The following is a 72,089-nucleotide window of genomic DNA, read 5'->3' as shown; positions in this document are numbered from 1 at the left end:
CTGTATATGCTTGATTCTATGCATGAATTATGCCCACCAAATCTGGGATTAAATCACCAAGAATCACGCTCCAACGGATCCATGATTAAGTCACCAAGAATCATGCTCCAACGGATCCGAGATTGAATCACCAATTTCCTTCTTTTTTTTTTTTTTTAAACTAATAATAATAATAATAATAATAGTGATTATATATAACAATAATACCACAATATATTGCCATATAATATATTATGTTCATATACTATAATAACATATAAAAAATAAAAACAATCTTAAAAATAATCTTATTAATCCCTCGAACACATATGAGTATTTACAGTTTTTTTTTTTGTACTTTTTTATTTGATAGAGATGGTGCAAAGACCTAGACACCCATTTTATTTGAGTTAAATCAGTGAGCAAAATGACCATGACAAAATCACGAGTCATAAGAAATGATCTGGATTAAGCCATTATTAGGTGACCAGGATGAAACTACAAGTCGAAAATGGAGCAACCAAGACCGAGTCGAGGTCGAGAATAAATGATCGAGACGAACCATGAGTCAGAAATAAGTGATTAAGACCAAGTCAAGGTCGAAAATAAATGACCGAGATGGAACTACGAGTCATAAGGAATGATCTGGACTAAGTCAGGATCAAGTGACCGAGATGAAACTATGAGTAAAAAATGAGAAGACCAAGACCAAATCTAGGTAAAAAATAAAGGATAGGGACGGAACCACGAGTCATAAGGAATGATCTGGACTGAGTCAAGATCAAGTGACCAAGACAAAATCATGAGTCAAAATGAGGCAACCAGGATTGAGTTGAGGTTGAAAATAAATTACCAAGATAGAACCACGAGTTAAAATGAGACGATCAAGACTGAGTTGAGGTTGAAAATAAATAACTAGGACGAAACTACGAGTCATAAGGAATGATCTGGACTGAGCCAAGATCAAGTGATCGAGACGAAACTACAAGTAAAAAATAAGGCAACTAGGACTGAGTCGAAGTCAAAAATAAATGACCGGGACAAAACCACAAATCATAACGAATGATCTGGACTGAGCCAAGATCAAGTGACCAGGAAGAAATCACAATTCAAAAATGAAGTGACTAGGACCGAGTCGAAGTCAAAAATAAATTATCAGGATGGAACCACGAATCATAAGGAATGATCTGCACTGAGCCAAAATTAAGTGATCGGGATGAAACCACGAGTCAAGAATGAGGTGACCAGAACTGAGTCGATGTCAAAAATAAATGATCGGGACGAAACCACGAGTCAAAAATGAAGTTTGAAATTTCACTCTAAATCCAAAGATTTCCAATTTAGACAAAAGTTGAAAAGATCCCACAATCGCAAGCATTCAAAATTTGCAAAAGTTTTCAAATTCTCAAGAATGGAATATTCGCAAGATGTAAAATTTGCAAGGATTTTCAGGTTTGTAAAAAAAAATCGTAAGACTCCAAATTTTACAAAGGTTCTAGATTCGCAAAGAGGCAAGATTCACAAGGTTCCAAGTTTTGCAAAGGTTCTAAATTTGCAAAGATGTAAGATTCGCAAGAATTTTTAAGTTTGTGAGAAAGAAAAATTTGCAAGACTCTAAGTTTCGTAAAGGTTCTAGATTCGCAAAGATGCAAGATTCGTAAGGCTTCAAATTTTGCAAAGGTCAAAAAAATGATCTAGATCGAGCCAAGATCGGATGATTGGAATGATGCTATGAGTCATGAAAAATGACCTAGACTCAGCCAAGATCAAGTGAGTGATAACAAAGCAATGCAAGTGCATGCCCTATGCTAATGTAATGTATGTAGAGTTGATGTTATGAAATTTCAGTTGTGGTGACAAAGTTCTCAAGATTTCACCTTTTCACGTATTCTTCTTCAGCTTCTTAGCATCTCAAAACAAATTCTATCAATTAACTCATGTCATTCTTTCATCTGGTCATAACTCATACGTCATGTCAACCAACCTATTATTGAATTCATTACTGGGTCGACTTGTTTGCTCTTTTTTGTAATAATTTTCTCAGGCTTTTTCCACTTTTTTCATCTTGGATTCCTTTAAGAAAGGGTGGAAAACCTTTTTATGAACATTGTTATTCATTTACTTGCCATCATTCAAATCAATGACAAATATGATGCATTTTTTAGTTCATTCAGAGAATGTTCATTTGGTGAAAGGTAGGATAAGGGATCTTTATTATTGAAAGAACAAAAGGTAAGGTCAAGAACAATTTAAGGGTGAACAAAGGTAAAATGCTGTGATTTACTCAAACAGGACAATAACATTGCAAAATAATGAATGCTCAGATAATTTTGAACTCAAACTCAGGATCATCCTTTAAAAACACATTTCATTAGTATCTTCAATCTTTGAGCTAATCATCATCCCCATTTTGGGGATCTTGTCAAGTTTTCATCTTCACTTAAACAGCCCTTTCGGGTTTTCAGTTTAAGTTTTTCTTTTTCCTTCTTTCTCTTTTTCTTTTCTCTTCCTTTTTCTTATTTTTTATTTTTTATTTTTTGCTTTTTATTTTTTTATTTTGCTTTTTATTTTTTTGTACATCTTTTTTTATTTTTATTTTTCTCATTTGCTGACACTTTGATCAAAGCTTCACACAACCTAATGACAAACCTACCTCAGTTCAATTCATAATTCTTCAAATCAAGTATTCATATTTGATTAAAATAGACTTTCGAGGGACATAACATAGGCTAAGGTAAAGGGTGCCAAAAAAAAGGATAGAATAGGCTCAAATTGTATTTGAAGAGTAATCAAACCAAAGATCATTTCTTCTTATGGAGCACATTGGTGTTTTGCTTTGTCATTTTTTTTTAGGTAGAGCACATTGGCATTTTGTCCCATTAATTTTTTCTTTTCTTTTTGGTGGAGCATATTGACATTTTGCCACATCAATTCTTTTCTTTTTTGTGGAACATATTGGTATTTTGCCCCATTAATTTTTTTATCTTTTCATTTGTCAAGAAAACTTGATCACGAAAGGACTTTGCCTCTAAGGATGAACAAAATTTTCAAACTTTGCCCCCAGTATTGGGGTGATCCTTGGTTAGGGTTTCTCAAAGAAAATTTTCAACAGGCTCAAATGGGTAAGGGATAATTTTATTTTTTGAAAGATAAAAGAAAGATGGCCATTTCTCATTTTGAACATGAATACTTTCAATGAAAAACATTCATTGACTAAAAGTAGACTTGTGAATGAATAATTACAAAGATCATGTGTTACATCACTTTCAAAATTCATCACCAGATTTTTCTTTTTATTCAGCTGTCCCAACAATCTCAAATTTATCAATCAAACATCAAGAATAGTGTTTTCAAAGTCAAATCCTGAATTATCATCACGAGTGCCTAAACATTCATTATTCGGAGTCAAAAAAATGGGTAGAGAAAAAGGGTATGAGTGGTAAAAGTAAATGATGGGTATTAAAAAAGAGAAAATATCATGAAAATGCATCAAATCTGTCATTTTTATTAAAATGATGAAAAATAAAATAAAATCTAAACACATAAAAGATATCCATATTCTTAAGAAATTCTAAGATGATAATCAGTTTCAATCAGCCTTTTCAAAGTCATGCCCCTAGATCATTAGGCAAAGAGTCTTTGTGGATATTTAGCTCTCCTGATTCATTAAAACTTATCGAGCCTGCTCAAATCAAACTTTGCACCTTATGCTTGAAAATAGGGCAAGTTCTATGACGTGACCCATATTCCCATTATGATAGTCACATGTGACATTAACATTTTACCATTTGGGATAAGGTGGCTTCAATGGTTCCAAAAAGACTAGGGATACTAGGTCATTTTTGACTAGTTTTGGAAACAGCTCAATATAGATTATGGGGATATGATCAATATAAGCTCTCTCTTGATTGCCCCTAGATCTTTTTAAACCACTCGCTTGATTGTTAGACCTTGAAATTGGTGTAGTAACAAGATAAGGCCTATATGCAGGTGCTTGAAAAGCTGGCTAATGAAGACTTATAGTGGCATTGTTCATGGTTGAGAGATAAAGCTAATAAGAAACTTGTGCAACATTATTGGCTATTGGATAGTAAGCAAAATGAACATATGACGGATGTGGAGCATAATTTCTAGATTGCTATGCTCCAAAACTCACCACTTGGGCTTCATCCTCTTCTCTTTTAAGCATCCCACCTTCCTTGGCACTATCGATCTTTCCCTCTTTAAGCTTACCACTCTTGATGGCATTTTAAATAATTTCTCTTGAGATCATCATATTAGCAAAATTCTTGGTTGCATTTCCTATCATATTTTCATAGTATGGTGACTTTATAATGTTTACAAACAAAACCATTGTTTTCTTTTCAGTCAAGGGTGGTTGTACTTAAGCAGCAACATCTTGGCATCTTTGGGCATATTCTTTGAAAGACTCAGATGCTTTTTTCTCCATGCCTTATAATGAAAGGCGATCAGGGGCATATCTATGATGTGACGGTATTAGTTGATGAAAACCAAATCAAAACCTTCCATGACTTAATGTGAGTTCTATCCAATTGGACATACCACCTTACAGCAGACCAGGTTAAGCTATCTTGGAATACATGCATTAGTAGTTTCTTATTGTTGGCATGTGTTGTCATCTTATGACAGTACATTGTGATATGCATAATGGGGCCCTTAGTACCGTCATACTTATCAAATTTTGGTACTTTGAATTTTGGAATAATCACAACATCTGAAACTAGGCAAAGATTGGCAGCATCCATAAATCCATAGAAATCAATGCCCTCTACAGCCCGTAATCTTTCTTCAATCATACTCATAGCTTGATCAATCTTAAAGTCTTCTGAGGCTACAGCTATCTGTAGCTTTTTTTTCTCTTTAGTCTCATCCATTTTGGGAATTTGGATTAGCTCATCTGCTTTTTCAGTGAAGACAAATTTGGTATAGCTTTAAACATTCCCTTGATTGAAACTTGGGAAAGTGGTCTGTTAATGAAAGCTTGGAGTGGTCTGAGTCTGATGTGAATCGAAACCAGGAGGATATGTTGATTTAGTAGCTTCTTGTGAGATATCTTCTTCTATTGCCTTTTCTCTATTTCTTTTTTCTAGAGCCTCCAGGATTTTGCTTAATTTTCTTTCAAGTATCTCCTGGGCCTTTTCTATTCTTTCAAGCTAGTCTACATTGTCCTATTCCATTTTTTTGGCTCTAACTCGAGTGTAATACTGGTGTTGATTTATCCTTGAACCTTGATTTCTCACAATTATGGTGTAAATTTAGAATGATGTTTATGGATCTATCAAATTATGCATGAGAATGAATGCAATGATGCATGAAGCATGCATACAATAAGAAAAAGAGTTAGTAAGCATAATATTTAACTTGCATGTATGTGTATGAATATGCACAAGAAAAGAAATAAAAGAAGACAAGAAAATCGGTTAGTCACCTTAATAAAAAGTAAACACTATAAAGAAGCAAAATAACAACATGACCCTAGATTTGGGTTAACTACAGAGGGTGAGAAATAAGGCTCTATTTATGGTTGGGCTTTTAAAGTCAACTATATGTGGTTTAGGCCATTTCTAAAAGGTTCCCAAATTGTTTCCTATATCATAATCTATTATAGACTAGTAAGGCACCTCAATCCTTACCCATCATAGGCTTCAAGCAGAAAGAGTTTAATCTGAGTGAGAGTGTTTTGCAAGCCCGTGCGGAGACATGAAATCTCACAAGGGCATAGGTACTTCACTCTTTCCTAAAGGTAGAGCCCGGGAGGAGGGCTTATGTTATGCATATGCAAATAAATATAAATAGATAATTAGGCAAATATCAGCAACGAAAAATAAGTAGGTATATACAATGAAAAGGAAAATAAATAATAATGCAAATATAAGCAATAAAAAAGGAATAAAAATAATTTCAAACTTTTTAAGCAAGACTTGAATAATAAGAAATTATTTACTAGCTTGACTCTCAAGGACCCCAGTGAAGTTGCCAAGTTGTCATAACGTATAGATCTGTGAAACTATCGCTAGACTTGGAATGAAAGGGAGTCGCCACTAATCTTTTTTAGTTATGTGTGATTGACCACCTGATTGAAGTTAGTCTGTAAAATATATGTTAGATTCGGAAGTCCATTACGCCTGGGGAATGTTATAGCACCCTCACAACGTCCATCCAATGATGGTACCAATTTCGATTTCAAATTATCCAAGCCTTAAATTATTACTTTTATTACATAAAGAAAAGAGTAAGACCTCAAAAAAAATTTATATATTTTTTTATTATTTTTTTTATTTTGAAAACTTTTTTATGAAGATTTTTTTTTGAAAAGATTTTTTTTAATACTCGTAAGCTTCAAGATCTTTACATAGCTAATAACAAAAAACAAGAAGAAAGAAGAAATCAAAATTAGAAAAACAACCTTCGTGGAAATGACCTGGAGGGGGTGGTTGAAGAGGTATGACAGAATCTTCAATATCATATTCAGCATAATTGAAGGCCTGCACATTAACCAGATCCATAGAGACCTGGTCTGTCAAAATAGCAAAACCAAACTCACCAAGCTTCCAAACTTCACTTCATGTAATCAGGACATTCTCAAGTGATAAGTCAGATGAATAAGACGTGCATTGTTATGAAGAAAATCCAAGGATTCTGTAATCTGAAGCAACCCATGCTTCAAATTCATTTCCATCTTTACAAGGTCTTTAGGAACCAGGGCCACATTCTCAACATTCCCAGGCGCATTAGCCACCGACGCAAACAATGGTTCGGTAACCATCGTCATCGCGTTCTTATTTTCATCCAAAGCCTGGACCACGTATATCACACCTAGATGCCTCAACCTCAAAAGCCTAGCCGCATCTGATCGTATCAAATCTAAGACAGAATCCTCCGCCACCTTAGAAAGGCCCGTATGCGCGCATGCCTCTGAAAACACCTTCTTGTCCAGAATCCAAACGCAAATCGTGGGATACTGGTGGAGACGCGTTCTGTCACATGCCTTGGCCGAGTATAATTTCCAGGGAGACCCTGGTCTTGCATATCCGATCTGGTCAAGGAGCTCCTAGTCCTGAAGAGCTTTGGGTCCACTAACCTCCTGAACAGTAGTTTGAACGGTTTTCTCGATAACCACATTTCTTGGCTATCACCATGAGAGTTTTCCGCCCCTATTATCATTAAATGGAAAATGATCCCCATTTCCAAAATCAGGAAAACCAGCTTCTGTTTTAGCTTCAACATTTCCTTGTTCGAAACCCTGGCAAGTGGGCCACCCAGGAGCAAGAAATATAGAGAAAAAAGGCGCCAGTGGTGGCACTGCTGCTGATGTTAATGGTGGGAAGTTATACTTAGTCCATAATTATGTGGTTCACTGTCATGACTCTGATCGTGGTCATGAAGGTCATGATCATTCACAGCATGGCCATGATTATAACCCAACAAGAGAGCCATAGCAACATTAACTAGTAAAACAAATGCAGAAGCCACGAACATGAGAAAGCCTTAAACTTCACCTGTGTCATGCTATGGCTTCATAAACAAGAATGCCGTTTAGAAGCCATATCAGCTGGATGGAAACAAAGGCACCAAGAATTTCAATCCTAAAGGATCCATAAGATTGACGTGGATTTGCCTTCCACCCGAATGCCCGAAAGGAGAACAAGGGGATTGTAAATGCTGCAACGTCTGACAAGAGACGGGCTACATCAGTTAAGATTGCACGACTGTTGGCTTTAATTCCTCCAGCTACTTCTACCCTCCTAAGGACAATGCACGGCAATACTGCCATCAAAAGTTTCTGCATAGAGGTTGCACTTTCCTTTGCTTCTTTATAAGTGGTTTGAGCGTCAGAAAACCCACATGCTACGCCTCCACAAGTCATACTTCCACCCTGGCTTGTTTCTGCGGCTGGCACACCTCTACGTATTTCAATCATATGCCCTTGTTCAGAATTTTGCACTTCCATCTGATTAAATGTCTTGCCGTTATACATGATGATAATGCTTCCAATCATTTCAGGTACAGTGATCATATTGCGCATATGGGTTCTGATTGGTTCAGGCTTCTCATCAGATGGGGCCTCCCTTTTTCGCCTTGCAGAGTTTCTTGATTAAAGCCATGGGCTTTCGCTTGATACCCCTCTGGAAACCTTCTGCTAGCACGAGCAGGGAAGAGCTTGGCGAGTTCACCAGTGGATATATCAAGGAGGGTATCCAAATTAACGGCTCTGAATCTAAACTTACTGAATGTTCTCTTGTTCGGCACTCCAGCCATAGTCACCTATGTCTTTTTTGTTTTATTTTTTTTTTTTTTTTGGGTTGGGTTTGATTGTTGAGGACGCGGAGACATTAGAACTTCCTGGTGATGAAGACAGAGACAAGCTGGCAGGTTCATTTTATCGTCTCGAACATCATGAAGAGGATTTGCAGAACAAAGAAGTTGAACCAATACTAGTTCGCCTTCAACGAGTGTCCGATGCCAGGTATTCAGATGACTATGCGCTTAACAAAGCTCTCCGTGGCAAACTCAGAAGTTAAAAGAAAAGGGTTTTTGAAGAAGAATCTACTTCCAGGAAGATTTTTAGCATTCGATTCCTTCCAAGAAGCAAAGAGGATTTTCCTACTGCTGCAGGAATCCCCTCATCTCTTTTTTTTGGCATCTTGTCTTTTATCCTTTTTTCTTCCCCCCTTTTGATTTTTCATTCTTTGCTCTTTATTGCCGGCTGTATATGCTTGATTCTCTGCATGAATTATGCCCACCAAATCTGGAATTAAATCACCAAGAATCACGCTCCAACGGATCCATGATTGGGTCACCAAGAATCATGCTCCAACGGATCCGAGATTGAATCACCAATTTCCTTCTTCTTCTTTTTTTTTTTTTTTAACTAATAATATTAACAATAATGACAATAATAATAATAAATATAAATACAATAATAATAATAATAATAATAATAGTAATAATATATAACAATAATACCATAATATATTGCCATATAATATACTATGTTAATATACTATAATAACATATAATAAAATAAAAATAACCCTAAAAATAACTCTATTAACCCCGGATACATATGGATGTCTACAACAAGAATAAAGAAAAATATACAATAATTGATAAAAATTAATTATTTAAAATGTAAAAAAAAAAAAAATTTATCTAACGATGAGATTTTTTTTTATTCAAAAAGGTACCCCAAGTAGTGTTACTTACGAAATCTCTAGGTAAGAAGATTTTTTAAAAAAATACTACTAGTGTATTGGAGTATTAATAAAAAGTTTTCAATACAATAAAAAAAATTTTATTAATAAAAAATAAAATTAATTAATAATTAAAATAAGGTGATAAAAAAGTGAGGAAAAGAAAATTTTATTCGATGACGGGATTCTAAGAGTGTTTCGAGTAGATATGTTTTAAAAAATCCCTATGTGAGAAAATTTTTTAAATATTACAAGTATATTGGAATATTTATAGAAAATTTTCAATATATAAAAATTTTTCTTTTCTTCAAAAACTTAAATAAATAATAAAAAGATAATAAAAGTAAATAATAAAATGTGTGCATTAACATATTAGCATTTTTTGCATTGCGTGCACAATATGGTTTTGGCAAAAAATAAATTTGAATCTCTAATGACAAGATTCTAAGGTATTCCGAAAAGTGATACCTTAGAAATCTTTATGTGAGAAAAGGTTCTTTTAATGTTACCAACGTACTGAAATATTTTAAAAATTATTTCGATAAAAAGGGTTCTAATTTATTTTTCTCGAATAAAATTTGAGCACTAAAAAAATAAAAAAATAAAAAAAATCAATTTCCAATAAATGAAAAATCAAGAAAATTATTTTTCAAATACCGAATATAAGACTGTTTTTATTAAAATCAATGGATAACACATAGTTAAGTGGTACCATTTTAAATAGAACACTGTGGGGGTGCTAATCTTTCCCTACACGTAACCGACTCTCGAACTTAAACTGTTTCGTAGACTATAAAATTATCTTTTTATTAAATTTTAATTAATTTTAAAATCTTATTAAAATGATAAATTTTAATAGGTGGCCACTCGCACCTAACCAAAAAAGATTAGTGGCGACTCCATTATTTTTATTTCTTATCCAAATTCGTCGAGCGAACACAAAATCGTTACGATAATCATAAACTAATAAGTCAATACACATGAAAAATCACAAATAATTACAAAATAAAAATCATCAAATGAATGCTTAAGATAACACATAATTAACTAATGACTTGACTTTTTAATGTCCTCAGTAAAGTCGCCAAACTGTCATAACGCTTAAGTTGGGAGAACCTACCCATTAGACACAAAATTATAGAGTCGCCACCAATATTTTTTATCTAGGTGTGATTGGCCACTTATGTGAATCTATCATTTTTGAGGTTGTAAACTAAGGTCTCTAAAAAGAATAAGTTGTGGTCTATATCAGCAAAACTAAGTTTAGAAGTCGATTACATGTAGGGAAGGTATCAACACCCATTTACACCCAAAATTGATACCAAATTAATTATTTATTATCTTACTTAAACCTTAATTAAAGATGATTTTTTATTATGCAAATCAATCAATTCCAATCTTTTTATTTATTTACAAAACATTGATATGCAAAAATTCTATCAAAAATCAAATTATACAATCATGTAATCATGCAAAATATAAATCATACCAAAAATATCATGCAAATATATTAAATATCATGCAAAAATTATTATTAGTCATGAAAATATATTAATCACACAATATTAAGTAATCATGCAAATAATCAAACTTAAGCAAATATATTAAAACATGCAATTAATTAAACTCATGCACAAAAATAAATAGCACGAAAAAAATAAATGAAAACATCATTAATAATCTTACCAAATGTTTTTGCTTTTTATTTTCCTCACCACTTTAATTCAATCACACAATTAAAATAACAAAAAGAAAGAACAAAAAAATAAAAATAAAATAGAAAAGGAAAAAAAGATAATAAAAAATAAAAAAAATGAAAAAATGAAAAGCATAAGAAAAAGAAAAGCAAAAACCTACGATTGGGTCGAGTTTAGCTATAGGTCAACATAAGGGTCTTCGGATTGGGACGTGAATTAGAGCTATCTCCAAAATAGCGTTGTTTAATCCAACTATAAAAGCTAAAAAAAAAAATCAATTTTCTTAGAATGTCTTGGCTCTTTCTTTCTCTAGCTTTTGTTTCTCTCCCTTCTCTTTAAACTTCCACAAAACCAACAAATCTAGAAACCAATGAAGAAACCTAGATTTTGATGACTTTCTTAGAATCTGATCATCGAAAAATTCAACCTTCACTTGTAACTTTAAAAGAAAAATTCCCAAGATCTTCCAACAACTTTCAAAAATTAGAACCCCAAATCTACAAAACCTAAAACCCTTAAGATTACAGATAAAATTCAAAACCCAAAACCAAAAACTTCACTACAACTACAAAATCCAAAAATCAAATTAAGAACCAAAATCCCATGATTCAACTGCCACTCCAAGAATCAACCCATAAACCCAAAAGAACTTCCAAAATTAAACCCAAAATCAAACTTCCTAGAACCTAGAAAAATCAAAAGTCAAAAATCTCAAAAATTAATTGCATTGATTTCCAATTACTGCCTTTATATTGCTTGTTCCCATATTGCTTCTGGTGTTCAATTTAAAGGTCAGGGTATTTTATGTATGAATTAATTGTACTTCTATTTGGAAAATTTGTATTTCACGATTCTGAGCATGATATCCCAAAATTATGATTGTTGTGATTTTTCTCTTTTCCCATGAATTATGCCCTAAGTTTTTCCAAAAATAATTGATCAATAGATTTTTATCATTCAATTGAATCTAAGAACACAACCAAATCCAAGATTTTCCCAAAAACAAATTCTCAAGTTTTTTTTCCTGATTTCTCAACTTTTTTTTAACTTTTTTTGTTTTTTTTTACTTTGTTGACTTTAACTTTGACCAAAACAAAATTAAACCAAAAAATCAAAATTAAAATTAAAATTAAAACAAAAATTAAAATTAAAATTAATTTTTTTTGGCTTTTAATCATTATGCCCAATATTTTTACATTAAGGCCCAATAACAATTAAAGTCCATTTCAATCTCAAAAAATTTTTCAAACAAAATGGGATGTCTACACATATTGTTAGAAAGTATTCAACTCATTAACCAAATTATATGACCATGTTCACCATCTATAACCTTGATCATGGCAAACCTAAGTTTTGATTCCATTTCGACACGAAACGACCAAATTTATACCATTGCCTTTGGCGTCAAATTAGGGGTGTTCATTTGGTCAGTTCAGTTGATTTTGAACTAAATTATCTAAAACCAAATGAATCGAATTATATTATTTTATTTTTACTAATTGAATCAAATTTTTTAATTTTTAAAATTAATCGACCGAAATTAATTTGATCAGCTCAGTTAATTTTTTCAGTTATCTCAACAATAAAATACATTAAGTTCCATTATATTTTAAGTTTTTATTTTCTCATATATGAAACAAATTAAATAAAATCATCCAACAAAAATATTCAAATAACAAAATGTTAAGTTAAAAACTTTAATAACTTCAAATGAAATAGACAAATCCATATATTTTTAGTTTTATATATAGGTTTTACAATATTTCGATAAAATTTTGGTTAATTTGATTAATTTGATTCGAATTAATCAAAAACTGAAATTTTTCTAAAATTATTTTCAATAATCGACTGATTAATCTAATTAAATTAATTTTTTCAATTAATTCGATTAAAACCGAATTATAAACACCTCTACTTCAAACCATGAGCATTCTTCTTCACAACCTTACTCCACTGAGACCTGAAAACATAGGAAGTGGTCACTCCGATTTGCCACTTGATCAAGCACAACTCAGACCCCACAAGACGTGGTTCGACAAATACAACATCCTCCATTGGTTCTTTATTATCTGACGTTTCCTTCTCAGCTTCAGTCAAAAACTTGGTCCTAATCTGGTTCGTTGGCATTGACAAAAGAATTTGTGACTTATTGAAATCAGTAACCTGAACAAACTTTTGTATAATTAAACAGCTCTATTTCAGTCCCCCCCCAAGTTTTCAATGAGTTTCTTGAACCCTTGTGGCATATTAGGAGGCGGTTCTAACCCTAATGCAGTAAGTTCTACGATTGGGTGGAATTCTTTTTCTGATTCTGCTTCTTCTTCTTCTTCCCGTTGCCTGTCTTTCGCTTCGGCGTCTCCCCATTGTTGCCTGTCCTCTGCTTCTTTAGCTTCCAGATCAAGTATTCTTTTTCTCCTTCAATAGAACCTTGGCCTTCACTTCTATGACAACTTCGTTCGATACCCTTTTTCTCAACGATCATCATCCTGTTCTTCCCTGGCCAACCGACTCAAAAACCCTAGTAGCACTATCCCAGTTAGTTTATTTAACTTCTGGGTTTCATGATCAGTCACTGCTTCAACCTCTTTCTTCAGTTTCGGCCATGAATTACCAACATCAACATTCTCTTAGTCTTTTAATGTCAACATCTTTGATATTAATTTCTCAACTTCAAGAATTCAATAATAAAAGAGATTTCTGAACAAAAACAAAGAAAGAAACAGTTGGTGTATTAACCCTAGTTAACATGTATATATAGAGAGAGGTTTTATTTCCTAATCCTTATTAGAATCGAATTTCTTGGTAACGAAGTTTGATAGTTTTGAACTTTTTACGGTGCTATGGGTTTACTAAGCTTAATGGAAGTAACAAAATCTATTCTTCAATTTATTTTTGTTATAATTTATATTTATTCAATTACTTATTCTTTTTTTTTATAATTATTACACCATTACTAATTAATTAATTTCATTAATGTCCATACATATACTTAATTAATTGCACTATATATATACTTAATTACCACAAAAAATTTGAAATTTTAAAAATTAAGTATCTTCACTCATTTTAAATCCAAATATGTGGCTATTAGAAAAATAAAACTCAAAAAAAGAAAAAAAAAAAAAGAAAGAAAGAAAAGTTTGGGATAGAACAACTAGACTAGATTAGCAAATAAACTAGGTCCATAAGTTGTTTCCATGTGAGATTTTTTTTATTTACTAATATTTTTTTAATCATTGCAAGAAAATTGTTCAATACCAATAGATTTTGTCGACGAAAAATTTTCGCCAATAATTATCGATGAATCATAAATACAAATTTTTCATGAAACTACCAACAGAATCTATCAACGAAACAAACTTTGTCGTATTCAATAAGTGATGATGGCACGAGAAGCTGGCAAATTGGCAGGAGAAATATTGATGGTAAAGACTTTATCAACGAATTTTTGTCGTCAATAAAAATTTTTTGAAAAAAAAAATTGAAAAACTAATTTAGAATATAAAGTTGAATGAATTAAAAATTTTGGATTATCGATAGAAATCTATCGATAATCAATTGGTGAAAGTCATTAAAAATTTTGGATTACTGACGGAATTCCTAAAAACCCCACCCGACTTTTTCCCCTCTCCCCTCTCCTTGCCGCCATGAAGCTAGGCCGCTAGTCCTTCGCCCTTCGTTGCTGGTTATTTTCCCTTGTCATTCCTTGTCATTCCATCGATGAAAACAATCTGTCTCTCCCACGTTGCCTTGCTCTCTTTGTGGTTCCTACCTTCCTTGCTTCCTTGCATAGGTACTAACTTAGAAAATGTGAATATACATTGAAGTTTTGTTTTATTGGACTGAATTTGTGTTGAAATTTTATTGCTTGGCTAGATATGGGCATTTTCTTTATTTGTTTATTTGAACTAGAAATAGGCATTTTTGTGCTTGTGTTGGAGAATTTGTGTACTTGTGTTGGAAAGTAAAATCTCAAATCTCTAACTTTAAACAATATATTATTGCTTATGTAGTTATGTTGGAGAATTTATGTTGAAATTTAATATTCTTGTTGCTTACTTTCTTTGGACTGAAATGGGCATTTTTTTTATTTGAACTTGAAATAGGCATTTTTTTTTTATTATTACAATAAAAGCATAATCTCAAAATAAAATCTTAATGTATATTCTCAAACTTTAAACAAAGTATTATTACATATGTACTTGTGTTAGAGAATTTGTTGAGAAAATCTCAAATTGATAAGGTTTTTATGGCTATATAAAAAAAACTATTAATTTAAATTATGTGACTTTGGAGTTTGTTTGTGTACACACCACTAAAATATACGTGTATGCATGTGTGTGTTAAATAATAATAATTGCTTTTTAGGACTTTAATTTCTTATATTTCAATTATAATAAGATTTATATTTTTTGGACCTTTATGATGATGCAATTATGGTTGAAAAAATGGACAAAGATCGCTCTTGGATATTTTCTCATTTAGATGTAAATGGATACATTAGTTAAAATTTTTGCAAAGGTGTAGAGGAATTTATTGGAAATGCTTATTATCAATCATACTTTGTAAGGAATGAGAAGATTAGGTGTTCTTGTACCCAATGTTAGAATAGATGGTTCTTAAAAGCAGATGCTATGCAAGGGCACCTTTATTATAGGGATTTACTCTTGGTTATACAAGTCAGGTCTCACATGAAGAGTTAGAAATAGGATAATCATCAATAAATAGAGATACATTTAAATTGATTAGTGAAGTAAGAATAGAAATTTTGTATAATATAATGGTTATGAATGCTATCTATCCTAATTTTAGGGTGGATGCTTCTCATACTAGTAAGACAAGAGTTGACAAGAAAGATTCAATTACAGACACTGTAAACTTTTATTATTTGTTGAATGATGTGGATGAATCATTATGGTTAGGCTATACGAAACACATAATCATCTATGCTATATCATAACTTTTAAATTGTAAATCAAAATTTAAAATGAGTGAGTCATGTTTTTGTTGTCTGATGAGAAAAGTGAAAGATGACGGGACCTTCGGTCTAGCCTTTGTTCAGGTAAGGGATCGACCTCTTTTGTTTGTAATTGGACTTGCCCGAAACCTCTACGCCCCTTTGGTCTGTTATTTGTATCTTGCTTCCTCCTTTCATTCCCCTTCTACTGGCTCTGCTACTTACTAGAATCCCAATAATCCCATCTGTCTTGATAGTGGATTATAAATTACTAGAAAACTTCTATAAAATGAAAAAAAAATGACAAAACTTAGACTTGAAAATAAGAAAATTCATGTATGTGAAATCAATTGCATGTTGTTTTATAAGGAAGAAACAAAGTTGACATATTGCTCAGTATGTGGTCATTCTCGATATTTAATGAATAAGTCTAGTGGTGAGAGTAAAAAACAAATTTTTTATAAACTCTTACATTATATGCCACTGATATCGAGACTTCAAAGACTTTATATGTCAACTAAAACTATTAAATATATGACATGGTAAGCCAATAATCAAAGTCATGATTGTGTGCTTCAACATCCTGTTAATGGTGAAGCTTTGGAATATTTCAATTGTAATTATGAATCATTTGCACTTGAACTTTGAAATGTAAGATTAAGATTATATGCAGATGGTTTTTATCCATTTGGTCCAAATGCAAAACCATACTCTTGTTGGTAAGTAATAAGAGTAGTATAGGTGTAAATAGTTATGTATGAAGCAAGAATATATCTTATTGAATATGGTCATTCTAGGAAAAAGTAGTCTAGGTTAATATAGCAATTTTTTTCTTGAGACTTTTACTAGATGAGTTAAGAATATTGTGATCGAATAGTGTTGTGACTTATGATATTATAAAAAAAATAAAATTTTTATTTGAAGGTAGCTCTTTTATAGACAATTAATGACTTTCTTGCATATGGTATGTTATTTAGGTGAAGCATTCATGAATCTTATCATGTCCTTAATGCATGGGATAAGAAAATTTTTTTGATTGCTTCATGGTAAAAAACCTTGCTTTTTGTATTATCATTGTCAACTTATGCCTTTCATTCATCCTTTTAAAAGGCAAAGAGATAAATTTCAAAAAATAGTTAAGTTTGACTCTCCTATTATTACAATGATTATAAGCATGACTTTTATGGTATCTTGGAAGATATCAAGTTAGAATACTTTAAAGCAAAGAATAAAGTTATACTTTTTAAATGTCGCCAGTTTGACACGAAGAAGAGGGTAAGGGTAGATCCTCATCATGGATTTATAAATTAAACACAATTCAATACTTGTTAGTAATGAACCATTTGTCTTAGTTACACAAGCACATCAAGTTTCCTATACAAGCTATCCTTCTAAAAAAAAGAGATCAAAATGATTGGTGGGTAGTTTCCAAAATAAACGTTAGGAGTATATATAAGCTAAGGAGTATTGATAGAGATAAAGAACAAACAACTAATTTAAATGAAGACATGTACCAAGAAGTTGAAGTTTTTATTCCACGAAATGTTACTATATTAGAAAATTTTGATAATCCTTCAATTTTTATTGCTGGTGATTACGAAGAGATAAATTTATTACAAGTAATTCGAGCCAAAGAACGAGAAGATGACGATCATAATCATGATCATGATCATGATGATGAAACACATGAGTTTGCTTATTCTAGCAGTGATTGATGTATTTAGTGTGACTTTTAATGTTGTGTATAATGTTTATTCAATATGGTCAATATATGTAATATTAAATATAATTCTTTATTTAGCTTATTTTAAGTATAATGTTTTATATATTTTTTTTATATTTTTTGTTTGTTTCATCTAATTTTGTAATACTAAAGTAATATTATATATGTTTATTTTTTCTTTGTGCTTCTGGAAAACTTATGGAATATTTTTGTTCTATATGATAGTTATGATGGGATGTCATGCAAAGAGTATTTATTAAGGTGGTTTTATAGCAAGATCGATGAGAGGCAGTAAACGTACCAGATCATCTTTAGCACCAATATCGCATGATACTCTATACGAGTCATTTTTCGCATCAATACAACATGATCTACCATACAGGCCATTTTTTACATCGATGATGGATGATCCATTGATAGAGCATAACATAAATCCGTCGTTCATCGATAAACCACCATTTGGAGAAGAAGAAATGACAACAACAAAGCAGAGGACTAAAGGGCAAACAAATGCTTATCGATTCTTACAAATCTAGATAAGCAGGTGTGAATTATTCCACTAGAAGATAGGTATGACATACTTTTTACTACTCATACTTTTCTTATTTTATTTGTTTTTTAAAGAATTCAAGCAATTTAACTAATTTTACTAACAAATGGATATTGGTAGTTGTTTTAAGCAATCATCAGTTAGCTTAACAATTTTAAGAATAATTCAAGTGACTTTTACTGGTCTTTGGCTGATATAAGGTAAAGTTCCTATGCTAGTGAAGAATTTGATGTTTAATAAATTTACGCTAGTAATTGAATCTTTATTTTTTTGTATAGATTTATTTTATTTGAATGAAAAGTTCATATTCTTGTCACCAACTTAATGTATTCCTATTTTTTGTGTTAGGAAAAATGTTAGTGGCCAGAGTCAAATAATGCTCTCGTTCAACAAGTATGGAACAATATTTTTAAAAATTTATTGAAAAGATTTGTTGTCAAACGAGAGGAAATTGACAACAAAAGAGCGTGGAATTAATAATATCATGCACTACATAAGGATGGAGTGAAGGTGGATCACAACTTTGATTTAGGATGCTCTTATTAAGAATTTATCGAGCACTCCCTAATGGTAAACATTTTGACAAAACCAAACAAAATTGTCGAACACAAAAAAAAGAAGTATTATAAAGCACATTAGTGGCTCTATTGCATTTCCTTTTCATAAAAAAAGAATGATATCATGTTTTTTCACAAGTTATTTTTATCTCAAATGCCAATTTTATATAAATTGCATTGTTACATTTCATTGAATGTCTTTAAATGATTTTTTTATTTACAAGTATTTTTTTAATCAATGCAAGAAAATTGTTCAATACCAATAGATTTTATTGATGAAAAATTTTCATCGATAATTATCATCAGATCATAAATACAAATTTTTCATGAAACTACCAATGGAATTTATCATTAAAAAAATATATATAGGTATTCAATAAGTGATGATGGCACAAGAAGTTAGCAAATTGGCAGGGGAAATACCGATGGAAAAAATCCATCAGTAAAGACTTTATTGACAAATTTTTGTCATCGATAAAAAATTTACTAGAAAAAAGATTGAAAAACTAATTCAGAATAAAAAATTGAATGAATTAAAAATTTTGGATAATCGACAAAAATCTCTCGATAATTAGTTGGTGAAAGTCATTAAAAATTTTGGATTACTAACAGAAATTCCTAAAAACCATGCCTGACCCTCACCCCTTTCCTTATTGTCATGAAGTTGTGCCACCAATCTTTCTCCTTTTGTCATTGGTTGTTTTCCCTTGTCGTTCCATTGATGAAAACAATCTGTCTCTCCCACATTGCCTAGCTCTCTTTGTGGTTTCTACCATCCTTGCTTCCTTGCATAGGTACTAACTTAGAAAATGTGAATATGCATTGAAATTTTGTTTTATTAGACTGAATTTGTGTTGAAATTTTATTACTTGGCTAGATATGGGCGTTTTCTTTATTTGTTTATTTGAACTAGAAATAGGCATTTCTGTGCTTGTGTTGGAGAATTTGTGTACTTATGTTGGAAAGTAAAATCCCAATCTCTAACTTTAAATAATATATTATTGCTTATGTACTTATGTTGGAGAATTTATGTTGAAATTTTATATTCTTGTTGCTTACTTTCTTTGGACGGAAATGGGTATTTTTTTTTATTTGAACTTGAAATAAGCATTTTTTTGTTATTGCAATAAAAGCATAATCTCAAAATAAAATCTCAATGTATATTATTAAACTTTAAACAAAACATTATTACATATGTACTTATGTTGGAGAATTTATTGAGTAAAATTTCAAATTGATAAGGTTTTGATGGCTATATAAAAAACTATTAATTCAAACTATGTGACTTTTAAGTTTTTGTTCGTGCACATGCCTTCAAAACATATGTGCATGCATGTATGTGTTAAATGCTAATAATTGCTTTTTAGGATCTTAATTACTTATATTTCAATTATACTAAGAGTTATGTTTTTTGGACCTTTATGATGATGCAATTATGGTTGAAAAAATGGATAAAGATCACATTTGGATGTTTTCTCATTTAGATATAAATTAATACATTAATTAAAACTTCTGCGATGGTGTAGACGAATTTATTGGATATATTTATTCTTAACCATACTTTGTAAGTAATGAAAAAATTAGGTATCATTGCACCCAATGTAAGAACAAACGATTCTTAAGAGCAGATGCTATACATAGGCACCTTAATTATAAGGGTTTACTCTTGGTCATATAAGTTACATCTCATATAAAGAGTTAGAAATAGGACAATCATCAATAAGCAAAGACACATTTAAATCGATTAGTGAAGTAAAAATAGAAAATTCATATAAAAATGGTTATGAATGCTATCTATCCTGATTTTAGGGTGGATGTTCTCATGCTAGTGAGGCAAGAATTAACAAGAAAGATCCAAGTGCAGACATAGTAAGCTTCTATTATTTGTTGAATGATGTAGATGAATCGTTGTGGTTAGGTTATATGAAACACGTAATCCTTTATGCTATGTCATAATTTTTAAATTGTAAATCAAAATTTAAAATGAATGAGTCATGTTTTTGTCGTATGATGAGCATAATGAAGGATATGCTGCTGGTGGATGATAAATTACCAAAAAACTTTTATAAAATGGAAAAAAATGATAAAACTTGGACTTGGAAATAAAAAAATTCATGTATGTGAAAACAATTGCATTTTGTTTTATAAGAAAGCAGCAAAGTTGACATATTGTTTAGTATGTGGTCATTCTTGATATTTAATGAACAAGTCTGATGGTGAGAGGAAAAAAATAAATTTCTTATAAAATCTTACATTATATGCCACTGATACCGAGACTTCAAAGATTTTATATATCAACTAAAACTACTGAATATATGACATGGTACCCTTATAATAAAAATCATGATTATGTGCTTCAACATCCTGTTAATGGTGAAGCTTTGGAATATTTCAACCATAACCATGAATCATTTGCACTTGAACTTTGAAATGTAAGATTAGGATTACGTGCAGATGATTTTTGTCTAGTTGGTCCAAATGCGAAACCATACTCTTATTGGCTAGTAATGAGAGTGGTATAGGTGCAAATAGTTGTATATGAAACGAGAACATCTTTTGTTAAATATGGTCATTCTAGGAAAAAGTAGTCTAGGTCAAAATATAGATGTTTTATTGAGACTTTTAATAGATGAGTTAAGAATATTGTGATCAAATGGTGTTGTGACTTATGATATTATAAAAAACAAAATTTTTGTTCGAAGGCAGCTATTTTATGGACAATTAATGATTTTTTTACATATGGTATATTATCTAGGTAAAGTATTCATGAATCTTATCATGTTTTTATTGCATGGGACAAGAAAATTTTTTTGATTGGCTCATGGTAAGAAACCTTGTTTTTTTATTGTCATCGTCAATTTTTGCCTTTAATCATCCTTTTAGAAGGCAAAGAGATAAAATTTCAAAAAATAGTTAAGTATGACTCCCCTATTGTTACAATGATTATAAGCATAACTTTTATTGTATCTTGGAACATATCATTGAGTTAAAGTATTTTGGAGTAAAGAATAAGGTTATGCTTTTTAAATGTCGCTAGTTTGACACAGATAAAAGGGTAAGGTTAGATTCTCATCATGGACTTGTAAATTAAACACAATTCAATACTTGCTAGTAATAAACCATTTGTCTTAGCTACACAAGCACATCAAGTTTCTTATACAAGCTATCATTCTACAAAAAAGATCAAAATGATTTGTGGGTAGTTTTCAAAATAAAAGTTAGGAGTATGTATCGGCTAAGTAGTATTGATAGAGATGAAGAACAAACAATTAATTTAGATGAAGACATGTACCAAGAAGTTGAAGTTTTTATTTCACAAAATGTTACTATGTTAGAAAAACTTGATAATCCTACAATTTTTTATTGTTGATGATTATGAAGAGATAGATTTATTACAAATAATTCCAACCAAAGAAGAAAAAGATAGTGATCATGATTATGATTATGATCATGATCATGATGATAATGCTGATGATAAAACACATGAGTTTGCTTATTCTAGCAGCGATTGATGTATTTAGTATGACTTTTAATGTTGTATATAATGTTTATTCAATGTTGTATATAATGTTTATTTAATGTTGTCAATATATGTAAAGTTAAATATAATACTTTATTTGCCATATTTTAAGTATAATGTTTTATATGCTTTTTTTATATATTTTGCTTATTTCATCTAATTTTGTAATACTAAAGTAATATTATATATGTTTGTTTTTTCTTTGTGCTTTTGGAAAACTTATGGAATTTTTTTATTCTATATGACAGTTATGATGAGATGTCATGCAAATAGCTTTGTTTACCTAGATGGTTCCATAGCAGGATCGGTGAGAGGCAATATACATACCAAATCATCTTTAGCATCGATATAGCATGATCCACTATACGAGTCATCTTCAGCATCAATATAACATGATCTACCATACAGGCCATCTTTCACACCGATAATGGATGATCTATCGACAGAGCATAATGTAAATCCATCATTCATCGATAAACCACCATTTAGAGAAGAAGAAGGGACAATAACAAGGCAAAGGACTAAGGGGCAAACAAATGCTTATCGATTCCTACAAATCTAGATAATTAGGGATGGATTATTCCACTAAAAGATAAGTATGACATACTTTTTACTATTCATACTTTTCTTATTGTTATTTGTTTTTTGAAGAATTTGTGCAATTTAACTAATTTTACTAACAAATGGGTGTTGGTAGTTATTTTAAGCAATCATCGGTTAGCTTAACAATTTTAAAAATAATTCAAGGGATTTTTACTGGTCTTGGGCTGATATAGGGTAAAGTTTTTATGCTAGTGAAGAATTTGATGCTTGATAATAAAGTATTATAAAGCACACTAATGGCTCAATTGCATTTCCTTTTTATATAAAAAGAATGGTATGATTTTTTTTCACAAGTTATTTTTATCATCAAATGTCAATTTTATATAAATTGCATTGTTACATATTTCATTGAATGCCTTTAAATGAATGTAGTCATTTAAGTTGCAATGAAAACCCACATTACAGAAGTTTTCAATCGCACTCACAGATGTTCAGGAAAACATAATGATTTCATTAACAACAAGTCCAAAGTTGTCAGTGTATGTGACTTTCCAATGACTTTGTGAATACTTTCAAATTGCTACCTTGCTTTATTGAAATAAATAATATCTTGTGTGTTTTGAGATGCAAAGATTTAAAAGTGAAAAATGTTACATAACTTGCTTTGTTATTCTGGTTGTGTATTGTGATTCATGGGTAATGCAAATTCTGAATCAGCAGATGTTGCAGCACGTGACGTATTTTTCAAAACTTGTATGATAGATTTTACAAATTTTAGTACTATATTTTATGGATCTTATGGATGTTAACTTTATAATTTGGATTAATTTAGAATTTATGTAGATAAACTTTATAATGTGGATTTGATCTTTTAATTAATAATAATAGACAAATAATAGACTTTTAAAATAAGTACACATGTTTTATTTTTAATTTATAGGTTTCTTAAATAATTATAAATGGAATTAATCAAATTATCAATGAAATTATAATGTTATCTATAGATTTCACTAATGGAATTCAAGTTTTAGCAATAGAAATCAGAAATTGCCGATAGATTTACTGACCAATTATCAACCAATTAATGATGGACCATCGATGCATTTCAGACGCAATTATCGATAGAATTTTTACCGATGAATTTTTGATGCAATTACTGATGAAATTTTTATCAACAAAATATTTATCGATGATAAATTTTGTTGGTAATTACTAACGAAATTTTATATTTACTAACAGATTAGTATTACCAACTTGCTTACTATCGACAAAATTTTCTATCGGTAAACTCTGTCTGTAAATGTATTACCAACAGAAGTTAAACTATTGATGAAAAATTCTATCAATAAAATCCTATTTTCTCGTAGTGAATATATAAAAAAAAAATCATCAAAAACATATATTATTAATTAATATATATATATATATATCTATCTCCAATAACTTATGTCCAATTAAAACTTTTATTTATTTATTTAATAATTGAAATTCAATTAATCCTTACAATCGTCTTTTAAGATGTGATATCTAATATGTTAGGAGTTTGAATCCTTACACCTACAATCACTTTTCCTGTCCTCTATGAAAAATTACCATATCTTTTTTTTTTTTGTTTTTTTAAAGAAATTTGCATATATCCTAATGTTTGCACCACGTATTGATAAATTAACTCATAATAAAAATTATAATAAATTTAGAAGATCAACATTTTGAATGGAAAGAAATTTTTTTGAATATAATAACATATCTAAAGAAAGCATTTAAGAAAAAAAGAAGAATATATACAGAAGAAAAGAAAATGGTGAAGGTTTCATACTTCTATTATTTTTCTTTCTCATTTCTCCCTATATCTTGTTTTGACAAAAAATCTATAAATGTTTTTACTTAAGTTTAAATTAAAAAAAAAATTAAAAGTTAAGACAACAAAAGAAAATAAAAAGGAAAAAGGCCAAAACCTATGTTGAAAAAAAAAGGTAAATCCATGAAAAGTTCAATACATGCCATTTTCTTTTAAATTTTAAAAGATCCAAATTCATCTTAAGACTTTATTCTATTTAATATTAAAAGCTTTTCTAAGTTATATATAGTTTTTATAAAAATCAATAAAGAAATAGAATAAATTCAAGAATTCAAACCACATTGACATACCATATTTCGTTGTCGATCAACCATCTCTTCCTCACTTTTCCTCTATCTTATACTAACCAACACATTTATTTTCATTTTTCTCTCTTTTCTCAAAAATAAAAAAAAGATGAAAATATCTAGTGATAGAATTAAGATTTTTTAAAAAATATCAACTTATAATATATATAATTATTAATGAATTTACCAATTTTAATGACGAAAAAATTATTTAGAAAATTTTGAAAGTGTTTAAAAAAATTTTTCCTTAATTTTTTTTATTTTTTAATTTTTTAAAATATCCATAAACACCCTATCCATATAAATCCACCTCTAAAAGTATCATCATAAACCTCGAATTTCTTTTTAAAAAAATAAAAACCTTCAATCCTTTAATCTACTATGATGGTTCGAATTGGACATTGTAGCCATTATGGTTATAGAATAGAATAGAAATAGATACGCCTACTTCATGTTAATTTAAGACCAAATATTTGGATGCAAGGCCATGTCTCATTCAATGGGCCTTATTGGGTCTCCCACATTTACAAAAGGATCGTGGTGGCCCAATAGCCCTCAGTCCTTCCCATTTTTCCCCTTTAAGAACAGCTTCTTCCTCAAGACAGCTTCCATTAAATACAGAAAACAGAAAAACAAAAGCGAAAAAACTCAAATACCTCAAAAATCAAATCCAAGTAAAAATGGAGTGCGTGTTCGGTTTAGTAGGCAATGGCTTCGCCATAGTAGCGGCCGACACATCGGCAGTTCACAGCATCCTCGTCCACAAATCTAACGAAGACAAGATCATGATCCTCGATTCTCACAAACTCATCGCCGCTAGCGGTGAATCGGGCGACAGGTTCCCCTCTTTTTCTTTTTCTCCTTATGAATATACTCCGTATTTATTCATCCTAATAAACTTTAAATGAAAAAATTTTTAACCTTTTTTGTCCTACAGAGTACAATTCACGGAGTATATACAGAAAAACGTGGCTTTGTATCAGTTTCGAAACGGTATTCCTTTGACGACTGCTGCCGCCGCCAATTTCACTCGCGGTGAGCTTGCGACTGCCTTAAGGAAGGTATAAATTTTTCTTTTTACAGTTTCAATTAAGGGATTTGACTTCAAATTAGGGTTTTGACAGTTTTGTATCTATGACTAATTGCAATTTTCCGTGACATTTGTTAGGTTGAAATTTTGTAGAATTTGTTGAAAGGGTTTGAGGAGTTAGAGCTTGTAGGCTTCTAGAATTGCAGCAATCACTAAATACAATAAAGCTTTACCATGCCCTAAAATGTGAAGGATGGGTGTAGCCTAATATATGATTTGTTCCCTCTTTTAACAGAATTGGTGGCATCACTTCTTTGCCCATTTATAGCATAACACATTGAACTAGAGATGCAACATTGTTAATGATTGCTAAACCGTGACTATCAAACTGAAAGCCTTAAGTGGAAAGAATTGAGCTCTTATTACGCCTTTTATTTGGAGCTGCATATTTATTTATAACCATTTTTAGGAGATTCCTGGGTAATATTAATTAGTAACTACTTTCTGCAACCAGTTGATTGAAATGCTTAGCTAACCCATAGGGAGGTCTGAACTTGCTTGGAAACAATTTTCTCTTCTTAGCTGAACAAATTAATTTTGACCGCTGGATTTTTTTATATTGCTTAAGGTTACTGGGTGCGGAGTCATCTTGACCCCAGGTTTTATTTTGCCTTTTAGCTGTACATTTTGGAGATTTTGTGTCTGATTTGTGTGACTTACTAGAATCATATAAAATTGTGTGGTTTCCTATTCCATATGTTCTTGTATGAGATTCTTGTAAATGTATTCTTTTCGGTGGAAAAGAAGCAATTAAACCTGGTGTTATCTGTGACGGGTGGGTATTGGAACTTGGTAATCAGAACACTTGCTCCAGGGACATGCTAAACAAGGCTAGAAGAAATATTCCTTGAGTGTTTCTACAAGACAATCACCTCTGCTTGCTTAAACTAGAATTGAGAACTGGAAAGTTATAATACCATGTAAGGTTGATATACGGTTCAATATAGAGTTGATACTTTTATGGCATGAATCAATGACACTATGATGCCTCACTTCAATTAAGTAGGATGTGGTTTCTGGTTGAACATCTTGTCAAGCTTTATGGCATTAATCCTTGTTGTTTTGTTGGAATTAGGAATTAGGTTAGGAACAGGCTAAGGAATTTTGAAGTACAACGAAAATATTTTGTTATCTTTTGGAGTTCCAATGATGACTCTTAAAATATTTAGTTCTTTTTCATGTCTCTGTTTCTTCTTTATCTGGTCAGCTGCTGTGTCCTGGGGTTCAGTGCGCTTATTGGTCTTTGTGGTCTTGGAATCTTGCAAATTCTATTTCTGAAGAAGTTCCTTCTTAGGTTGTGTCTATGTTTACTTTACTTTACTTTTAGCTGTGAATTTATTTTTATGACCTTTGTTCAACCAAATTGAACTAATTAATTAATGAAGAAAAGGTAAGATGTAGGTATTTAGTCTTGAGCCTTGCTGTGGATATGTCATGTCTTTTTGTAGAAATAAAAACTATCCAATAACACGTCACTGAAAATTTTGATCTTCAGCTTCAAGTGGTTGGTAATTGCATAAGGTATATGCATTCTTGTTGCTTTTTAATTACATTTGAATGCACCTAAGATATGCACGTGTCCATGCATGAGACAATTTTTTTTTTAATTCTGTGCTTGTGCCAGGAGAATTCTGAATTTAGTCTCCTGCTCACCTGCTTGTTCTTATTTCTACTATAGATAACAATGACATTTGGTTTTTCCAGAACCCATACTTTGTGAACATCCTTCTTGCTGGCTATGATAAAGAGACTGGCCCATCTCTGTACTATATCGACTACATTGCCACACTTCACAAGGTTGATAAGGGGGCATTTGGTTATGGATCCTATTTTTCTCTCTCTATGATGGACAGGCACTACCACAGTGGCATGACAGTGGAAGAAGCCATTGATTTGGTTGATAAATGCATAATGGAGATCAGATCAAGACTGGTTGTGGCACCACCAAACTTTGTCATCAAGATCGTCGACAAAGACGGAGCAAGGGAGTATGCCTGGCGTGAATCTGTCAAGGATGTCGCAGTTGCTTCAGTCTGAAGATTTTATCATGTACTTGCACTTCCGCTCTGGATGTTTATTTAGCATGTACCATTACGAAACAATGTGTCTCGGCAGCCAAAACTTAGCATAAAAGACTATTTACCCTCCATCTGTTGCTTTGATTATGTTCTGAAGTGGAAAATATTGGAAATTTGATGATACTTTATTTTGAAATGGAAATCTTTGAGCTTAGGGGAGCCAATCTTGTCTCTTGAGAGTATTGGTGGCTTCTTATGCTGGGAAGTTTGTTCCACTAAAGTAGATAAGATGAAAGCATATGACATGACCTTTTCGGGCTTGAGTCTTGGCTCGTCTCTAGTTTGCTTGCAAAGCTTAATCAAAAACCCTTAACGCATTAAAAATAGATTTGGGAAAAAGCAAATAAATGGTAAACAAAAAGATTGAATATAAACGGTGCAGGATTCACGGGAGAGGATTCCAATCCAAACCTTCAAATCAATTTCTGATCCTCCCCAAGAACATTTCACTATGTTACTGTTCTTATCAACTTAATGCTTTATTTATTCATTTTATATTGCCGTTACAAGTTTTCACTTACAGCTCGAGAATCCTAAAAGATGATTAGCCTAAAAGCCCAAAGGTTCCGAAACCATCGAATTGCTGATCACCAAAATATGCCAAAAGAGAAGCAATATTTTTTAATCAAATTAAAAGTAATTTTATAATGTTAAATTTCATCCATTCCAAAATTAATGATAAATTGGTCCATCACCTTAAATAAAAGCGGTAAATTTGGATTTTATTCTCATTTTATTTAATAAGTTAACTTTCATGCAACGGAAGTCAGAAAAAGTAATGTTATTTCATCTTAAAATGTTTTATCATTTTTTAAAAATAATATTCAATAATTTTGAGTTTTAAATTTTAATACTTATTTTTTTTTATTTTTAGATTGTTGTTTCTTTTATTAAAAAATGAAAACCCTATCCAACACTTTTATTTTGTCTTCGTTTTTAGACTTAAAATTTTCGTACACTTTATATATCCCTTCTAGGAATTGAAGGAAAATAAATCATAGGGCAATAGTAAGCACACAAAAGGAGAATTGTAAAGAGGAAGCTAAACGGAAGGGTGAGTAAAGTGTTCTAAAGTTGGATGCCGTGAGCCACCAAATCTATGAAACCACCAAGGAATCCTTGAAGCCAGCTAAGTACCTTTCGAAATAGCAGGAAATGAGGTATGTCTTAGGCTTTCAAAAAAAAAAAAAAAGCAGCTGGCAAAGTAGCAGGAAAAACTTTGATTGATATCTCATATACCACAGCTGTACACATTTTATTTTTGAGTTCACCAATTGTTATAGTATTGGTTTGTGATTTAATGGAGTCTGCGGCTTATGAAGAAAAAGAAAGTACATGAAAAAAGTGAAGTTTGGCATGTGATTTGCCTTACTATTTATGTCAAGCAATATTGCCAACAAATATATACATGACCTTTTGATTTTACCATTCCACTGTTTTATAAAGCTTTGGACTTTCAAATTAGGGGTCCCACTCCCTTTCTTTATATATTTTTTCGTTAATTACTAAATTTGTAATATAACTTGATTTTCACAATCAATTATTTGATTTTATGCCTAGAAATAGTACTGATAAATGTATTCATAAATAATAGACGGAAAAGTAAAAAAAAAAAAAAAATCAAATTACATCATGGGATGGCCATTGTCTACCGAGCTATTGCTATAACTCATCTTTTAACTTCCATTTCATTCACAATATAAAATGTCTTTTTCTTTTTAAAATTTTAATTATGAGAAATTATTATGCACTTAATTTTTTTAAATTCACAACTTTCAAAAATTTTAATTAATAATATATTATGTGAGATAATATTCAATTGTTTTCAAAAAGTTCACTTAATTTTCATTTTAATTGCAACATATTTTTGTGAACCAAAAATTTAAAAATAAAAAGTGAAAAAACATGGTAGTATAACTCAAATCATGTCAATAACTTATTAGTCTCCCATTAAAGCTGTACATTTTTAATGAATTTGAGATATATTTTCTCTACTTCATCAACAAAAAGTTTAGGAGTCAGTTTCGATTATTCTTAATTTTTTGTTTTAAATTTTTTCAAAAATTTTACTTTTCTTTATAAAACTTGTAATCATTGTAATTTTATATTAAGGGATAAACTCATATCAATTTGCCAATAGAAACTGGAAAAATATAAATAAAAATTCTCAAAATATAGTGAGAAAAAAAAAATTCCAGGTGAAATCTTTTCTTCTCTTTCATCAAAAGAAAGCAAGAAAAGATTTAATAGGCCCCACTGTACGGAATCTGCTGCTTTCTCTGCCTAAAATCCAAAATCTTGGAATCCTTATGCCTATTCATTCTGTCAATGTTTTCAAGCCAATTGGCCAAAATAATCGTACAAGCCGATAGGATTCAACCACGTCAATCTCTTTTCATAGTTGAACCAAAATAGGAATATTAATAGCCAAAATAAAAACTACTAAAAGATAAATATTTTGAATATATCAACATTTTAAGAGGGGAGGGAGAAGCTTATACTTTCCTCAGTTGGGTCTGTGTACGTTCGTCAACCACTCGAAGGAACCTTTTTGCCAGGAAACAACAAATGTTTACGTATTTGCGGGATCAAACATACTGATTGATGGGTCATACTTTTTTTTTAAATTTCCTTTAAATAGTTAAAATTTGTCTCTTTCTTTTGGTTTTATCAAGAAAAGTTATTCAAGGTTTGTTATGTTTCCTCCCCAACTCTCTCAATACACTGTGTATTCTTTATCTACATTGAGTCTTGACCCTTTTCTTCTTTCGTTACCTTCTCTTTCACTGAATTTTCTAGCTTTGGTTTCTGCTGAGGTAGGTTTTTTTTTTTTTGTTATCTCTGATCTCAAGCTTTCTTTCCTCATTGTTTTATACATTTATACATGTTCACGTACTCTAAATTTTTGTACTTTTTGCATTGTTAATTTGAAAAAGGTTGAGATTTTATTGTCTGATAATAATGGAAATGCTTAACCTTTGATTATATTTATGTTTTTGTTTCCCTTCTTTTCATTTCTCTATCTTCTTGTCGACTGCCATTGTCCTGTTTGTGGGTTTATTAGTTTCTGCTCATAAAGAGCTCTGGTGATTAGAAAAACCTCATCTTTATCGTCTTGCTTTTCCTTCGATCCTGAATTCTACATGATTGTTGTTGCTGATGATGTTGTAATTTGATTCTTTCCTCTTTGGTTCTTACACAAACTCAAGCTTACGCATTGTGTATTCTTGTATTAATGTATATGATTTTTTTTTTTTTCTATTGCTGAATTTGAAAAGTTGGGATTTTTTTTTTTCTTTTCCGGTGATAATTAAAATGCTTAAACTTGATTTTTCTGCTTTGCCATTGTCCTGTTAATGGGTTTATTGGTTACTGCTCATAAACAAAAGTGGGTGTTTAAAAAAATCTGTATCTTTAGGCCTTGCTTTTGCTTTAATCCGGAATTCCACATCGTTTTTATTGCTAATAATGAGGAAAATTGGTTTTCATTCTTTGCAATTGTAGTGTGCTTTATTTTTTATGTGTCTGCCTGCTTTGATAAGTGTCTAACGATTGCATATTATGAATTTTGTTTCAAACCAGTGTCTGCCTTTCTGGTTAGTGATGGGAACAACAGGTCACAAGTTGGATGATGAATATTCCGTCATTGGAGACAAAAGAGAAATTGATTTCATTGATTATGAGTATGATAAATCTGTTTGTGATTACAATCAACTTGAGGAGGGCCGTGTCATAATTTCTTCACCATTTCCATTTTTAGATGGGAAGCCTCAATCTATAGTTATGGGAGAAACTGCCTTTGATTTGATCACTATCAAAAACACCACTAGTGAACCAATTGATTTGTGGACAAAAATTTATGCATCAACACCTGAGAATTCTTTCACTCTTTCTTTGATGAAACCTCCATCAGCAAATTCTGATGGAAATACAAGCCAAGGTTTCATTGAATTTTTTGATTTAGAGGACAGAATGATACAGCCTGGAGAGACTTTAAGTATTTGGCTGTCTTGCAAAGCAAAGGAAATTGGCTTGCACACTACAATACTGCATTTTGATGTGGAGGCTGATAGATTAGAAAGAGTGGCCTTTCTCTTGGTCGAAGATAAGATCGCACAATCGTTGGCATCTAAAAAGCCATATTCTAGAGTTCAGAGAAGGAAGCAATTTTCTGTGGATGCATTTGTCACTGGATCACGCCCAGCAAGGGCAACGGATCGAAGTGTTAAAAACAGGCTTCCTTTGTATGCCATTCCAAAGGATATTAGAGAACTGTTTGAGAGTAAGCAGACTCCTGATGCTATTAAAGCAGGTCTATCAAGAGATAATTATGCATCTTACTTCAAACATCTCTTAATCTTGGAAGAGTTACAACTAGAGGTAACTAAAATTTTCAGCAGTGAAGAAGGTTAATATTCATGATATGGATTATTGTTTATTTTCAGCTCATAATTCTTTCATTCTTTTTTTATTTTTTTGGCTTCAGGAAGACATGAGGGCCTATAACATGGAGGATGTTAACATGAGGAAGAAGGGAAAGTTTTTATCACTTCAGGTCCCAGGACTTGCTGAAAGAAGGCCTTCACTTGTCCATGGAGACCATATTTTTGCTAAGCTTGCATGTGAAGATGCAAGTGAAACAGCTCGAGTTTATCAGGTCTGTTCACATGCAAAATACTATATGTTTTTTTCCTTTTAGCATTGAAGTACTTCCGGCCTGTTTATGTGAAGTGTGAATTGTGATTTTTGAATGATTCTAGACAGCCTGAGTCTTTTATAGCTGCCATGTCATTTAGGCCTATATGTGACTTGATACTTTGATGCTTAACTTCATTCAAGATCAAGCATCTTGGATCACCAAAAACAGAAGACCAAGGTATTTTCATTTTTAGTAGGTAATGCATACTTGTAATTTAATACCTGTGATCAACATAATCTGTATAAACAGGCATGCATCTATCCATGACTGCATAATATTAACTGGGTTAGAGGGTTGTCTTAATATGTGAATCTCAGTATCTATATATATGGTATGAATATTCTGATATTTCTCTTACTCTTTCCTTTTCCATCATTTTCATTTTAGTCTTTCCAGTCATCTGGCACTTTTATTTTTTTTCCTGAATCTTCTGGCCCTTTTACCAGTGAATGTGGTGATTTTCAGGGTTTTGTTCATCGGGTAGAAGCTGATGAAGTGTATTTGAAGTTTGCAACAGAATTTCATATGTTCCACATAGATGAGAATCTTTATAACGTTCAGTTTACGTATAACCGAATCAATATGCGTAGGCAATACCAGGCTATTGATGCTGCAGAACGCTTAGAGTTAAATCTCCTTTTTCCATCTGAGTCCCCAAAAAAGAGGCTGATTAAAACCACTCCACTAGTGCCCATATCTTGTACACTTAATGAGGAACAGATGTGCTCAATTGAGATGATCCTTGGCTGCAAAGGAGGACCCCCTTATGTGATTTATGGGCCTCCAGGTACAGGGAAGACCATGACATTAGTGGAGGCAATCCTTCAGCTCTACAAAACTCAAAAGTGTTCTCGAATTCTTGTGTGTGCACCTTCAAATAGTGCAGCAGATTTTATACTAGATAGACTCCTCAATGAGGAGTCTGTTGAGCTTAAAGAGAATGAAATATTTAGACTAAATGCAGCTGCGCGTCCATACAATGATGTCAACCCTGATATTCTTAGGTTTTGCTTCTTTGATGAGTTTGTCTTCAAATGTCCTCCACTTTGTGCTCTCACCTGCTACAGAATCATCATATCAACTTACATGAGTGCTTCCCTTCTGTATGTAGAAAATGTTAGTAATGGTCATTTCTCTCATATTTTCTTGGATGAAGCTGGTCAAGCTTCAGAGCCAGAAAGCATGATCCCTATAGCCAACCTTTGCCAAAGAGAGACTGTTGCTGTGCTTGCTGGAGACCCAATGCAATTAGGTCCAGTTATATACTCAAGAGAAACGGAGACTTTCGGACTGGGAAAATCATACTTAGAAAGGCTATTTGAATGCGAGTTTTATTCTGTAGGGGATGAAAATTATGTAACAAAATTGGTTAGAAACTATCGTTGTGATCCAGAGATTCTATATCTCCCTTCATTGCTTTTCTACAACGGTGAATTAATCCCTTGCAAAGATGAAAAACTTTCATTCTTGAAATCAGTGAAGTTTCTTCCTAATAAGGAGTTTCCTGTCTTTTTCTTTGGTATCCAAGGCTGTGATGAGAGGGAAGGTAGTAATCCGTCATGGTTCAATCGGATTGAAGCCAGCAAGGTTGTAGAGATTGTCACGAGTCTGACAGCAAGTGGGATTGTGAGCCATGAGGATATTGGGGTCATAACCCCCTACAGGCAGCAAGTTCTCAAACTAAACAAGGCCTTTGAGAATCTTGAAATACCTGATATCAAGGTTGGAAGCGTTGAACAATTTCAAGGACAAGAACGAAAAGTTATTATCATATCTACTGTCCGATCAACAGTCAAACACAATGAATTTGACAGAGCCCACTGTTTGGGATTTTTGAGCAATCCGAGAAGGTTTAATGTTGCCATTACCCGTGCAATAGCTTTGCTTGTTATTGTTGGAAATCCGCACATAATTGCCAAGGTACAACATTCACTTGAGGTTGTCATTTACTATCCAGTAGTTGTGAATAAAACCTTGTGAGACTAAGAAGTGAGAAAACAAAGTTGAGGATCTTATTTTATTGTTACTATATTTTTTAATTCTTGGGAATAATGCAGGAAAATTTTTGCTTGTGCATCATATATATCCTCGAAGTACCTCTTTAGGAACTTATTATATATCTGTATTTTAAGCTAGGTGGGTGCCTATTGAAACATTTTATTGCTTAGTTCTTTATAGTTATAGCACACCCTGTCCATGCGCAAAACTTCTGAGATGAAGGCAACCACCTGAAACTCCAGTTCATTGGTAGATTATCTACCAAAAGCATAAACTTATTTTTCATGAATGTTAGAGATAGATGGCTTTTTAAGAATGAAAATAAGGGAGTTTGACAAAGGTTATGGGAGCTTTACCAGTTTTTCCCTGCATTTGCCATTTGCACAATCATGTTAAAACTGCAAATTTCTGGTTTTTCACTCCTTAGTCCTTTCTTTAGTTGTCTCTGAAAATTTTAGCAGTGTTTGAAGTTGTCTAACTGACGTCTTTGTATATTGAAAATATGTTGCTACTCTTTTTTTTTTTTTTTTAAACATACGTACGCTTTTATGTGCTATTCAAAAGAAACAGTATTATGGAGAGAGTGAGTGAGGGAGAGAATACTAGAAGAATAGTATTCATCAAATGTAAGGTTCATGTGTTATATCTAATAATGTCATCTACCATAGAAATATCATAGGCATTTTATCATACCTAAGGCCTAAAATTCAGTTTTTATGTTTCGCTGACTTTTGAATTAAAAATGAATGGCAGGATCCATACTGGAGCAAGCTTATATGGCGTTGTGCAGATAACAACTCTTATCTGGGTTGTGCTCTGCCTGAAAGGCAAGAGTATATTGATGAAGTTTCAATGCAGGATGATTGCTGGAACCAGGATGAAAGTATCACTGCTGAAAGTGGATATGGTGAAGACACCACGCCAACTGAAACTATCAAACCTCTATCAGATGAAGTTGAGTGGGTCTGACGGCTAGAAGTGAAACACTAATCCTTCAAGGGTTCTTTCACTTCTTTTTTGCCCTTCTTTTTATAGGATCTTTGCCTGCTTTTGTTTCACAGTGAGAAATGTGATGAATTAAGTGTTCACTTCAAGTGAAAATATGAATTTAACAATGCTTTGCTAATAGAAACTTAGTCACCATACCAGTTTGCTGATTACAGAATGTTTGTTCACATTAGTAATATATTGAATGAATTGGGAAATCTACACTACTGTGAGACTAGAAGTGAATGTAGTCGAGCAAAAAAATCTTCATTCCAATTAGAAACCAAGAGCTGTGCTTGTAAATCAGGTTTGCTGCAGAAGAAACAATGGCTGGTTCTACAGAACTAGGAAGTGTTGGTGATCTGACAGCAGATTCTGGTGGCGAGTATGTCAAATCAGATGAGTCATTAACTGAACCTGTAGAATAATTTTAGTAAGGCTTCTGCTCTGCTTCAATTACAGTTTAATGCTAATGCTATAGGCTTCATAGGCTTCTGATATCTGCCTATTATCAGATTCGTAAGACTGGTAATAACCTTTGTCATATGACTAATCTTTTAAACAAAATCTGTAACATTAGATCATCTATGAGGGGTCTTTACACACGTAATTTGGGCTTATATTTGGTCAATATAATCATTTTGGAAGAAAAAAGAAGAGAGTTTTGGGGTTGCTTACCAGAATTGGAAGGTTTCGATCTCCCTGAATCTGTGGTGCTGTGCAAAGGCGGCAGAGCTGGTACACCTGATGCATAATCATAATTAAGAATTTCGTAACTATTTTTGGTTGTCAAAAGATTATAGGCCTGAAACCGGATGAATTCCTGATCAAGAATTTATTCATTTTGATAATCAGGAGTCAAGATTACTATTTTTCCACTCAAGAAAACAATGAATAAAGCGATTGGATAGAAAGAAAAGAAAAGAAAGATGAAAACCTGAAGAGCAGAGCGAGTCCAGAGAGGTATTGCCGTTGTTGGCCATACAAAACGAAGACAGTGAAGCGACCCTGGTTTTGTTCAGTGGGAACCCAAAGATCAATGGCTGCCGGAGAATGTAACAGAAACAGAAACCATCGCCGGATTCGAAAGCAGAGGAGAAGGCTTCGCAGCATTGTGGAGCAACAGAGTTAGTGGCGTTGTTTGGTGGGGTTGACACAAATGGCAGGCAGGGCGTGAACGCCACCAGCTCCGCCACGCAGCCCAACTTCTGAGGTGGTGATGGAGGAAGTGAATGTGCCTTCAGAGCAAGGAGGAGCAAGTGGAGGAAAGCTATGAAGATGTTCGTAATAGCCATGGCTGAGAGAGAGAGAGAGAGAGAGAGAGAGAGAGAGGTTGGGTAAGGTTGTTAAATCTCTGTTGTGGTGAGGGTGTTTAGGTAAATTGGGAAGGAATGCGGCGGGAATGGCGCTTAGCCAACATTTTAGTTAATTATATAGAAACATTTTGTAATCTATGATTCAATGGAACAATCTAGTTTCGAGTATTGCTGATTAATCTAAAAAGCAGCTTGTATTGAAAAGGGAAAACAAATTTGTTTCTTGGTAATAATCTTATTAAGGTTTAATTATGTCATCATTTACATCATCATAATCAGAATTTATCATGTATTTTTTATCAAACATGGTTTTTTATGGCAAATAAGCTTGATTTAATTCTGTAAAAATCTATATATAATATAATATAATATAATATAATATAATATGTGTGTTAAATATTGAGATTTATCGATAAGTGGTTGATTCAATCGGTTAAGTTCGTCTTTTTTATGAAAAAATTTTTGATTTGAATCATGTCGGTGATCACTTGTTGGGATCATCTCGAATGCACGACTTACAGTCACCTATATTAGACTGTCAGATACAGCACATCTTATCTTGACTTAAAAAACTTAGCAGCCTATCTACCCCTGAATTTTTCTAATAAAAAAAAAAGAAATATTGGAATTTTAACAATAAAAACACTCATTACTTATTTAATTTTTAATATATATTTATATATTAAATTATATTTTTAAAGTCTAAAAAATATCTTTAAAACAATAAACGTCATTAATTTTTTGATTAATTTAGAATTAATAATAAAATAGAATATGAAAACTTATCATATCAATTTCAATATTTACATATTTATAATTTATAACCATGTATAATAACAGTCTCCAATTGTGATTTGCCCAACACCTTTTAAATGTCATAAAACCATATTAAAAGACAACTTTGAGAAGAGAAAGATTAAAACTTCTCCAAAAGCTTCTCCATTTCGTTTCTTCTCATGCTTTCTTTTCTCCTTCACGTTTTCTTTTCCTCTCATTTTCTCAATTTTTTTCATTTTCATATTTATTTGATCTTGATTTTTTAGCTCATATCAAAGCTTTAAATTATGGGGTTTTTATAGTCCTCGTTTTTTTTCCTTTTAATGGCTTGGATGTTTAAAAATGTTGATTTTTGCGTTGAATTCATTGATTATTGGGTTTTAATTATTTATACGCAGGATTATTGAAAAGGAAAAAAGGTCCCAAGAAAAACATTGAAAAGGTGTCCTTAAAATAACTTCGAAGCTTCTTCGTCAAAGCCTAACCAAAATCAATACAACCACCATTATCCAGTTGCTTCCTCACCAGAGTATGAGGACCCAATAGGAATTACCATGAAAGGCATGAAAATTGCAAGCCGTCTGCTTTACCTTGACATGCATGCGACTTCCCCGATGGAGCTGTAACTGAAATTGTTATCCTCGACATGCAAATTGGAGTTCCTATCCCTACCTTCACAGTTACCAGCGACAGAAAATAATCTCGGAATAGTTTGTCCATTCAAGTAAATTACTATTTGGTTGCCAAGAAAATTCAACAAAGTTAAACAAAATGGGAAAGTGTATTAATTAGCTTGCCTCTTTTACTTAGTTCTATTTGTATTTGGCTCATTAGAGTTTTTTACTATATTTTGGCACAGATGGTTAGTGCAATATTTAAGAAGTTTGAATCTTTTTATTTACGAGTAGGTTCTCTTTGTTGTTGAAATTTGTTAATTCATCTTCACGTTAGGCTTCCAATTGCATGCGTTGACAGAGATTCATAGAAGGACTTTTGCGGCGGATGCTGCTTCCAACCCATGACCTGTGGTATTGACTAATGTTGTATTTTCACTTGTTGCTACATTACGTCCTGTAACAAAGGTAGTGCTACCCTATAGACCTTCCATGTGAAGTACAATTATAGTTCTTTATATTAGGTCTGTACTTCATTTTTCTATGTTTCTGTGTTTTATTTTCTCATATCATAGTTCATTTCATGTATAGTTTCAACATTAATTTCAAAATGCTTTTCCTATTAGACCTTCCATAGTAGTGGAATAACGTGCTTAGTTTTAAACAGGCTAGAATAGCACTTGAACGGAAGATATTTTTGAAAAATGCAGATACAACAGTGCAGAGACAGGCTATGTTGTCAAATTTGGCTCACGAAATGACTGCAGAGTTTCGTGGTCTTTGCGCCGAGGAAGTTAGTAAATAATATTAATCACTCATTTGGATTTAGTTGTTTATTCTTATTGCTTACATTTGGATGTGTTATGTTTAATAATTATTCCATCCAAGATTGAAATATTAATATTTGGTTCTCAAGATTACGAAAAGTTTTTTATTACTCATGATTTTTGTTTTAACAGGAATATAGTGAAGTTTAGTTGGCATTAGCCCAATGATAGCTATAGATATCTTATTTAGTTCGAGGTTCAAACAAATTGGACTCATATCTAATCCAAGCCAATTGTCCAATTTATTACATTTCTCTTTTATGTCTTGTTTATCTTATTTATTTATTTATTTATTTTTATGTTTTAGTCTTTTATTTATTTGATTTTAAATTTTTATTATAAATCATATTAATGAAATTTGTGGAATAATTTGAGCACTAATCAAAGATGTTCTCGACAATTAAAACTTAAACATGATTTCTCCAAATATTAAAGGAATGTTAAAAAATAATCAAATTAGATAATTAAAGTCAGATTTAATTTAAAAAATTTTGAGAGATTTTAAAAATAAAAGAAAATCAAGATAATTTCATAAATTAATTAAACCGAATTTAAAAAAAATTAAAAAAAAAAACAATTCAGAGCATAATCAAATCTATAATTTTTTTCATTGAATACAAATCCCTAAAATTCTTTGCAGAAGATTCTATATAAATAACAATCAACTACACACACGAAAAAAATGGGGGGGACCCACCAAAAATGGATGAGTAATAATTTATACTTAAGCTCTTTGGTTGGAATTGGTGGCAAAGCTCTTTAGTTGGATTTAGTGACTATCTGCCATTACAGATCAAAGAATACTTTCACCTAGACGTGTCTCCATCCATTAAGGTAATTTACACATTTTGTTTTTTTATATATTTATTCATTTATTTCACTTTTTTTTTATGTATGTTTAAAATAAAATTTAAAGATTGTAGTTTTAAATTATGAATTTTTTATTTCATAGGTTTAGAAATTTTAAATTATAAATTATACCAAATTATTTGAAAATTTCATAATGAATTTTTTGAAAAAAATAATAATAAAATTTTCAATTCTACCAAACTATTGGAGGATTTAAATATTAAATTAGATCTTACTAAATTATTAGAAGGTTTAATGAATTTTCTTACAATAAATTTCATACATAATTTTACTATAAAATCTTATCAAACTATTAGAATATCTGCATTAAAATCAATTTTACCAAACTATTAGAAAGTTTTATTGATGATTTCTTTAAATAAAATTTAAATAAATCTGATGATGGAGCCTCTTTAAAGTGAAACACTAGTCTCTATGAATACTGTTATGGTAAAAAAATTATCTTAAATTATTACTAAACTAATAGAGTAATTTTAGGATTAATTTCGATAATTAAATTATTTGACAAATTATAAATATGTTTTTAAGCTTAGATAACTTAAAATCAAATTGAAACCATTCTTTGGATGGATGTTGTGAAGGCATTATAACTTTTCTCATAGGTAATTGTACTCCAAAACTTAAATCTGATTTCGTAAACTATAATATGCTATTTAAAGATAATTAAGTGAAGCTTGTGACTTCTATTTAATAGGATAAATTCAATTAGATAACCAAACGAATCTAAACAAAAAATATTGATAACGATTCCTTTAATCTATATCTAGCGATAGATCAACAATCTATATTTTATGATAACTATTGCAATTCTGCTTAGAAATACCTTAGATGGTCCAAATTTTTTGTTTGAACAGTGAGGCTCTCTCATTTCATCATTGTTTACTTCTTGATAAATTTGCTTATTTTTAACCTCTCAGTTGGATTTCGGACTTCGTAGTTTAAAAAAAAAAATAAAATCTTTTTTACAAGTATAGAGGTATCACTATCTCCCTCTATCAAAGTGTGGTATATTTGTTTTCTATTGCCAATTTTTGAAAACAAATCAAAATGCAATTTCAAGTCCTTTACAAAGTGGAGTAGGAGATATGTGAAGTAGTATGGGGCTAATGATGTAAGGCAACCAAAGAAGGCATTTAAGATGCAAACTGCTATTAAGGAACCTTTTTTTCCCAGTTTTGATTCTGATGGATGACCAAATACTCCTGTACCCAAAAATGTATGTCGAAAAATTGAATTATAGTCATGAATTCAATCATCTGATATCTCTTACAATAAAGTAATAAGTTCTTTTATTCAATGTTATTTAATGTTGAGTATATTTTTACATTAATCCATGGTACAATAATTATAACTTGAAACATTCAAGAAAGAGAGCTGGCTTATAAGTGCTGGATCACTCATTAACTTAAAAGAGTAGATGATGTATAGGAACAATAGAAAAATATGTAAAAGGTGCTTAAAAAGAACAATAGAAAACCAGCATAAAGAGATTCGAAAGTGACTATGATGATAATGATTGGATTGGTGGAGCAATGTAACAATTGTTCTTCTACTATGGATCCTGATATGGCCTATTTCTTCAATATATCAACTAATTATATGAGGCATACATAGATATGTGTTGGTTAGCAGAGTAATGTGATTTTATATTATGGTTGAAACATAAGCAAGAATTAGACATGTAGGATAATTAGAAATGTCCTTATATTACTTGCTTTTTTTGTTGCTCTTCCCCATTTATCAATGATTTTTTTAATAATTAACTAAGTCAAAGGATTCATCTATGTTATTTTCTGGATCAAAGTCTACGTGTTATCTACTAGGTGGTCACTGCTTTGATCCGACTCCTGCTACAGCTGATTTATCTGAGTCTATATGGCATTTTTTCATAGTTGAGGAATTATCTATCCTTGGTTGGACTACACTTTCAGAAGACTTAGCTTGGTTGTATTGCCGCTTGTCAGTGGACAGGTCTGTTGGAATAATATATTGGTAGTTATAACCAGTAATTTGATTGGTTAGTTTGCTATTGGCCAGACTAGCATCCTATTTATTTTCATACAAAAGTCAAAAGATGTTTTTGAGTTGATAGTAATCTCATGATCTATCTTTAATCCTGCTATTCAATTGCTCTTTATAGATCGATAAAACCACATTACTTGGTGAAATAATTAGACAAGTGAAAGAGTTGAAGAAGAATGCAATTGAAGCCAGTAAACTTTTGCTTCTCAGGAGGTAAACAGTTGTTGGATATGGAAGAACCTTCCTCCTTGCAGTAGAAAACAAATGGATGATTGAAATATTGTAGTGGGGAAGAAAAAGAGGAGAGCTAAAAAAAACTGTCTCCTAGAGAAAAACTTTTTTAAGTTTTTGTTCTAATCATTTCTATAGTTACAAACATTTTCTGTTATGTTGATCTCAATATCATATGATTCTTTTACAATTATGGTATCGAATAAATATTACTAATGAAGCTATTCTTGCTGATAGGTGCTTGGCCATGTAGAGTTTGGCTGCCAAATTTGTAAGGAAGTGATGACTTCACGACTTACAACCCTTTGTGCCCACCATTTTTACAAAGCATGTTTAGAGGGTGCTTTAGCTAGTTAAAGTTTCACCAAACAGAGGACATGTGAGGGCAGAATAACCGTACGAGCACAAAAGAACATAATGAAATACCTTTCCTGTTATCAAAATAGTTAGTTCAATCGGTTAAGGTTCGTCTTTCTCAACGAAAAAGTCTTAAATTCGAATTCTTTCGGTAACCACTTGTTAGAGTCATTTAAAATATACGACTTGCAGCCACTTATCTTAGGTTATCAGATACGACATATTTTATCTTGATCTGAAGAACTGAATAACCTATCTACCATGAATTTTTTTACAAACAAAAAAAATAGAAATACCTATCCTATTCAAATGATCTAGCTGAATTTCTTCATAATCCTTAGGCATTAGAGGCTGTGTCACATGTAATCTTGATATAAGAGAGCACAGTACATCATCTCGAATGTACGATTTATAATTACTTACTTTAAGTTGTCAGATATGATATATCTTATTTGAGAGACTAAACAATCTATCTACCTCTGAATTTTTTTGCAACCAAAAAAAAAAAAAGAAATACCTTTCCTATTCAAATGATCTAGCTGAATTTCTTCATAATCCTTAGGTATTAGAGGCTGTGTCACACGTAGTCTCGATATATTAGAGAGCACAGCACATGTAACATGTGAATTTCATCTATGCTGAAGTGTTCTAAAGGAAACCCCTTTTTCAAGATACTTTTTTATTTTAATAATATATAATATTTATTTAAGAAGTCAGGTTTATGGATCTAATAAAACTGAGTACTACAAAACAAACATATTGAATGATGCTAGCTTTGTTCTTTTATGCCAATACTAAATTGTAGCCATAAATGTCTCCTGATGACATCTGTTCTCATGGCAAGTTAACAGGGAACTAATGACAGTGATAGAGTAACCACAACACCTTCAAACAAGTTTCAATCTTAGTAAAAATCTGGTAATCTAGAAATTACATTTTGTTACTTGATAAATAATATTTATTATCATTACAAGTCTGCATTGTAAACGAATGAATGTTTTACCAATTTTTTTTCTTAAATTCTTTTGTTAAGTTCACTTTTCTTAGTAAGTTCCTGAATATATATTTGAATTATATTTATCAATTTACAATGCATCATTCACTTTCCCAAGAATCACTAAAATGTTTAAATTATCTAATTATTTTGTTTTTTTATGTAATTTTTTAGATTAATTTCTTTATAACTTTTTGTATTTATTTTATTGAATTAAAAAATTATTAATTAATTTGTGTTAAATTTTGTAATTGTGATGATCTGATATATATTACTTATTTTATCACTAATTAACTTGAAATCTAATTATCTTTGATGGTTTCTTATTTTTTTTATTATTGTGTATCCACTCAAAAAAATTATAAGTATTTATATTTTATTGATATAAAAATTTTTTCCCTTTTTTTTCAACAATTTTAATATCAAACTTATGGAATAATTTAAAATTTTAACTATAATTTGATACAATTATCTTTTATTTCAATAATTAACAATTTGATTAACATGACTAAAATAAATTAGCTATATCACGTTGGTTTTCCCTCTAATACTATTAATTTTACTCATTTTGACGATCTGCCACGTCGCCACTTTTTTTTCCTTTCTTATTTTTCTCTAAGTTCTTTCTTACGTAAACGCACCGTTTATGTGCAATACAAAAACCACAAATTTTTTTGTTTCATTTTTTATCTTTTAATGAAAATCCCCCAATCTCTGACTATCCTCTCAAAAGAAAATCCAACCGCCCCTCTTCCTCCTCTCCTCTACGACTCGTCGACATGGATTTTCATTAAAAGACCTTTCAGCTCCGCTTGATTCCTTATTTACATCTATCGGCTTCGATTTTTCAAAATTTGATGCAAGTCTTACATATGTTGTTACAGTAGCTCGTTGGCTATGCTTGTGTATACAGCCATTAGTGGCAATGCTGTCATTTCATTCATAATTCTGTTATAGGGAGTTAGTTTAAAAAGGCAGTTGACAATCATTTGGGAAATTAAGAAAATAAAAAGCAGAATTCTGGAGATTTCTCTCTCATTCTCTCAAGACTTCTTCTTCCCTTTTCTTGGTTCTTTTCTTTCTTGAATCAATTCTGTTCTTGTTCTTCATTCAATTACTTTAGTTTATTGATTGAATCCAGAGGATTATAACAAAAGTATCAGAGCTACGTTCTTGGCAACCATGGCAGACAGTGTGACTTCCAGATTACAAAAAGATGTTTTGCAGCTGCAAGTTAAGATTCAACAGACTGATAAAAAAAAAAGGGATGAGAAGATTGATGTGTCCAGAAAAAAGCTTAAAGAGGAGCTTAAGAACTTTCTTGATCTGTTGGCTGCACGAGAGGAGAATCCGAGGACAGAAATGGAAGGGATCTCATGTTGGTGCATGGAGAGATAACATCGAAAAAGGTGACACAAGTAAGAATGCCTACTTTTGAAAATTTTTGACATTTTAAAATGGAATGCCCTGAGTTTAATGGGGATGACTTTAAAGGGTGGGTTATGAAATTAGAGCAATATTTTATGGTTGAAAGAGTGCCTAGCTCTAAGGTAAGAGTTGCAATGCTTAGTTTAGAAAGGAAGGCACTAAAGTGACATCAACATTATTGTAGGAGGCAAGGGGGTTTTGACAGACTGGAGTGGAATTCATATATAGCTGAGATGCAAGATAGATTTGTGTGTGGGGAATATGAAGATCCCATGGTAGACCTAGTTAATTTAAGACAATTTGGCAGTGTCGAGCAATACCATGATGATTTCATGGGGATCCTTAACCTACTGTAGTTGAGTGATGATCATTCTGTTAGCATATTCATCAGTAACTCGAAGCCTGATATCTCACAAACCTTTAGACTCTTCAAGCCAAAAACACTTGACTAAACATTGCACCTTGCCAACCAGATTGAAGGTATACTCTATCCTGCCTTCAAGAAAACCATTTCACCCACCAATTTCCCATGACCAATATCAATTCCCAAGTAGCCACAACAAACTTGAGGAACCCGCAGTTGCCACCCTTATTGCCTAACCCTAAAATACCGTTTAGACCAAACCTCTTGAATCTGCACAATCCTAAACAACCAACACCCTTTCCAAAATCAAACACTAGTATAAACCAAAACAACAACCAAAGGAATGGTCCTAGAAGGCTTACTCAAGCTGAAATGGAGGAAAAAAGGGAGAAGGGACTATTTTATTGGTGTGGGGCTAAGTATTTTCTAGACCACAAATGCATGAAGTCACAATTGTACTAGTTGATAACAGAAGGGTGTGAAGAGAAGGAAGACGAATCTGACTGCATTGATAGCACAGAAGTGTTAAAAGTTGGATAATGCTGGTGACACTCATGCAAGTATCTCTTTACATACTATGATGGAAACAACTGGGTATTAAACTATGAGAGTTAATGCAATGGTTATCTTGATTGACTCAAGAAGTACACACAATTTTGTGGACTCCAATCTTGCCAAGAAGTACACACAATTTTGGGGTTACAGTGGCTAATGATCAAAGTATAAGTACTTCGGGTATTTGTAGAAATGTGAACTGGTCAGTGCAAGGGCTTGATTTTCTCACAGATTTCATGGTACTACCATTGAAAGGGTGTGATGTAGTCTTGGGAATTCAATGGCTAGTGACACTAGGTCCAATCTTATGGGATTTTACAGCCCTTGCCATGCAGTTTTAGTATTGTCAGAATTGGAAAAACAGTTGAGGGCATTCGACCTGGAGCAATACAGTTGCTAGATGACAAGCAAGCATTGAAGGCCCTATAAAATTTAATGACTGCTTCTGTCCGGTAGCCTTACACCTTGATGATGATTGAGGGAGCCCAATTGTTAATAAAGAAAAACGTGGAAGGACAGGGGTTAGAACCTACTGAAAGACTAGAGTTACATAAGCTATTGAATAAATATAAAGAATTGTTTGCAAATTCTAAAGGATTACCTCCGAGTAGACCCTGGGATCACACGATTCCGTTGGTGGATGAAAAGCAAACAGTTAGGATCAAACCTTATAGATACCCAGCTATATAAAAAGACAAAATAGAGAGGATGATCAAAGAAATGTTAGAGGCTGGCATTATAAGAAACAGCAACAGTTCTTTTGCTTCTCCTTTTGTAATAGTAAAAAAGAATGATGGTTCCCGGAGGCTGTGTGTGGATTATAGGCAGCTCAATCATTTGACCATTAAAGACAAATTTCCCATCCCTATCGTTGAAGAATTGTTAGATGAGCTTACTGGTGTTGAGTTCTTTACTAAGCTAGATCTGAGGTCAGGGTACCACTAAATCAAGATGCATGAAGATGACACACACAAGACTGCATTCTGAACTCATGATGGTTATTGCGAGTTCCTGGTAATGCCCAAATTTTACTTGGAAAGGGCTCATGTCAGGATGAAGAATATGGCCAATCGAAGAAGAAGTGATAGAGTGTTTGAGGTAGGACACTGGGTATATGTGAAGCTTCAACCCTATAGACAGCAATCTGTTGTCAATAGAAGCTGTCTCAAGTTAGCAGCGAAATATTTTGAACCTTATCAGATTTTGGAAAAAGTTGGGAAGGTGGCATACAGACTAGAATTGCCTCCAGGTTCCAAGATACATCCTACATTCCATGTCCACAACTTAAAGGACATGTTGGCAAGCACCCTATGCAACAGCAGCTAGGGGAAGATAGAACCATTGCAAAGGAACTCTTACAAGTCATAAATAGGAGGTTGGTAAAAGAAAAAAAAAGGGAAATAAAGCTGTTACGAAGGTAGTGGTGCACTGGACAAATTCCTTCCCTTAAGATGCAACGTGGGAGGTTCTTTATGAGTTGCAGAACAAATATCCAGATTTTCATCATTGAGAACAAAGATTTTTGTACCAGGGGAGCATTGATGCAAGTCTTACATATGTTGTTACAGCAGTTTGTTGGTTATACTTGTATATGCAGCCATTAGTGGTAATTCTGTCATTTCATTCATAAGGAGTTAATTTAAAACGGTAGTTGACAATCATTTGGGAAATTAAGAAAATAAGAACAAAATTCTACAGACTTATTCTCTTTCATTCTCTCAAGACTTCTCTTTTCTTGGTTCTTTTCTTTCTTGAATCAATTCTGTTCTTGTTCTTCATTCAATTACTTTAGTTAATTGATTGAATACAGAGGATTGTAACAAAATCAAGCCCAAAAAGTCTAAATCCAAACCTAAAACCTACGGTTTCAAACCTGAAAAACTTCGTTTCTTTCGCTTCAAACCGCCTGAAATTTGAGTATGTTACTTCCCTCCAGTCGCTCTTCGTTTCCACCGCTTCAGATTTCTCAACAACTTCAGGATCTGTTAATAGATTTGGGATGCTAGGGTCGGTTTTTACATATTTCCTTTTCATCTTTCATTTCTCATTTTTGCATTTAATGTTTAAAACCTTCAGTTTTTTTTATGTTTTTATTTTTTTCAGGTATTGGAGTGAGGTGAAAGCAGAAAACAATGGAACCTTTGGGATTTCGAAGGTAGAGATTTTCATCCTCAAATTCTTTGCTATTACCTCTTTAATTGCCTCGATAAATAGTTACTTTTACTTTAAAAGTCTAACAGAAAAAAGTATGAGTTAATTGAGTCAAAATGGTTATAATATGTTTAGATTCGTTTAACTTTGTAACTCTATTTTCTAAGTACAAACAAAAAGAAAAAAAAAGTTAGAATCTGATGAATGGAGTAAAAGGGACAAAGCATAGAGTTATTGAGAGTTATGTGGATTGGGTTTTAATAAAAGGGAAGAATCTTCAAGGAATGCTAGAGACTAAGGGAGACAGAGATTAGAGAGAGTTAAGAGAGAAGTAAAGAAAAAAAATGCAGGAATCAAAAAAGAAGAATGGTGGATGAGGTTGGAATGAAGATTCTAATAAGAAGGTGCATCACACAATGATGTGGATTCAACGGGTCTTTTTTTTTTTTTTTCGTCTATTTTATTTGTTTATTTATTCTTTATTTTTGGGTTCTATTTATTTGATGGGTTGTTTTATATTGGGGGTTGCAGAAGGTGATATCTTTTGTGAATTAATTAGTTTAAATAGAACTGAAAAGCGAGCTTTTTTTTTTTTAATTTAGTGTTTTTTGTTTTTCTTTCTTGAACAGTGTTTGCTATTTTGAATGATGAATGGAACTGAAGGGTTTTTTTTTTTTTTTTTAAATCTTGGAGTGTAGCTGTGTTATCATTGCCTCTAAATTCGAGGATAAAACCATAAGGCAGTGCTTGAAAGAGGTTGGTGAAACCATGATGATGATATTACTTTCAAAAAGTTTACAGATGATCAAAATTTTTGGTCCATTTGATCATTTAGTCTTTTTTGACCTTTTGTTAGTAATGGTTTAATCTAATGTAATGTCTTTGTTAGAATAAATACACAGATAATACACTTACTTTAATTCTGATTTTAAAAAAGGAGGATGGTCACTAGAGAAAAATTTGCTTTTATGTGTTTTATATCCTTTTTATTCCTATAAGGTTCTTTTTCGGAATTGGCCATCACATTTGGTGCATATTCATATTTTTGGTTATGTTTTGGCGCAAAAAGACCTTTTTTGAACTGATGCTTTATATGTCTGTGTGTGATTTGATTGCATTTTATGTCCCTTTAATATCTATGAACTTTATTGGGAGATGAGGATAGGTTGAAGCATGCACCTAAGTAATATAAACCCTTTCTTCCCTTTTATATTAGAACCAGCCTTTGATTGTTTATAAATGCATTGTGCCCTGATCGGTTGTCATTGTTTTCCCTTTTTTTTTCATCCATGGTTGTGTCGTGGCTTTCTGTTTTATGAGGATTCGGTTCATCTATGACTGCTTCTTCCTGTGTTTGGGACTTGGATATGTGGCAAGTGTAAGAAGTGATGTGCTAAAGTGCAAGAAACTATGCAAGCCAACTATTTGCAAAACTCAGTAAACTGTTTACCGGACTGAAAAATACAACAATTGTTTGAGATTAACTGCCTTTTGTAAGTCTGCTATATGACCTTAAAGACTAAAATGACCCGAAAAGAACCCTGCCTATAACTTGTGACATTATTTACCTACACATGGATAATGCTTTGGGCTGCTTGGATCAGATTTCATGTTCTGGTTATTAGTTTCCTGGAATAAGATTGCTTGAATATTACCAATTATAAGTTAGCCTAATACTGGCTTAGTCAAATTGTACTTACACATCAAACTATAATCTGATTATTTTTTTTGTGTATGTGAAAATTAGCAATGAAATTCTCATTCCTGGATAAAAAGTCAAATAGTAAATATATTCTGTATTGCCTTGCTTTCTTCCTTTATAAGTCTAGGCTTCTTTTACAGCTGGAAATGTTAGAGCCCAAAACCTGCAGTCATGCTAAAACGTGCAAGTCTAAATAACCAGGCATATAAATATCCTATTTGTTCTACATGGAAAAATGAAAGAAATAATTTTGCATTTAGCTTTGCATTAACAGAATCTTCGATTTATTTAATGTTGAATGCTTATGAGTTATGTCAAGCCTCGGCAATGCAAGATCAGAACCTCCCACAGGAATGTTATAAAAATGAGTTTCCAAAAATGAGATTCGTCTCGCAGCCTAACAAAACTCAGAGAAATAATAAAATTTATCTCCAAATCAATCTAACTTCTACCTTAAAACTAAAAAAAAAAAATAGTTATCCCATTACTTGCTAATAATAAGAGTAACAATTGCCCATGCTTCATTTACCTTCTTTTTCTTTTTTTTTTTTTTATGTTGTGATTTATTAGATTATTCTATTTTATCAGTTTATTTTTTTTACTTTATTTACATACCTGGATTGTTAGGATTGTTTTGCTGTCTTCAATTTTTTTTTTTTTTGGCAAATTAGTTGTAAGCAAGTTTAAATCATCCCTAGGATAGAACTTGGATTAGGTTTCCATTTTGCCATGATTCATAATTTCTTTTTCACTTTAAGTTGATGTTTAGTGGTTTTAGAAGTTCGTGGATTTGAATTACATCTAGGATAATGAACTGTGTAGTCATGTTTTCATTCTGTAGCTCTTTTATTATTGTTTCTTAGTAAGCTAATTAACAAGAAAAAAATTTTCTATGTTTTTTTATTGAGGACTTAAAGAATTTAGGAAAGATTTAAGGTTGAACTAGATGTCAGGTGGCCTCAAAAAGAAATTTTTCTTTCTCAATTCAAAGAAAATTGTCATCATGGATGTTCATTTTGTCAGAGGTGACATTTGTGAGGGATCCCTAACCGAAACATTTGGAATGGAAATAAACAAAGTGGGCCTTAATGTCAAAGGTCCAAAACCGTTTTTATCTATTAAATCATATCGGCCTAATGGCCATGAAATGCCTTCCCTAACGTCTAAACATTGATTAGGTTATCAAAACATCATTAAGGCAATAAGTTACGATTAATTTTTATGATTATACTTGCACTTTCTCTTTTTTTGTAAAATAATATATATATATTTAAACTTTTATGGACTCATGTAATCGGTAACTATGAAATCTATTTTATTTGCTTAAAAATGATTGGTTGTTGATTGCTAGAATATTTTTTGTTGCTTATGGTAAAAGATTTATTATTAAACAAAATACTAAAAATGTTTAACTTCATCTTTTATATAAATAACAAAATTAAAAAATTCACTATTAATATATAAATATGATGACTGATTTTGTTCTTCATTTATATCAATAATTATTAAATCATGTAAAAAACATAAATTTTATTTTCTAAAAAAATTGAAATGGCAAAAATTATTCCCTCATCCATGCGCCGGTGAAACTCTAGTTTATACAAATAGAAAAGAACAATATGAAAAGTTTAACATGTATTAAAAATTTTTTAATAAATTAATTAATATATATTATTAATAAAGTGATTGATTGAATTTGGTGTAACCGAATCAAGTGACACAAATTCGGCAAATTGTCCGAAAACCTCAACTACGTCATAGTAAATATTTACAATAAAGAATTTAATTATCATTTAATATAAACTTTAATTATTTCAATTAATATTATTTGAAGCTATTCAAATACTTCTATACTTAATATAACTTTTTTTAATCTATTTTTTCATATTTTTTATTCACATAGTAAGTGTGTCAAAATTTCGTAGGTACGTGTGTGTGTCACGGACCTAAGGAAGAGTCTTGAATCTCACATCGAATATAATAGGAAGGTCACTGGGGTATATAAGGGTTTACACCACTTCCGTCTTGTGAGACGTCTTTTGTAGGACAAAACCGTGAGGCCAGGGGGGCCAGAGCGGACAATACCTCACAAGGGTGTGAACCGTGGCGAGAAGGCTGATCTGGGACACCGGAATGGTGAATGCCCGGGTCCCGGAGCCGTGCGGGTTCGGAGCTTAAGTCTCGACCCGTGACATGTGTGCTAGGTAAAATTGGATTTTGAATAACAACTACAATCATTAAATGCTTAATTTTTTTATAAAAGTTTATTTCTATATAAAAACTAAAACAGCCATTGTGATGCTTTTTTAAACAAATTAGTATAAATATAAAATAGTGTTAGTTCAAGTTTAAATAACAATCCAAAATGAGGGTGGATTAGATAGTTTTTTTTTTTTTTTTTAAATTGACTTTTAATAAATTTGAATAAAAATTTAAAACAATAAAATCTTTTATAAGAATTTGATGAGATTTATAATAAATAAATAAAATTAAAACGCATATAAACAATAATGAAAATAAAAAATAAGAATAAAAAAATCAAATACAATAATTTATAAAGATTCAGTGTTTCTTCAAATACATATATCCTCTCTCTTATTTTTCGTAGCTAAAAAACAATCCATTATATCTTAAATCTTACAAATAGTCTATTTAAGACCAAGAGTTCAACAAACAAACAAAAAATTAAGGTTTTTTATAAGTTAATTTTATCCTAAATTGTGAAATTTTTAGTGATTTTTGTTGAAATTCTAATATTTTATTCCCTAATATACTCAAATTCTTTTTTTTTTTTTTTTGGTTTACATGAAGAACTAAAAAATTCTAGCTAATTTGGATCGAAAATGCTTACAAGCTTGTACACCTTGCATGGTTTTGTATGAAGTAAGGAATCCATGCAAAGGTGATGGACTAGAATTCACCCAAGGAAGCCCACATGTGGAATCGACCACTCATGCTCTCAAAGGCCTAAAAGTGTTTGGCCATGCATGCAAAAGAAAGAGATGAATTTTAAATTAAAAAACCATGCAAATCTAATTTGAATTTGAAAGAGTTTGAAGCAAATCAAGTAAGATTAAGGGAGATACACAATCTTGGACGAATCTTCTCCCACTCTCTGTTCAAAATTCAAACGTTATGACATGGTATGGACACACAAGCAAGGGTGACTAATTGGACCAATCAAACTCAAGAACCAAACCATGTTATCAGCCACATAGATCATTTTCTATCCTAGTAAGCATTAAAGTCTCTTTAGAACTAGAAAGCTTTTGAAATTTTTAATGTATTTTCAACTAGAAACAAAATGTATAGATTCATCCCTCTAGCTTGGCTCTTCACCTATAATAGCTTAGCTTTCAAGAGGAAAAGCACACCTTTTTTCTCTTTTCTTCTCTTCTCCTTAGACACCATTAGGTTTTTCCTTAGCAAATTTTCTTTTTTTCTTAGTATAGGTTCAATTAGTGTGATAGACTAACCTTAAACTTTTGTTTTCAAGCTTTGTTTTATTTGAATTCAAGTTATTTTAAGTTTTTTTCAAGCTCTCTTTAAAGTTTTGTGCAAGTTAATTTGAAGCTTTCATTTCTAAGTTTTATTTTTTTGCCAATTTACTTTCATAAAGCTTTTACAATTTTAAGTTTTCTTGCTTTTAATCTCTTTTTAATTCTTGCAACATTTTCCTTTCTTGTTCTTTTCACATTTGGCTAACTCTAGTGCTAGCTTTGATCATCTAGTAAAGCACTCCAACTGGCCTTTAAAGCATTACTTTATTTGGTTTTTTCATTCTGCTAAATTCATACAAGCACCATTTGACCATTGGTAGATTTTGGCCTAAATCTTATAATTTCATCTACCTTATACAAGTTGTTTATGATTGTTGCTATGTTCATTTTATGATTCCATGTTTTAAACATCCTTTACAAATCTTATGTTCTTAGCATCCAGCCTCGTATTAATTTTTTAAGTTGTTCATTTTAATGCTTAAGTACATGTCTCTTCTTTATATGTGGTTATCTATTCACTTGTCATGCATTTAATACATGTTCCTCTAGTTTTCACACCTTTAAGATCACTAATTTAAGCATTTGATCATCCAATAGTATGCCATCATATTTGGCTTTATTGTTTCCTTTTGCCCATTACATTTCAAATTGCCATGTCTCATGCATTTCTAGATTAGTTTTACATTCAAAGCTTACTGCCAATTCATTTATGCCATTTATATAACTTTTTACTGCCAATTTGTTTATGCCATTTAAATAACTTAATAATTGTTGTATTCATCTTGTTACATTTTTGCAATTCTTAATCAATCATATTCACATCATCTAATATATAAGGCTTAAATTATCCATTTTGGTACTTGGTTATCTATGGACCACTTATATAATCTTTGAGGCAATGATCTCACTCATTATTATTACTTGATATGATCTGTGCACTTGTAAACATAAAAGCTGCAATCATTCCCTTAAGCTTTAACCTTTTCTTTTCTTTTTTTATAAATATATATTTATATATAAAATTATGAATTTCAAAAGTGTTAAAAATAATAAACTAAAATACTTTTAATAAAATTTTATTTTCAAAAGAACTAAAAGTGATTAACTAACATATTCCTAGTAAATTTTTTTTCTAAATTTTAATTTAAATCATTTTTATTATTAGATTTTTTATTATTATTAACTTCTATTGAACATAAAATATGATTTTCACATGAAATAAAAATATAAAAATAAAATAAAATTATCCAAAGCAAACCTCTTTAACTTTGAAATATTATTTCTTCAATAAAGGCTTTTTTAAAAGGAATTTTAAAGTTAAATTATTCCTTTTCTTTTACCATATCATGAATACTTTAATTTTAAGGTAGATTAAAATGACACTTTTCATGATCAAGAGGAATAAACTATATTATTATGGTTTAAAAAGTTATATTTAATCACTTAAGGTTTTTTTATTAATTTTAAAATGAAATCATTTATTTTTTTTCTATATATATTTTTTCACATTTTATTCTTTCTTTTAATTTTGAATCATTCCAACTTTAACAATATTATATTCAAGCAGGGAATAATTATCACAACGTGTGAATTCGAAGACATGATCGCATGATAAAAATTTTAAAAATCAAATAAGAAATTATCATCAATCTTTTTTGGTAGGTGTGATTGACTACTTAAAAAGTTTATCTTTTTAATAAAACCAAAACTGAGTTTAAGGATTATCATAAAAAAGACAATGTTGGTCTTCGAAAACAAAGTTAAGTTCAAGTGCAAGATTATGTATGAGGAAAAATTAGCACTTATACAGTGCTTGTTTAAAAAATAGGATTAATTAATTATATGTTATTTTTTAGCTTTAATAAAAATAGCCTTAGTTTTAATATTTAAAGATAATTCTTTGAATTTCATTTGTTTTTATAAAATCTCATTTTTGTTGTTTTTTTGTTTTTAAAAAGCGAATCATTTTTATTTTTGGATTTAATTAAAAACTTTTGATATTGAAACATTTTCTAAACTCTCCTATATTTAAGCGAAATTTTTTAAAAACATCTATTTACTTTAGGATTTTCGTAATAATCCATTAAAATGAAGACAATATTCTTTATCAAGACAATTATTGAGAATCTCTCTTATATTTAAGTCAGGTCTCAAAGACTCAAAATTTATGGGTCATGAAATTTTTTTAAATTTGGGTAGTTTCATATTCATGTTTTCTCAAATTTGGCTGTTTAACTACTTTGATCAAATCAAGTTCAGAGGATTTGAATTCAAATTTTTTTGAGCAAATTTTTGGATTCAAGTTTATTTTGTTACCTTTACTAAAAGGTGAGATTAGATGCTATTTAGTAAGAAATAAAAAATGGATTTAATATATCGTTCGAAAATAATAATATGTATTTTTTTAAATAATAACTTGATTATTGGTTCTAAATACAAGGAAAATCTAAAAAAATAAAATAAATCATAATACTTTTTTAGAGAGGATAAAGATGTTGCACGAAAAATTGCGAATGCTAAATAAAATTGATATGATGAGTTGGACTCTTTCAGCATAGGATGGATGATTGAAAGCCTAACCATTAGTTCATTGTGATATCTTTGCGCCTTCTTAATTTTCCTAGTTATGAGAGGTACCTAAGTATTTTCACTAGTGTTAAATGATGTTATTTTTGTTGGGAATATTAACTCAAATCTCATAAGAGATTTGTTTGAGATTTATTAGAGATTTGTTTGAGATTTGTCAGATATTGCTTGATGGACAAGAAGACTTACAAAAGAAGAATTCTAAGAGAAAGATGATTCTTAATATGTAAGTTTGACTTGCAAGAGAAGAATTCTAAAAGGAAAGGGATTCATAATAGGTAAGTTTGACTTACAAAAAAAAAATTCTAAGAGGAGATGGATTCTTAATGGGCAAGTTTGTACGGTTATAAATAGGTGAAGTTTCTACAGGGTTAGATATGAGAAAAAGATGTAAGAAAGTTATAGGGTTTTGTGGGATAGATACCTCATAGGAGTATTGGGGCTCTACGTCTTATGGGTGTGTGTTTGTTTGTGAGTGGACTAGAGGAGATTGAGAGGATCCACATAGGTATGATGTATGAGAGCATATAGGTATGTGTTTGGTTATGTTGAAAGAGTGCACAAGGGTTTGGGTTTGTGTTTGTTTGGGTTTGTGTTTGTGTTTGTTTGGGTTGAGAATACTCTATAGGACTAGAAGAGATTGAGAGTGTCTTATGAGTATTGATTGTTGAGTGAGATTGATGATTTGATGTATGTTTGTAATTCTTTACAACTAGTGGATCTTGTTTCTCATCCGTGGATGTAGGTCAGTTGGATCGAACCACATTAAATTACTGTTTCTTGTGTGTTTGATTTTGCTTTCGCTGATGTGATTGGATTTGAGGCTTTTAGCCCAACAAATGGTATCAGAGCTGTGGTGTTCCCCAACAAGTGGTATCAGAGCTAAAGGTTTGGAAAGTGCATGGTTTGAGACATGAAAAGAAGCAAGTCCAGAAGAGCTCGATTCGAGAGAAGAGTTTGAGTTTAAGTTTTGAAGATTGAGGATTGGTTTGTATGAAGCATGAAGACACAAAAGAAGAGAAGATGATTGTGAGACTTTCATTACAGGTGGAGCCAAGCATGTCTAGCATGAAAACAGATGATTGATGAAATTTAAGTTAAGGTGGAGATTGTTGGGAATATTGACTCAAATCCCATAAGAGATTTGTTTGAGATTTATTAGAGATTTGTTTGAGATTTGTCAGATATTGTTTGATGGACAAGAAGACTTGCAAAAAAAAAAAATTCTAAGAGAAAGATGATTCTTAATAGGTAAGTTTGACTTGCAAGAGAAGAATTCTAAAAAGAAAGAGATTCTTATTAGGTAAGTTTGACTTACAGGAAAAGAATTCTAAGAGGAGAGGGATTCTTAATGGGCAAGTTTGTATGGTTATAAATATGTGAAGTCTTTACAGTGTTAGGTATGAGAAAAAGATGTAAGAAAGTTGTAGGGTTTTGTGGGATAGACACCCTATAGGAGTATTGGGGCTCTACGTCTTATGGGTGTGTGTTTGTTTGTGAGTGGACTAGAGGAGTTTGAGAGGGTCCACATAGGTATGATGTATGAGAGCATATGGGTATGTGTTTGGTTATGTTGAAAGAGTGCACAAGGGTTTGGGTTTGTGTTTGTTTGAGTTGAGAATACTCTATAGGATTAGAGGAGATTGAGAGTATCTTATGAGTATTGATTGTTGAGTGAGGTTGATGATTTGATGTATGTTTGTAATTTTCTACAACTAGTGAATCTTGTTTTTCATCTGTGGATGTAGGTCAGTTGGATCGAACCATGTTAAATTACTGTTTCTTGTGTGTTTGATTTATTGTTTGATTTTGCTTCCGCTGGTATGATTGGATTGGAGGCTTTTAGCCCAACAAATGATATCAGAGCTATGGTGTTCCCCAACAATTTTACCTTAAATATTTAATTTTTTTATGATTTTATATTCAAAGTGAATCTCTTAAGTTATTTATCAATTAATTTTAAGCTAAATACTTAATATAATACTAAAACTCAAGTTTTGTTATGTTATTTTTAGTTATTATTTATTTCAAGTTTGTCACATGATAAAATTCTATCATTGCATACAAAAAAAAGGTTTATTAAAATGGTGTTATCTCATATTTATTAAATATTAAGTTTTCTATAATTTTATATTCAAGTTGAACTTCTCTATCTATTACCAAATAAATTTTGGTTAATGCTTAATAACAATTCAACTAGAAAAACCAATAACTTCTTTGATTGCAAATAATTGCCTTTTCATAATCTTTTTACTACCAATCATTTATAATTTTTGTAGTTGTTATACTAACTAGCAAAACATTTAATTAGTTTTCAGTGTAATTTATCGTGGGTCAAAAATTTTTTATTTTGTCATATCTACTTAATTGGTTTTTTATTGCAAAATTCACCTAATGTAAAGAAAAAAAAAAAGAAGGCAAAAGCTAACCAAAATAAAAGAAGGAAAAAACAAATGGAGATGAGATGCAATTATTTTGATTGACCTTATTTTATCACGAAAGTTATCCAATTTAAAAATAAAAACAAAACAAAATGAAAAGGAAAAAGCAAAAGCAAAGAAATAATAAAAAAAAAACTCATTTAGATATATACTTTCATTAAGCTTAAAATATTAAAATTTTAAATTAAAGTATCAAATAATCACTTTATTAATATAATATATAAAACAAAATTAATAATAAAATATATACTTCCAAATTGGTTGGAACAGAATACTCTAAACATGTTTATGTCTCTAATCTTCTACCTTTTTTTTTTTTTTCAAAAAAAGAGACCTATTTCAATTTGACTTTGATCTAAAAAATTTTGCCTCCTTATTGAATCGAGATGTATTAAACATGGCCCATACAAGTTGTTTTGATATCTCTATCAATTGATATCATTTATTGAAAAATTGATTCAATTAAAAAAATAAAAAAAATAAAAAAATGAAGTTGCAATGTGGATACTTCAATCGACCTCTTTTTTCTTTTAGTTAAATGAATTTAATAAAAAGCAAAACAAAAACAAACAAAAATTAAAAAGTGGATCAATTAAATTAAGGTACTAAATAATGATTTTATTAATATAATATACATATATAAATATAAATATAAAAAGAAATGAAATAATAAAAATAAAGTTATGCAAAGGATTTAAAAAAGATTAAAAAAAGAAATAAAAATCAAATACCGATTGATGACAAACTTTCGTAATATCTCTTTTAAAATTATCAAATAAAAAAAATATATTAAATCAATATATTCAATGGACCCCACTTCTTTAAAAATTTTTAAAAATTTATAAATATTAAAAAATTTTGAAAAAAAAAAGAAATGATTGGATATGTGATATACACTTTAGCATCAAAGAGTAAAAATAAATAAATTCATTAAAATATTTATTAAATATATAAATATTAAATAATAAATAAGAGAAAAAAACAAAAAAGCAAACAGGAAACATACACTTAATGTAGGTCTCAAAATAAAAAAAAATTAAATTTGAAAGAAAGAACAAAAAATTTCAAATTTTGATGTGACATCAATATATTCGTTAATATCTTTTTTGCAAAAAATAAAAAGTTAAAAACAACAACAAAAAATATATTTTAATAATAATATAAAATTAGTCCTAAATTTTTAAAAAAGATTTTAATTTTTATTAAATAAATAAAATAAATAAATAAATCAATAAAGATTAAAAAGGAAAAGAGAAAAAAAAATCAAATAACTTAGATATGTGACATACCCTTGAGATTAAGTCACTCATAAAAAATCAAATCTAAAAATTTGTTTATTAAATAAATAAAAATAGAAAAAGAGTAAAAAGTTAAAAACAGAAAAAAAAAAAAAAAACCACATGGCATACTTTGCATATAAAAAAGGTAAAAAATGTTTAAAAAAATTTACTGAATCTTCTAAAAAAAAAAAGAGAAAAAATAAAACGGATAAAATTTGATACAAATATGGTTACTAAAAAGTAATTCAATGGTTCCCACACCTTAAAAAAAAAAATGTAAGCCCCATGCTCTTTAAAAATTAAAAAAATATATATAAAAAGCATGTGAACCCCGCAAATTTTAAAAAATAAAAAATAAAACCAAAAAAATTATTAAAAAATCGAATAAGAATTGATATCAAGGTGTGGGTCCTACATAACAAAAGTTTTTTTTCTCTTTTAAATGTGAGCTCTACACTTTTAAAATTTTTTAAAAATTAAAAACAAGTGAGCTCTACTAATTAAAAGAAAAAAAATCAAGGTGTGGATTCCGTAAACAAAATTAACAAAAAATATGTGATAGTCATCTTTTAAAAAATTTTTAAAATAATACATGAATCCCACCCAAAAAATATTAAAAAAAAAAAGAAAAATCAAGGGATTACCACGTATCAAGCCACATGACCGACACATGACAGCCCAAAGTGCAAATCTACAACATTTATATATAAGATTTTTATAATTAGTTATTGATTGATGTATGATCTTTTATTTCTCTCATTTAACATACAAGTTCATTGCAATCAACGAGTGAAACTAGGAGGAATGACAGAACCACGTCCCCCTTTTAACTCCCAAAAGTTTCCTCAGCCATTCATATATTTTCACCCAAAAATTGTAAAAATCCTATTTTGGTCCCTTCTTTAGGAAATATTTTTATGATATGGTAAATCTGATAAGTTATTAATATTTTTACTATTAGTTTTAATAAATAACCAGAAGGTAAACCCATGCTACGTTGCGGAGAATTGTAAAAATATATATTTTTTAATGTCAAAGTCAAAATATAATAGGATGTAATGAAATGTATATGATACTATAAAGTTCAAGTTTAAGAAAACTCTATTAGTTAAAATGTAAATTTAAAACTTGCTTTTTTAGTTCAAGTGAATGATAGTAAAAATTTCAGATCAATTCATTCAAGAATCATATAAGTTGCAAAATCAAGTTAAAGCAAAGAGGTGCTTCCCACTAATCTGACCACAAGTTTTTCTTCCTCCTAAGAGAAACGAGTGAGCTCGGTATTTACAATAATAATATTTTGAAGACATCATAACCCAATTATATGACCAAATCTTTGAATTCATAAAGTATTCATGACAAAAAATTGTCTCAAACCATTAGCGGCAGTCTAGCAAGTCAAGCCATGAAGTTTTAGTCCTTGACCATTTGTAGTCAAACGAATTGATCTATCCTAAATCTTCCATCATGTGAGTAAAGCAAGAATATCAATGCATAATAATATAATATTAAAAACATAAAAGTAAAAGGAAAACAGTAGCAAACAAATGCATATCATTTGACAAAAAAAATTAAATTAAATATCAAAGTATTTAGCTTTTCCACTTCATTTTATTTCAATAACAAATAATAAAAAGATCAAATGTTAACACTTAATCATGTTTTGATTTCATACCAATTCATATTCAACAACAATTCTTTTTTGGATGGTTTGCAATTCAATTTATAGCTTTGTTACCACTTCTGAAATTTGCAAACTTATGAACATTCGGTATGCAAACATATTAATCTATCAAAACCTATTAAAATAATTTATGATATACTAAAAGAATTTAATTTTATCAATAATTATTGGCATATATATGTATATATATATATATATATGAAAAAAAAATACACTCGATATTAACGTTGAAAATACATTGAAATGGAACTAACAACGTTATTATAACATAATTTTTTAAAACAGGGAGTTTAGAGAAATAGTTGAGATTGATGCATTTAGTTTGGAACCGTTCAATATTAATGGATTGTGTTTAGCCATAACACCTACTTAAAGCACTAATCCCATGGACCTAACATCATTAAGTAAGCAAAGCAGTCACCCCTATTCGTATCACCTGTGTTATGAACAACTAAAGCCTTTTCGATATAATGATATAGGTATTTTGGCAAACACTTCTCATCCATAAGCATTAAGTGTAAAAATATATTATAAATGAAACAAAATCAAATAAAAAAAAAAGACCATTCCAAAAATAAATAACATCAAGGAAATTATCCAATAATGTGCCCACTTTTTTCCTTCAGCTTTGAATCTTTAATTTAAGGTAAGCAAGACGCCATGCTGAGATTGCTGCATCTTCTTTGCAATTCCTGTAGTAATATAGGACCCACTATATTGACATCACCTGTTGATTGGAAAACTTCTCAATTTAGTTAAATTTTCCATTTAAAATAGTTCAATCGGATATCTTAATGAGATCTATCACTTAAGGATTGATTTCCTGCTCCAAGGGTCAAAATAACAATTTGACTAAAAGGTTCCTTGGATATCAAGTGCTCGTTTATCAACCACTTCCTCCTCTAAAATGCCAGGGAACATGAGTATCAGACCTTATAAAAACAAATTTAGCTAAGGTAAAAAATTGTTCTTCGATTAGTTAATAATCTTAGACTGCATTTTCTAATAGAATAGCTTTTGATTTCACTAGTTGAATCGGTTTGCCATAATTTAGCAAGCAAAGCTAAAATGTTCATTTTTCATTCTTTTACAATTACATATATACTACTACTTTTCATATTTAGATTTGGGTACTTGTAAATTTGTCAACCAATTCTGAAAAAAATGAATAGAACAAACATCCACCATCCAAAATTATGTATGAGCATAATTCATGGATATATGAAAGGCTAAAGTTTGGGTCACTAGATCTGGGATATATTCAGATGGGGTACCAATTATGAAAGCAGCTAAATCTTTTCCACAAATATCCCAAGCACCGACTTCTCTGACAGAATAAACCTGACATAAGAAATCATAATGTTTTTAGTCCCTTGTAACAAAAAACTACAACTATGGTGGTTGAGATGCTATACTTCTGTAACCACAATGTGATCTGTATAACTTAATGCAATGAAAAATCATTCTCTTCCACTTTCCAACTCTCTCTTCATTTCCTTTGCTCTGTTGCTACTCATTCTGTTGTCTCCTTCCTTCCTCGCCCTTCCTATTAGTTTCAGCCCCTGTCCATCCTTTTTTATTTTCAGCTCCTGAAAGTTTCAAGCTCAATCCCTTTCTCTCTCCCGGGAAATTTTCATTCCAAGTGATAAAGTGAGAGAAAACCTAAAAATTAAACCTTTTACCAAAAAAAAAAAAAAAGAGAAAGCATGAATTTTGTTGACAATTAAACCAAAACTATTTCACTTAAAAAGAAGAAGAAAGAATAACAAATAGTGAAAAGGACTTTAGACTTTAGAGATTCGTATAATTACTCAGAAGTGTTTGGAACAAAACTGAAAGTAGATCAAGTGCATTTGTTGTCTTTAGCTTTCAATTACAGGAACTGATAATTGCTTCTGATCTGATAAGTTCTCTATTTTCTTGATTTTTTGTTTTCTTCTGTAATTTACTTTTTTCATATAGAATGGAGATAAACAGAGATAGAAAGAGAGTGTTAAAAATAACAGAGTTTAACAAAAATTCAATTTCAAAATTACCCCTTAAAATTATCCTTTTACATAAAAATATACGTCCCAATAGATTTGATTTTTTTTCTTTTTTTGATAAAAAATTTACACTTTTTTGATATAATCATTATTTCATTAAATTAGATACGGTAAATACGATGAGTTATCAATATTTTTACTTTCATACTCCTCTACCCCATTTTTTTTTTATGGACTTTTTGATATTTCAAAGTTATTTTTTTTAACATTTAAAACTTTTATTTTTTTATATTTTAAAATTATATTTTATGATTTTTTTACTTTTTGACATTAAAAATTATAAAACTTTAATTTTATAAAAAAATATAATTTTAATATTAAATAAATTAAAATAAAAAATTTTCTTTTAAACTCCATAAAAGTTAATATCGTCCAAATATTTTGAAATGAAAAAAAATATTTAATAAGTAATTTGATTTTTTTTTTCAATAAAAAAATTTTCGCCTTTTTAATGTAATCATTATTTCATTAAAATTTTTAATATTTTTAAATAAACGTATCTTTTCAATTAGTTAAACAAGCATATTGAATTTAATTATTATATCAAACTTTATTTATATAGACAAAATATACAATTAAAAAAAATTCAACTAATTATATTGTGCCTAAATTGTACTTCTAATTTGATTAATTATATTCCTATCTAAAATTACCTCGATAAATATGCCAAAATTTGAAAATGGCAATGATAATGGAGTGCTAAAAAGAGGAATAGACGTTGACAAACAGTGAGCACGAGCAATTGTATTGGGTTTGGACAACTTGATTATGGCCTTTGCAACATGAAATATCAATGGAAGAGTTAATAATACCTCGATTGAAACGCTGTCCAAACTCCAAAGTCGCAGCCTTGTTTTTAGCTGTTCGCCATTGGGGCAAGCTTGCAAAGCACAGTCGCTAATAGCCAAGTAAACCCAAATGAAACTTGCAGCCCCTTAGACACTTAGATTGTAAATTTGAATGCGAAGAATTCTTCTTATATTTGTGCCTTAAATGAGAGCAGCATTATTACTATTGTGATTAGGGATGTAGATAATATATTAATATTTATCAGTTATTGAGATTCGATTTGAATATTCGAATTCGATTTAATTATTATCGAGTCGAATTCGAGTTCGAATAATTTAACTTATTGATCGAATAGAATTCAAGTATTTTTATATTCGATTCGAGTAACTCGTCAGCTTAATCGAGTTTTTATATTTAAATATATTTTTATTATTTTAATTAATAAAATATTTCGAATTTGAGTTCGAGCATAAATAATCAAACTCTTATCGAGTATACGAATCAAGCTTATTTTTATATATTAATCGAGCTTAATCGAGCGAGTTCGAGTAGCTCAAATTCAATCACGAATCGAACTCAAACTTGAAAAATAAAACTCGATCGAGTTCGAACCGAATATCGAACCTCGAGTTATGAGTCGAGCTCGAGCTAGAACTTCTCACTGTATCAGCTCGATTCGGCTGAATTACATCCCTAATTGTGACTTTGACAATAAGATCCCTCAAATAGTAGAACCGAAAAAAGAAAAGAAAAAGGCTTTTTTGAAGAAGCCTGCATAAAAAAGCGTGCAAATTTTAATGGGTAATTTGGAAAATTGAGATTAATCATGCCCATTGTGAGAAGTAGATATGTAATAGGTGAATCAAACAATATTTCTCTTAACTTTAAGGCTTTAATTTGATGACTAGAGCGAGAATTATGACCAGGCTTTAATTTCTTTTAACAAACTATGAGGATGAACATGAATTATGATCAAGTTTACCAAGACAGAAATTCAGTCTTACTCCCTCCATGTTTGCTTTGTTGAAATTAATCATAACTAATGGATTAGCTGATTTACCAATCATTTTTTTTCTTTTCTTTTTTTTTTTCATTTTAGACGTCAAATTAACCACTGGATGAAAATAACTGCCATCACAGAAATAAAACAAATTTTCTAATTTTATTACTCTAAATAAAAAATACACTAAAATATCATTTTATGTAGAAATAATCACCCAATATGGCTCTCAAAACAATAGTTTCACACTACTAAAAGAATATACTGCTCAAACAATCGATAAATACATATAAATAGAGATATCACCGCCTAGTAGTACTTGAAAATGACAAATCCTGATGTCAACAGCACAAGGAATGGTGAAAAACTGTAAGATGGGTTGGTAGCCGATGGGGTAAGATCAGGGCGGCTCCCTGTAGTGGATGTTGGGGATTCAGGACCCACTGTTGAAGATGGTGAAGTTAGAGCCGGTGTGGTGTCGGATTCTGGTGCCTCAGCTGATGGTGTTGGTTCTGGCACAATGGAACCTGTTCAGAAATACACAACCAGAAGTCAAATTTGCAATAAGCTTAGTGGTAACTGCTAAAGTGCTTGCTTTTGAATTGCATTAGCATTGACAATTGAGCTGAAACAGCAGTTTAGTTACCTTCTGGGCTTAAAGTTGGTGAAGCTCCTGGAGAAAGGGCGGGTACAAATGAGGTTGGACCTGCCAAGGAATAAATAAACTAATCAACACATACTAAAGTAGTTTTGTTTAGGGGAGAGAAAAAAATCAAGAAAATTAAAAATTAATTTAAAATTATAGTGTTCGGTTTAATTTAATTTTTTATTTAATTTGAATTAAATTTAGATATTAAATGTGTATATTAGGTTCACATCAGATTTTATATTAAAAAGTGAAAAATAAAAATAAAAATAAAATCAAACTGAATTATACATTTTTATTAGTTTTTATATATATGTTAAATATTTATAAAATAAAATAATTATTTTATACTTAAATTTATTTAAATATATTAAAAATTATACTAAAATAATATATGAAAACAAAAAAAAAAATTTTAAAACCACTGAATCGAACTGAACTGATAAATTTGGTTTAGTTCAGTTTGATTTAGTTCGATTCGGATCATATGGAAGTTTGATTTAGATTCATATCAAATTTTAAAAATTCATAATTTTATGTATTATCTAAAAAAATCAAATTAAATCCCATCTGATCCAAATTATTATCACCCCTAATATTATCCTTTATGTGTTTGAATTGCTCAATTTATTATCATTTTAAGTTAAACACTTAATATAATATCAAAGTCTATTTTCTTTATATTGAGTTTTTGTCTATTTAGAAATTTGTATCTATTTTTTCAGTCTTACACAAACAATAATGTCAGCTCTTGACCTGCCATATATTTCGTCACGGTATTTTTGAACCTATCATTTATATTGACCGGGAAAATAAGAGAAACAACTATGCAAATTGTCAGTTTTGGCCTATTTGAAGTAAAATTCGAGTCAAATTAAGCAATTTGTAATGGAATCCTATGATCATTTCCAAAATATGTTAGTCCAACCTTACCTGGAGCAGGAATAGGTACACCAGCAGCAGCTGCAAAACACGAAAAATTCTCATATTAGTATTTTCATTAGACTAATGGACAGAACATGCACGAATGTAATCTTTGATATGGTATAATTGAATATATTTCTTGCACCTTTGCATTGGACGGGGACACCGGGCATGTTACAAGCCCGGGGAAGAGAGATGGCTAGAGTTCTGTTGATTGGTATACGAAAGGGGACACTTCCAGTCACAATGAGGCAGACACAGTCCATGCTACCATTTGTGAGGTTCTTAAGAGAGTTGCAACAATCTGCACTTGGTGAAGTACCATTGGCACTGCTATTGGTAAGGAAACTCATACAAGGGGTGAAGGTGCTAAGCATCGATGGACTACATGGAGTATTGGTCTGCCCATAAACTGGCAGCATTAATGCTGCCAAAGCTACCACCAGAAGTAGAACAAGGCGAGAAGATGGATTGCAGAACTCCATTGGATTGTGGTTTGGGCAGACTTTGGAGCAGTTGAATAAGGGAATTAATGTTGGTGAAGCAAAAGAAAAAAACAGATGGTTGGATGTTTGAGTGTGGTGTTTGAATTGGAATTTGATGATTGGAAGGCAAAGGATAAGTGAATTTATATGGAGGGGTTTAGGTAAAGAGATGTGGCGGGTGGATTTGAAGTTGGTTTTGAAGCTCAACTACCTTAACCAACATTGAGTGAAACCAAGGAGATTGGTTTAGCCAGTAGCCACGTAGTTGGTCTAATGGAACCTAATTTGACCTGAACCTGCCCCAAGATGGAGTGCCAATCTTATCAATTGGAGGCTTATCGAAGTCAAAGCTACCAAGCAATCAGCCAATAAGAACCATTAATATCTCACTGCACGTTTTTCGCTGAATTTACTAAGATATGATAGACAATCCTACCTAAACCTAACAATTTGTATATCTTATTTCGTATTTAATATTAGTAAAATAATAAAATTATTATGTCATATTTTATTTTAATTTTTACTAAATAATTTTTTTTTAATTTTTGTCAAAATTATATACGATTTTTTGTAAAAATTTTAAACTATTGTTATATTTATTTTTTGTATCATGTCATGTATTGTATTTAAAATTCCCGTATATAATCTTAGTTAATTTGACCTAACCCACTATTCTTGAAGCAGTTGGCTTTCTATTGTTACTTAACTACCTTCATCTCATGCTTCAAGTAACCGCAAATGATAGGCAACATAGTTGTTCATGATAGAAATTTATATTCATTCTTGAACTCTTTCTTAATGGTTTGGAATATTTACTTGAATATGATATCAATTGTTTTCTTTTTATCTTAAACTTATCAATTTAGTAGGATAAAATGATCTTACCCTTAATTCAGTGTTAAAAAATCTATCAAGAATGTCTTCTAGAGACTACTATACCCCTAAATGGAAAATAACTTCAAATACTTAAATTTGAAAAAGAAATACTTCATCATTTATAACTGTAAAATAAATTAGAAAATTAAAAAAAAAAATCTTAGAAATGAGTTGAAATTGAGGAGATTTATCATGAAGAAAAACTAGCTTCTATTTTGTTGGTTGAAATTGATATGAGATATATTCATTTATAACTGTTCACCTAGTGCTTGAAAAAAATTCTCAAAGAGTACGAGTAATCAACTAATTAATATCCCCGACATATGATATTTTCTAGGCAATTTTCTTATTCTTACTTAGATTATTATTATGAATTATATTTTCATTAAACTACTTTATATCTTTAAAAACACCCATTAATTGAAATTTTAAGTAACCAAAATATAAATTAAACTGGAAAAGAAAACATAATCAAATTCCATATTATATAATAACCAAAGGGGCACAAGAAAAGCTAGAGTTAAAAAATGAAAAGCTGAAACTTGATAGCAAAAGTTGGCCAACAAGCACAAATATCAAATTTGAAGATTAAAAAAATTATTAAAATAAAGCATAATTATAGATTCAATAATAAAACCCAATGGGAGATGAAACAAAAACTATTTTCATTAGCATATTTAAATACGATAAATTTTTTTAAAAAAATTCAAAAAAACTAATTTATTTTTACGAAGTCTCACTAAGAATTTAACACAACTCAGGTGTAAATTAAAAAGTAAGAATTGTTTGGCTTTCATATATAAAGGGCGTTATATTGGATAGAGGAATGTGCTCATTTTCTCAAAAACTCTTGTATATGCAAAAACATTCTTAACTAACTGATGAAAGCTATTTACTTAAATTTTTTTTTTTTCAAATATCAATAGCCTATATATAAAAATGACATCTTTGAGCTAAACTAAGGATAAATCAGAACTAAAAGATAACATTTTACTATATTATCGTTATTTTCTTGCATTTCCAAAGTAATCAAACAACAACTTAACATTATTTTTTATTTATTGAATAAAAAAACTATCATGAAAATGAACAAATTCACTCACTAAAGAAAAAAAAAATTATGCATGCCTCATTTCTAAAATCAAATGAAAAATTTGAAATTATCTTTGATTTCTAATGTAAAAAACTTCTGCTCCAAAGCTTGAACAATTTTCCCTGCTTTTGCCTTCAAATCAAGTACCAACTCACCAACTCTAAATTACGAAACTAAAAAAAATCAGTGAGCTTAACCTTAAATTTCAAAACTAAAATCACGGATTGTGTTTAGGTTTAGGCCACGGGATGACGAGAAAGAGAAAAAAATCAGTGCGCCTAACTGAGGAAGAGAAACGCTGATGAAAAGGTGAGGAAGAGAAAGAAAACGATGAAGAGCTGTCAGTGGTGTTGTCCGCTATACACATCTGGGTTTGGGAAATTATGTAATTGCCCAACTTCTGTTAATGCTGTTAACATCTTTGGGTGGAATGTCCGTTTTCAAAATTAATGGGCTTGACTTGAATTTCACTCAAAACTCAAGGATCTCTATGGAATTTACTCTTTAGTTTTCGAATAATCCGATTTCTCATTTCTTATATAAATCAGTCACTTTATCAATACACTAGAATCCAACTCAAACAACACAATCTACAACTTCAATTCAAGGTTTGTAGGGCATTTTAGCCGTTAAATGGCGTCAAGGAAGACCACCTCGCAGGTTCTGGTCATGGTCATGGTAAACTTGCTTTGGGCAAGAAATATGGCTCAATCAGATTGCAGCAGTGTGCTGATCACGATGGCTCCATGCCTTAATTATGTGACAGGGAGCTCCTCAACCGCATCTGCTTCATGCTGCTCACAGCTTGCTAATGTTGGTCAATCACAGCCACGATGTCTTCGCATGGCGCTCAATGGCGTTGGCTCATCACTGGGTGTGTCAACTAACCAGACACTTGCTCTGGCACTCCCTGCACTTTGCAATGTGAAAACTCCATCCATTATCAAGTGCAATGGTAAAAAGCCAATATGTTCATACTACATGGGTGGCTGCTGATGGACCTGCAACTTCAATATCTCCTTCTGATTCGCCAGCCGGTTCTCCTCAAGGTTTACCACATGGTTCCGATGACACCGCAGGCAGTTCATCAAAATCAGGTACATGTTTGTTAATGATCATTCAGCTATCAGCTTAAACTCTAGAATTCTGAGTTCAAATCTCGTCTACTCTGATAATTAATTACATACACTTTTGTTGCTAACTTAATACTTTGCCCTAAAAAATGCTTCCTTGGAAGCACAAAATGTGTAACTTATAAATACAAAGCCAAAAAAAGTTTGAATATTGTAACGAAGATCTGTTGTAAGAGCTCAGAACCACGCAAGAAATACAACTCTAATCGTTTCGATTCTCTAACTTCATGCTATAAGCTATATTGTTGGATTTCAAATTTTACTAGTTTAAGAAAAAGTTGAAACAAATTTTGACATCCCTGTAGGAGTCTTTTTCCCATGAAAGCAAACTCAATTAACAGTTTCTATTTGGAAATAAGGTTCGCTTCAACCTTATCTTCCCCAAAACTACGATGTATACCAAATAACATTAGTATTATATAATTCATTTGATTTATGAAGTCACATTTAAGAAGTGACATGAAGTCACATTTAAGAGGTGACATTTGAGAATTCATATTCTAACGTTTATAATCTTTTCCATTTTTCTTAAGTTATGACCTCTTTTGTACCAAAAACTAAACATCATAACACTACTTTCATACATAGCCTTATCATATAAACAATTATTGCATTTAGGCAAAGCAGTCAGCTGCCTTGGAATTGAATTTAATATATACGCATGAAACTGTTATAATTATCATATAAATGACTAATTCGGGAACGGTAGGGAAAAATAAGAAAGAATGAATAAAATGAAGTTTTAGAATTGAGAATTGTGTAACAATCCCACGGAACCATGCACATTATATTCTTGATTGAATGGGTGCAGGTGGATCTGAAGCAGTGCTAGCTACTTCCCATGCTGTTATCTTCACAATACCGCATCAGCTCATCCTGTTCTTGCCTCCCATAGCTTTCTATGCTTCAACTTCGACCAGCACCATCTAAGGCTCTTACGGCCATGGGATATCTTTCATGCTTCTATCACCATTTAGGATCCTATATAGTTGTGTTTTATTCAGAATTGTGTTGTCGTTTTAGCAAAAAGTTTGTATGGTTTGCTTTAATTGATATCTGTTCTACAAAGTTTGTATGGTTTGCTAAGTTCATGCGTGAGTAATATTCAAAAGTTTCTTCATATTAATTCCCTTCATGCTTCAACTGTAATGTCTTTCAATTATAACAAAACTAATGTCTCATCTTTCCATTTTCTGTAAATATGCATGTATTAAATTTTATTCATGTAGGGAAATAGCCAATGATGGATGCAGGATTTCAATCAGTGAAGGCAAAATTATGTAAAGAGAAATTGCAAATTGGAGTGCCACATGAGCATATACATTGCTTTTTTATAAATTTATTTAAATTGAAAATAAAATATAAATTTATCTAAATTGAAAATAAAAACAAAAAAAGTTGAAAAAAAAAAGAAAAAAAAAAAATAAGGTGGTATGTTGAAACCTTAAATGAGGATCAAACAAAAATGGCTAAATGCTCAAATAAAGATCTAACATTTGTATGTTTTCTCAATTAAATATCTCAATTTTAATTTAGTTCAATGTAGGATATAATATTTTCGAATTTATTCAAATAAGGACTAAGTTACAGGTATAACTTACATAGGCCATTAAATCTACTTTTCGTTAATATTTTCCATTAAAACTATTAACTCCAATCCA

The 72,089-nt window shown here is 30.9% G+C and overlaps 6 protein-coding genes, 1 long non-coding RNA gene and 2 pseudogenes across 7 annotated transcripts; 5 read left to right on the top strand and 4 right to left on the bottom strand.

The window, feature by feature from the left end:
- Nucleotides 1-32, bottom strand: part of LOC111307340 (metal tolerance protein A2-like) — a 3,275-nt pseudogene extending 3,243 nt beyond the window's left edge.
- A 6,326-nt stretch (nt 33-6,358) lies between these two features.
- Nucleotides 6,359-8,941, bottom strand: LOC111307339 (metal tolerance protein A2-like; annotated as a pseudogene).
- LOC149512630 (uncharacterized) lies at nt 8,104-8,522 on the top strand. The gene is made up of 2 exons (XM_089751469.1): nt 8,104-8,241; nt 8,322-8,522. Exons 1-2 carry the CDS (start codon nt 8,104-8,106, stop codon nt 8,520-8,522), a joined length of 339 nt encoding a protein of 112 aa, XP_089607595.1.
- A 16,550-nt stretch (nt 8,942-25,491) lies between the features above and the next one.
- Nucleotides 25,492-28,218, top strand: LOC111306653 (proteasome subunit beta type-2-A). Its single transcript, XM_022904438.2, has 3 exons — nt 25,492-25,724; nt 25,824-25,947; nt 27,681-28,218. Exons 1-3 carry the CDS (start codon nt 25,567-25,569, stop codon nt 28,011-28,013), a joined length of 615 nt encoding a protein of 204 aa, XP_022760173.2. The 5' UTR covers nt 25,492-25,566; the 3' UTR covers nt 28,014-28,218.
- Nucleotides 28,219-30,333: 2,115 nt separating this feature from the next.
- On the top strand, nt 30,334-35,960 carry LOC111307338 (putative RNA helicase SDE3). The gene is made up of 5 exons (XM_022905345.2): nt 30,334-30,870; nt 31,637-32,434; nt 32,541-32,711; nt 33,219-34,673; nt 35,505-35,960. Exons 1-5 carry the CDS (start codon nt 30,751-30,753, stop codon nt 35,718-35,720), a joined length of 2,760 nt encoding a protein of 919 aa, XP_022761080.2. The 5' UTR covers nt 30,334-30,750; the 3' UTR covers nt 35,721-35,960.
- A 629-nt stretch (nt 35,961-36,589) lies between these two features.
- On the bottom strand, nt 36,590-37,033 carry LOC111307104 (Bifunctional inhibitor/lipid-transfer protein/seed storage 2S albumin superfamily protein). Its single transcript, XM_022905140.2, has one exon. It carries the CDS (start codon nt 37,031-37,033, stop codon nt 36,590-36,592), a length of 444 nt encoding a protein of 147 aa, XP_022760875.2.
- A 10,672-nt stretch (nt 37,034-47,705) lies between these two features.
- Nucleotides 47,706-48,864, top strand: LOC149512629 (uncharacterized). The gene is made up of 2 exons (XR_016332055.1): nt 47,706-48,100; nt 48,197-48,864. It is a non-coding gene; the product is annotated as an uncharacterized LOC149512629 (long non-coding RNA).
- A 16,550-nt stretch (nt 48,865-65,414) lies between these two features.
- Nucleotides 65,415-67,449, bottom strand: LOC111307337 (non-specific lipid transfer protein GPI-anchored 20-like). The gene is made up of 4 exons (XM_022905344.2): nt 66,987-67,449; nt 66,851-66,880; nt 65,918-65,977; nt 65,415-65,798 (listed from the first exon to the last, which is right to left on the bottom strand). The coding sequence occupies exons 1-4, from the start codon at nt 67,324-67,326 to the stop codon at nt 65,581-65,583; spliced, it is 648 nt and encodes a 215-aa protein (XP_022761079.2). The 5' UTR covers nt 67,327-67,449; the 3' UTR covers nt 65,415-65,580.
- A 2,479-nt stretch (nt 67,450-69,928) lies between these two features.
- On the top strand, nt 69,929-71,379 carry LOC111307103 (non-specific lipid transfer protein GPI-anchored 15-like). Its single transcript, XM_089751468.1, has 3 exons — nt 69,929-70,248; nt 70,283-70,392; nt 71,240-71,379. Exons 1-3 carry the CDS (start codon nt 69,929-69,931, stop codon nt 71,356-71,358), a joined length of 549 nt encoding a protein of 182 aa, XP_089607594.1. The 3' UTR covers nt 71,359-71,379.
- Nucleotides 71,380-72,089: the final 710 nt, after the last annotated feature.

This window comes from Durio zibethinus, chromosome 22, assembly GCF_047325235.1.
Source record: "Durio zibethinus cultivar Kanyao isolate XHJ-2024 chromosome 22, ASM4732523v1, whole genome shotgun sequence".
NCBI classification, from domain to species: Eukaryota; Viridiplantae; Streptophyta; class Magnoliopsida; order Malvales; family Malvaceae; genus Durio; species Durio zibethinus.
Note: the sequence above shows the minus strand (reverse complement) of the source record. Positions and strands in the feature narration are given on the sequence as shown.

Excerpts from the sequence above, each read along its gene's own strand:
- LOC111306653 (XM_022904438.2), top strand. The coding sequence starts at position 25,567 with ATGGAGTGCGTGTTCGGTTTAGTAGGCAATGGCTTCGCCATAGTAGCG. Across the intron at positions 25,725-25,823 it reads AGCGGTGAATCGGGCGACAG|AGTACAATTCACGGAGTATA; the intron begins GTTCCCCTCTTT and ends TTTGTCCTACAG. Across the intron at positions 25,948-27,680 it reads TTGCGACTGCCTTAAGGAAG|AACCCATACTTTGTGAACAT; the intron begins GTATAAATTTTT and ends TGGTTTTTCCAG.
- LOC111307337 (XM_022905344.2), bottom strand. The coding sequence starts at position 67,326 with ATGGAGTTCTGCAATCCATCTTCTCGCCTTGTTCTACTTCTGGTGGTA. Across the intron at positions 66,881-66,986 it reads TGTCCCCGTCCAATGCAAAG|CTGCTGCTGGTGTACCTATT; the intron begins GTGCAAGAAATA and ends CGTGTTTTGCAG. Across the intron at positions 65,978-66,850 it reads TGTACCTATTCCTGCTCCAG|GTCCAACCTCATTTGTACCC; the intron begins GTAAGGTTGGAC and ends ATTCCTTGGCAG.
- LOC149512630 (XM_089751469.1), top strand. The coding sequence starts at position 8,104 with ATGGGCTTTCGCTTGATACCCCTCTGGAAACCTTCTGCTAGCACGAGC. Across the intron at positions 8,242-8,321 it reads AACTTACTGAATGTTCTCTT|GACGCGGAGACATTAGAACT; the intron begins GTTCGGCACTCC and ends TTGATTGTTGAG.
- LOC111307103 (XM_089751468.1), top strand. The coding sequence starts at position 69,929 with ATGGCGTCAAGGAAGACCACCTCGCAGGTTCTGGTCATGGTCATGGTA. Across the intron at positions 70,249-70,282 it reads CCATCCATTATCAAGTGCAA|GGCTGCTGATGGACCTGCAA; the intron begins TGGTAAAAAGCC and ends TACTACATGGGT. Across the intron at positions 70,393-71,239 it reads AGGCAGTTCATCAAAATCAG|GTGGATCTGAAGCAGTGCTA; the intron begins GTACATGTTTGT and ends GAATGGGTGCAG.
- LOC111307104 (XM_022905140.2), bottom strand. The coding sequence starts at position 37,033 with ATGGCTATTACGAACATCTTCATAGCTTTCCTCCACTTGCTCCTCCTT.
- LOC111307338 (XM_022905345.2), top strand. The coding sequence starts at position 30,751 with ATGTTTCCTCCCCAACTCTCTCAATACACTGTGTATTCTTTATCTACA. Across the intron at positions 30,871-31,636 it reads TAGCTTTGGTTTCTGCTGAG|TGTCTGCCTTTCTGGTTAGT; the intron begins GTAGGTTTTTTT and ends GTTTCAAACCAG. Across the intron at positions 32,712-33,218 it reads AAACAGCTCGAGTTTATCAG|GGTTTTGTTCATCGGGTAGA; the intron begins GTCTGTTCACAT and ends GGTGATTTTCAG.